The 60,781-nt window shown below is 43.7% G+C and overlaps 4 protein-coding genes across 4 annotated transcripts; all 4 read right to left on the bottom strand.

Moving 5' to 3' along the window:
- Positions 1–6,556: 6,556 nt before the first annotated feature.
- Positions 6,557–8,192, bottom strand: LOC125510478 (arogenate dehydratase/prephenate dehydratase 6, chloroplastic-like). The gene has a single exon (XM_048675671.1). The coding sequence runs from the start codon at positions 8,025–8,027 to the stop codon at positions 6,759–6,761; it is 1,269 nt and encodes a 422-aa protein (XP_048531628.1). The 5' UTR covers positions 8,028–8,192; the 3' UTR covers positions 6,557–6,758.
- Positions 8,193–21,491: 13,299 nt separating this feature from the next.
- Positions 21,492–38,080, bottom strand: LOC125510477 (nuclear pore complex protein GP210). The gene is given in 36 exon segments (XM_048675670.1): positions 21,492–22,145; positions 22,443–22,503; positions 22,584–22,678; positions 22,759–22,813; positions 22,891–23,101; positions 23,190–23,273; positions 23,856–23,997; positions 24,308–24,415; positions 24,784–24,865; positions 25,278–25,349; positions 25,717–25,847; positions 25,920–26,022; positions 26,789–27,197; positions 27,531–27,621; positions 27,624–27,651; positions 27,752–27,907; positions 28,109–28,228; positions 28,484–28,603; positions 28,680–28,805; positions 29,416–29,484; positions 29,580–29,639; positions 29,945–30,136; positions 30,227–30,289; positions 30,374–30,490; positions 30,715–30,995; positions 31,131–31,254; positions 31,346–31,944; positions 32,034–32,145; positions 33,492–33,640; positions 33,727–33,865; positions 34,016–34,195; positions 35,008–35,354; positions 35,784–36,000; positions 36,108–36,277; positions 36,783–37,048; positions 37,723–38,080. Coding segments are annotated over 36 exon segments (5,832 nt in total). The 5' UTR covers positions 37,923–38,080; the 3' UTR covers positions 21,492–21,792.
- Positions 38,081–39,088: 1,008 nt separating this feature from the next.
- On the bottom strand, positions 39,089–42,381 carry LOC125510476 (eukaryotic translation initiation factor 5B). Its single transcript, XM_048675669.1, has 4 exons — positions 41,926–42,381; positions 41,472–41,624; positions 40,340–40,545; positions 39,089–39,669 (listed from the first exon to the last, which is right to left on the bottom strand). The coding sequence occupies exons 1-4, from the start codon at positions 42,292–42,294 to the stop codon at positions 39,462–39,464; spliced, it is 936 nt and encodes a 311-aa protein (XP_048531626.1). The 5' UTR covers positions 42,295–42,381; the 3' UTR covers positions 39,089–39,461.
- Positions 42,382–47,076: 4,695 nt separating this feature from the next.
- Positions 47,077–53,403, bottom strand: LOC125507324 (cold shock protein CS66-like). Its single transcript, XM_048671939.1, has 5 exons — positions 53,104–53,403; positions 52,785–53,007; positions 52,288–52,328; positions 47,590–48,102; positions 47,077–47,509 (listed from the first exon to the last, which is right to left on the bottom strand). Exons 1-5 carry the CDS (start codon positions 53,308–53,310, stop codon positions 47,294–47,296), a joined length of 1,200 nt encoding a protein of 399 aa, XP_048527896.1. The 5' UTR covers positions 53,311–53,403; the 3' UTR covers positions 47,077–47,293.
- Positions 53,404–60,781: the final 7,378 nt, after the last annotated feature.

Here is a 60,781-nt window from a genome sequence, read left to right as displayed (position 1 = left end):
TTCCTTTATTTTTCATAAACATTGTATATTTTTCTTATTGGTCAGACATACTTATACCTATATAACATTTCTCAAATGTATGATTAATATTTTAAAACAATTAAAATTTATGTTTAGATATAATTATACATCTCATACACATTGCGTATTTGTCTTATATACATTAAAAATATTTTATACACATTTAAAATAAATTAAATGCATGATTGATACTTATCTAAATATATATTTTTTTAATTTTTTTAATGCCTGCTAGTTTGTTTGCAAAAATATGTTCAAACCTGTTTTTCTGAATGATAGAAACATTATTTTAACTATGCAAGCAATTTTACATAGTATAATCATTTTTTTATAAAATGTCACAAACATATTTTCAAACCAAATAACATTTTTAAAATGTAATGTACATTTTTTCAATGGTATGAAACATTGTTTTAAATTACACAAATATCTTTTTTACATTGTATAAAATTTTCCAAAAATATCTGAACATTTTTCTACAAATATGTTAACATTTTTTTCAATGTCACATACATTTTTTTCAAGGTACAAACATTTTTTACATTGCATGATCATTTTTTATGTGTGCGATGAACACTTATAAAAAATTAACTAAATTAATTTTAAAATATATGTATTTAGATTTTTTTTATAAAAAATATGTGTGTGATGTCAGTATGACGAGCCCCCGCATGGTTACTGGGTCGACCCTCTACCAGCTCCCCTTAGGCAAGCGGAGCTGCTGTCTCACATAAAGCAAGGCATAGTCGCACCTATGTTGGGGTGTTTGATCACCGGCAGAGCTACACTGGGGCCCAACCAGGTCATGGCCCGCTCAAATTTTCTAAAAAGAAGATTATACTAAGCCCATAGATACACAACACTACGAAGCAGGCAACAATCCAAGTTTAGGGTCATGTTTAGCAAAATGGGCGACCAATCTTCCTGTTGGTAGGTCTGCAATTGCGCGTTTTAAAGTATTAGTAATCTTGCACGCGCAATGCGCGTCTAGACTAACAAAAAGCAGGTTGCAAACTTGATAGTAAACTAAAGAAGACATAATACATGTGTTTAGTATCATGTTCTCAAATGATGGTCCAATAACTTGTCATGAAGCCAATATTGAAGAGACTTTGAACATACTTGCAAACTATCCCATAATGAATGTTTAACTCTAATGTGAAAATACATGTTAAAGCAATCTCCGAGGGAGGGTTAATCTTCTTTTATATAGTAGATTATAAATATATGGACAGAGGCACATTGAGAAAAAGATTCACAAGAGTTCGGAGTTTCATATATATGTTTGGAACATTGAAAAATTGGACCTATGTAGGGATCCTGGACCGCACAAACTATGGATATCATCAGAGAATAGAGAACGTGCATATCATCCTGAAAGCTCCTTCAGGTGGCCACCGATGTCTTCCTAAAGGTGGTTTCTTTTTCCACATCTGGTAGTTGACTTTGGTGGGATATGCAAACTATGACGATGGCTTGATGCAGAGGGATGGTTGTGCAACGACGGTGGTCGCACATCGCATGTAGCTGCTGGGATGACGGTAAAGTGGTGGCAACAACACATAAGTGACTTCAATGCGTGCTACTCAAACACCCGCTCTCAAGCTCAAGGGTGAAAGGCTAGGTCTGACATGTGTTGGTTATACCTGACAATGATGATGTTTTCACGTCGTTACCTTGTTGAAGGCAGTGCTCGAATATGCTCAGACTGATTCTTCAGGTGAAATCTAGATTCTGGCTTTGCGTGGTTGGCCCGGTGGCATGTATGGCTTTACTCTTTGTCGGTGTGATCCTTTGTGTGTGTGTGTGTGCGCGCGCGCGCATCCTAGTTATGTCCATATGATTGTATCTCTTGATGCTACATTATGATCAATAAAAAGTGTCCTTTATTTGAAAAAATGTGTTGTTTGCAAGGCATTATTCTCCTCCGAAAACAGCTTTGTTAGTACTTTTTTCTTATGGCATTACATTATCTCATCTTGTATGGAGGCAGTTGTGTTTAGACATTTGGTTAGTGCAGATTGATGTAAACGGGTGCATGGTGTATGTATGATTGTGAGGCATGAGATATCTTTCGCAGATATGGACTACTTTGTCTTCCACAGCCGTGTTGTGCTGCTGCTAACTATAGCCAACTAACCAGACATGGACTTGTTCCTTTCCATCACGCATGTCTCTCTTTTGAACTTTCTTTCTGGTTAATTAATGATATTTGCTAGTACCCTCCACCTTTTTGTGTATTTTTAGTGGGAAGTATTGATCCCGCGAGCATGGTAACCACCAGCATATCCTGGACCTCACGTCCCAATTAATATAAGCACTGTTGCCAGTGTCTTGTAACCTGCATGAGTTGACTGGTTATCCCCCTCTCATCTCATGTGTTAACGTCATGATAGTAGATCACTACTTCAAAGTACAAACGCTTTCTCACTGTGGCTGGACCGCAGGCAATGATCCACGTAGGTTGGCTGAAATGTAATTGTCCCTCTTTTTCGATGGAACCTCGTGGTTTCGCTTCTTCCAGATATTCCAGATATTCCAGGATAGGCACCGCTCGTCCATCTTGTCGTGTAAGCTAGTACTCTTTTCATTCGAAAATACTTGTCATCAAAATGGATAAGGCTTCCTTTGGTTCATAGGGTAGGAAAATTGTAGGAATAGAAAAGTCATAGGAAATGAGATGACATGCATCTCAAATCCTATGAGTAGGAATAGGAAAGAAGATGTCCTTTGTTTCACATCATAGGATTTTTTTCATTCAGTCTAGTCTAATGTTTATTTTACTATGAAATGTGGAGGATAGGAAGATTTCCTTCATAGGAATAGAATTCCATTCGTACAAACCAAAGAGCTCTATAGGAATTTTTCCTAATCCTACCCTATGAAATTCCTACAAAATTCCTCCAAACCAAAAGAGGCCTAAAAAGGGATGTATTTAGAATTAAAATATGTCTAAATATATTCCCTTTTGTTTATTTTAATGACAAGTATTTTCGGACGAAGGGAGTGGTATTCTTTATCTCATCTCGTGCGTTCAACATCTACAAATTTCTCCTTTCACCACACCACAAGGGCAGGGCGGATCCACATAGGTTGACTGCTCCGTTTTTTTTTACATGGTTTTCGCTGATTTGAAACATTCGGAATTCTCTGCTTGCCCGTGTATAGACAAACAAATCGGACCATTTCATTCCCCATGGAGAAATGAAGAAAAATGTATACACTATCAATAGTTTTACACAAATTGACATGCTCGAAGCCTAGCTGACGACGTACATGAAAATGTAAAAAAAAACAGTGACTTTTTCCATGTGGTGCATATGAGAAATTGTTAGACCATTTCTGCCGATTTCTCTCATTGACGGCGATGGTAGGCGGCAGTCCAGCGGGAAGGCAAAATCCTTGACCGGATATTGTAGTGACGACGACTGCCCCAACTACCTACCTACCAAAATATCGCAGCAGAAAAGAAAGAAAGAAAGAAAGAAAAGCACTTGGATACGTCACCCACCTACCTACCGCTTGTGTGTGTGTGTGTGTGTTGGTTTGGCAAGGCTTGAATACTAATCTCAATTCCAATGATACGATTTAGCAAAAAAGTCCAATTATCGATCATGAAGCAAGAAGGTGTTAGGCTGGCCGAAAAGCTCGTTGCTCGTGAGCTTAACGAACACTCGAAAGCTCGGGTCGTTATGGCTCATGCTCATTAGTAAATGAACTGAGCCGAACAACAATTTTAGCTCATTAAAATTTAATGAGAGAGCCTACCAATTTCATGAGCAGCGCGTTTGGCTTGTTATTATTTTGGGGGGTGTGGCTGCTGAACCCACTACTGTTAATAATTATCAAGGCTCGGTAGTAGCCCACTGACCATGTGCTAGTGCTACTATTTTAAAAGTTTAAATTATGCAGAGGTTGTTGCAGTTCTACATGTTAAAATTATGAATACACAATACAATACTTTTATGCTGTTTACCACTATAATGAGTACTCACAAGCACTCATGAGCTTAACAACTATTAAACGGATCGAGTCAATCACGAGTTTTATCTCATTATCATTAATGAGCTTAATGAGCCTTGCCTCAATGAGCTGATCGACTCGTTAATCTAGCCCTAGATGTTGTCTTCTTTTCGGATGAATTTCGTAAAAAAAAATGAGCGTGGAAGTACAGTCTAAAATCTAACATGCATGGCAAGTTCCTCATAAGGGAGAAGTGGCGGACCTAGGATCAAATTATTGGAGGTGCCAAACATCGATACGTAGGTAAAAGTTTTAGTGAAATTACACAAAAGTATTATGGTTGTGCCTAAGCATCATAGTAAATCTAACGAATAGTCCAAAATTAAGGTTAATATACTTCTATAAACTATTTTTTTTGTTTTTATAAGGGGTGCCATGGCACCCACGACACTCCCTAGATCCGCCCCTCAAGGGAGGAATCAATTATCTCCACACACACCACTTATTCAGCGTCCTTCTCAATGGTTTTGTCCACAAAACACTCAAGAGGACCACCAAGGAGAAATGGATAAGAGGTAGAAGCACATCATCGATCACGAAGCAACCAACCAACCGGATGTTTCTCGTAATTGAACAAATCATCATTAATAAATGGGAGAGGGAAGGGGATAAATCAACAAGCACTTCACATTGATTGGTCACTAGCATGCCCTCAGGCCTCACATCCTAACTAACATAAACCCTGGTGTCAGTTTCATGTAAGCTACATAACGAATCGATTGATTGGTTGGTTACCTCATCCAATCTCATGAATAAACCTCGTGATATACATATCATCACTTCCAGGTACACATGCCAAACGACTTCCGTGGCGGTGTGGACCGCATGAACGCCATGTACTAGATTGGTTGGTATGTTTCCCCCCTTCAAGATGCCTCATGGTTTGACTCCTTCTAGACATTCTAGGAATGTTGGGACATCCAAAAGGGAACGGATAAAACACATGTCAGATATATTTCCCCATTTTTTTTTACATTTACACAAAATTATTTATACCAGTTCCATATCCTCTTGGGAGTCGTTTTGCATTTCCTAAAACACATACAAATATTTGAAATGCCATTAAAAAAACTAGGGAATAAAAGCTAGTCCAGTGTCTCCCAGAAGTTTGTGAGAGAAGAATGATTCATGTCACCAGAAGTTTGTGAGGAGGAACTTTTCCTTCACAACATAGTGCGAAAAAAACATAGTGCAAAAACTAGGCTAAGATTATAGCCACGAACAGAGATGCCATAACAGAAAATAAATAAAACACCGATAATGAAACAAGCCTACTGTGAGGACATGCGCGGTCCACAGATTTCTCATACTACAAAACATGATGCATAACTGTTGTCCCACGTCGAGTAACTGACACAAAACCACCACAACAGGAGCAAGGTTATTATAAAACCATCACCCATCGCTAAAACCATAAGGCCATCTTTGTTTCATAGGAATAGGAAAATCATAAAAAATGATATGACATGTATCTCAATCCCTGTAGAGAAAGAGATGCCATTTGATGCATATGATAGGAATTTTTCATTGAGTCTAAGCTAATATATTTTTCCCCTTGAAATGAGAATGAATCGTCCCTAAAAACCAAAAGGCTCTAAAGAAAAATTTTCTTTGAAAATCTTATCCCATAGAATTCTTACAAAACAAAGAAGGCCTAAAAAGCCACCACAATTGGAGCAGGTATGTGCCACATAACATTGATCTCGCGTTTTGCTCGATTTAGCATCGTTTTGACCGCTGGGATCCAGTTGTCTAGACGACATGACATGCCTATATGGATAATTTGCTCGCGTGGACAAGGTGGGGAGTAGGGAGAAGAGATGGGAATAAGATGGTGAGCTGACAGGTGGTCCCCATCCTCGGTTTCCGTTTTGGGCCCTCTTAACTGGCGAACGTTCGCTCGCTGAAGGGGTTGGCATTTGCAAACGTATAGATGGCGGTTTAGGTGTAGGAGGGTTGACAGTTTTTTCAGAACAACATGACAGTTTCTCTCAGAGAAAAAAAACATTTTTTTTCTAAAAATGCCACCGTTTGATCTCGCAGCGCAAGGCTGCCAGGGAAATGCGTTCGCTTACCACCCCTTCGCAGCTGACTTCCGCCAGATAACATTCCGTTGTGCTTTTGTCGAAATCTTTACTGCATGATTATCACTACAGCGTTTGAGTGGCAATCTGTGTCCTTCATCATTCACAGGGACGGACGCACTTCTTCTCAGTACCTGCCAAAGTTGCAGCAGAAATGAAAGAACAGTACTTGCATCGCATCGCATGGACACTTGGATTTGGGCTTCTCCCTTTCTCTTCTCCTGGACAAATCATCCACCCATCCACGTGCTCATCGCACCAACCCAATCATGCTTCTGACCTCCGACATCATGGAGCAAGATGCTGTTCTTCGTTTGTGGTTGGTTTCATTCATTTCACCAACAAGGAATTGCTGCAGATGCAAGAACAATCCAAACGCATGCCACCCATTTCGAGCTGCCCAACTCCAAGACCCTCACTCTGGCATGTTACCAATGATTGATTCATTCATTTTTCTCAACGACTTTATTCACAAAGAATTTGGCCCAATGGGTGGGAGAGCAAAATTAACAGAGGAAAATCGCAGCTAGCAGCAACCAGAGCATCAAAACGGGGATAAATTAACAACGAATCTCTTGCACATTGATTCAATTGACTGTAATGTAGTAACACCGAGCTAGCTATCATCATCTAGCCGCGCTGCTGTTGATCGGAGGAGGAGGACGACGGCGACGGCGCGGCGTCCCATGGCGTCATGTCCATGGGGTAGCTGCCGAGCACCCTGAGGAAGGACGTGAACTCCTGGATCTCGGCGAGCGCGTTCTGGGCGCGCACGTCGGCCATGGACGCCTGGAAGTCGATGTAGAACATGTACTCGAAGTGCTTGGCGGTGCCGACGTTGGCGTCGTCCACCAGCCGGATGGGCCGGTGCCGGTGCGGCCGGCTCTCGATCTTGGTCAGGCTGATGTCCCGGAACGCGAACGCCGACAGCACCTTGAACAGCACCGAGGTGCCCTCCCGGTCGTGGGCCAGCACGATGCTCGTCTTGAACGGCCGGTCCGTCCGCGGGATGATGGGCTCCCGCGCCAGCATCACGAACCGGGTCACGTTCCCGGCGTCGTCCTGCACGCCGTCCGCCAGCACCTGGAGGCCGTACAGCTCCGCCGCGCGCGCCGACGCGATGGCCGCCGTGTCGCGGAGCGCGTGCGCCGCGATGTGCTCCGCCGCGCCCGCCGTGTCGTCGAAGGCCTCGCGGGCCACGTTGAGGCCCATGCGGGTCAGCGTGTGCTCGCACTGCGCCAGCGCCTGCGGGTGCGAGATCACCCGCGCCAACAGCTCCCGCCGGACCCCCGGGAGCGCCAGCAGGCAGTGGTGGACGGGGAGCTGCACCTCGCCCACGATGTGGAGCCGGTGCCGGAGGAGCAGGTCGTAGTTGCGGTGGATGCTGCCGCCCAGGGAGTTCTCCACGGGGAGCACCGCGCGGTCGGCGATCCACAGCTCCACCGCCTGGAACGCCACCTCGAACTGGTCGCACGGGATGGCCTCGCACCCCGGGTACGCCTTCCCGGCCGCCGCCTCGCTGTAGGCGCCCGGCACGCCCTGGTACGCCACCCGGAGCTGCGCGCCGTGCAGCGGCGCCGGGGACAGGTCGCTGATGCTGAGCGGGCGCGGCAGGTTCCCCGCGCCCGCGGCCGGCACCAGATCCAGGCCGGAGACGGCGTCCTCGGAGCCGGGGATGGCCGGCGCGGCCAGCTTGTTGTTGTTGTTCTGGCCGTTCACCTTCGGCGCCGGCGGGGAGGGGGTGTCGTTGGTGCTGGAGAGGATGGCGCAGGCCGTCTGCCAGTCGCTGTGGCTGGCCGGGGTCGCGCGCGCCGCCGCGGCGCCGGATCCCCTGCTGCTCCTCCCCGCGAGGCGCATCCGCGGCGCGGCCGTGCTCCGGATGGCCGCGGCGGCCTCCATGGCCGCTACCTACGCTACCTACCGAGCTCGCCTCCGGCCGTCGATCTGCTTTCTCTGGCCGGTGGTGGTGGAGGGTGGGTGGTAGGTGGCGCTCGTGGGTGGGGCAGGCGGTGATGCTGGCCTCCAAGCTGACCGGCTGGCTGGTGTGAGAGAGAAAAAAGGCGCCGTTTTTATGGGGAAGGAGGGGTTGGTGGGGGCTCGCCGTCCGTCGTGGAGGGTGCTCCGACCGTGGTGAAAAAGCACATGCGTTTTTCTTCTTCTTTTTTTCTGGCACGTTTTTCTTCTTCTTTTTGGTAAGAAAATAAATGTCATAAATATCTCTCCTGGATAGCAATGCATTGTCTATACGTATCTAGACCCACATGTGGCTAGATTCAAGGATAAGAAAAGGATGACAACATAGGAAACCATTAATCATAATTCCAAAATACTCCAACACAGGCCTTTTTCTAATTATTATATTTGTCATGTTGTCATTCTACGTCTTTTTTACACTTGCATTTGTCGCGTTGGCATTCTAGCCCTTTGGACAAAGCTGGTATTAGAATCTACTACGGTCAATTGGATCGCAGATCCTTACATACACGCACATAAAAAAACCAGGGTCAGTTTGACTTGAACCCAATTAACAAAATGTTCGGTTACCACTACTCATAGTGGAAGGCGGTATTTTTTTTGTAGCTTTGTTCCTGATTTTCAGGATCTCGTGAATTAAAAAGCCTCTAAATCAAATGGCATCGGGTTCTCAAACGCCGGGTCATCTCATTTGGCCCCAAATTATTTAGACAACTCTAGGGTCTCAATAAGAAATGAAAAGACTTTAATTATAAGGCATATGCAGTAGGATCCCTTGATTTCGTTTGACAACCACATACCACATTAGTTTCATAATGGTAAAGCCGCTTGCGTTAAAGTAGCCTTTAACTTCTCGAGTCAAAAGAAACCGCCGCAGAATGTTGGCCCATCTCATGATTCGTACCAAACGCTCACGCAACTCCATGCCCCAAATAGAAAGAGAGAAAAGGTTATATGGATGATCTCATACTTTTTCCTTTGACAACAACTCGAGGCACTACTAGCTAGGTAGTTGGATACTATGATTTTCTAACAATTTGATAATACTATGATATTAATATCGACGATGAGTATTGGACACCTGCGAGGCCGCACGTGAAGTAAGAGAGAAACAACGGCGACGACCATTCACTCAACCAGTGTGCAATGTGCAAGAGTGAAGTGCTTGTTAATTTATCGTGTTAGACCTTGTAATTTTCCTCTCGTATTATGTTGTCTCTTAGGTTCATTTTTTTCTTGTGCCCTCTCCTCCTTGAATTAGTTGTCAACACATTTACTGAGAAGAATAGACGAAATAATCATTGTGCTCATGCACATCATTTCAGGTCTTTTGGATGGAAACTAATCAAAAATTGAAGCCAACATCTCCTTGTCTAAGATGCTTATCTGCGAGCACAAACATGAATGGACCATTGTATGATTGGAGTTGAGATCCGTGTTCGACCTTGGCCCAACTAATCATAGGTTTTTTTTCTTGAGGGGTAACCAATCATAGGTGTGTGTCTAGAGAGCACTATGTTCAGCCAGAAAGCCCGGTATTCAGGCCAAAGGCTCGGGCCTCACTTTTAAGCCCATGGCTTAGATGAAAGCCCTCGGGGGGCATATTTTTGGGATTTTATATGAAAATGCGTATATCATTACCCGATTTAATTCCAAAGTTGATTCATTTATTTTGTTCAACTATGAAAGTAGTCATTTATTTCGAACCAGCCTCTTACATAGTTACTCCCTCTGTCTCATAATATAAGAGTGTTTTTGACACTGCACTAGTGTAAAAAACACTCTTATATTATGGGACGGATGGAGTATTATGTAAGAGTAAGAGTAAGGTTGTCTAGAAAATCCCTTTTTCCATACCCCCCCCCCCTTCTGTGTAAGCTTTTAGCACCGGGCACACCCACATAATTAACCATTATTTATTTAATTTTTTTCGCTAAAACAATTAGCCATTATTTCGGGCCTTGGGCCAGGCCAGGGTTGGCATTTGGCAAGCCCGGCCATGACAATGCCAAGGTTTAGTGTGTGACGTGTGCTAAGTGTCCGTCTACGTTTCTCTTCCCCGTTGCAAATTTTTGGTAGGTAAAACATGACTAGATGGTGACGCGCGCTTTGCCGCGCCGTTTCTCGGTCATGAGTTAATTTTTTGTGACTATTATGGTTAAAGATGAGCACTTTGACACCAAAAAATGAAGAACAAACTGAGCTGATTTGAGTGTGATTCTGGTTTACTTGGTTTATGGTGTTCGGATTGATGTTTCGATGTTAGTTGTTTGTGTCTTGGTATATTGCCAATTTTCATCTACATAAATTAAATTGATTATCGAACCATTTATACAGAAATAGACCTCTCTTTTCTCTAACTTCCCTACTTTGCGCACGTGCAGGCATAGCCCTAGAGGCCTAGACCCATGTACGTCGCACGCCCCATGCATCCCAGTTCACTCGTGCCTCTGCTCTCAGAATCACTTCCGTTACACAGGTTTTCATCCCCAAAAGGACTCTAATCTCGCAACTTAGTTGCCTCCCAAACTTGAGGTAATGAGGTTAGGTTTAGTGCCATGAGGCCTCCCATGTTGTGTTGGCTCTTCAATGTTTGATTTTTCCGTTCTAGCTCTCCCTAGTGTTAGCACAATGTCGGTCTTTCACCATGAATCCACCGCTTGAAGAGCCCAACGGGGAAGACGGAGAAAGCTTGCTCGTCGCAGAACCAACAAGCTGGCATCACCCCCTCACAAACGCACAAAGCAGAAAACTAGTTTGTCCCTCCACCGACAGCTAAATAACCCGCACGCACAGGAGGTACTATTCAACATGCAACGCTTCGAAGGACGACCAGGATGTTCGCTTCAGCTGGCTACCAGTCCCCATATTAGGCCTCAACCCACCCAAAGAAGCAGAGGAAAAAACAAAAAAAATGTAGTCAAGATATTTCAAATGTTTCGAAAATAAAAAATATTCACAAATTTTGAAAAATGATGATGAATTTAAATATGTTTTCGGATTTGAAAAAAACTGCCCGGGAATTCTTAAAACGTTTTTAAATTTAGAAAATGTTTTTGAATTTCAGGAAATGTTCCTCGCTATACAATCTTGAATTAAAAAATATTCATGAATCCGGAAAATGTTCTCGGATTGCAAAAGAAGTTCCCCGAAATTCAGAATTGTTCAAAAAATAAAAATACTCATGAATTTAAAAAATGTTCATGAATTTAAAATTTTGTTTATCCATCAATATAGTAGTGCCACGTCAGTGTGTGAATAAAAATCCAACCGTAGCCCAAAGTGGATCCACTTTATGACATGTGGGTTCCATAAATGCAAAAACCACCGGCAAGACACAGGCTGCGACACTCAATGCCAGATGTGTGCGTGGCTGTGTGCATATGCAAGAGTTAGGTTCGAAGGCATCGATTTGGGCCAACCAGCTTGTGCCTGGACCTTGATGGCTTCACCTTTAGACTCAAAATGAAATACTCCCTCTGTTCTTAAATACTTGTCTTTCTAGGCATTTCAACAAGTAACTGCATACGAAGTAAAATGAGTGAATCTACACTCTAAAATATGTCTACATACATCCGTATGTACTAGTCATTTGAAATGTCTAAAAAGACAAATATTTAGGAACAGAGGGAGTACATGGTAACAAATCTTGTACCGCAAAACACACTTCTGGATCCAGCTTGCACCCTTAAAAAATTTCAGTTTATACCAAGGCTTACTCACACTGACCAGTGGGGTCCACCATGAGGCCAAAGCCTGGATCACTCACGGCTCCCTATTTCCAGGGAGCTTAGTATCTCTAGTGATGCGAGAACACAGGGTGGCACAAACAAAGTTGCGGTCAAGTGGTGCCACATGCACAACCGTTGCTCGTTTTCAGACACAACTAACAACACGCGACCTGCTCGTTGTTTGTCTCACCAACCTCTTCTCAGGAACTCTGTCTTTCTGTCCTGACACTTGACAATAGTTGAGAACAGTTTGTGCTTACTCACCAGTCACCGGCTTCTGTTCCAGCCGCCCAAGTCAGTCTATTCTTGCACTTGGACTAAATCATGCGAGTTAGTGCCCGGGTTCAACAAAACTAGCTTAAGTTGTTCTTAATTACTTCCGACAAGCATGATTTTGAGCACCGATTCAAATCTGGATACCGAATAGCATCGAACTTATAAAAATGTACTTCCTCCTGTCCATATTACTTGTCGCTTAGGCGGATGTATGTAGCATTGAAATATATCTATATACATCCATTTCAGCGATAAGTAATCTGGATCCGTCCTACAACATATGGCTTAGCAATGGTGCAACCGCACCTTATGATTTGATATTGATTAACTAACTGAGTAGCACAGTAACTAAGTTACCACATGTAAGGCAGGGTCCTCCAAGGCATGCACAAGCTTGCAGGAATTGGTAAGTGTGGGATCACACGACTGCAACACAATCATTGATCAAAGTGTTGGATGTCATTTCAAGCACGATTATTCCCAGGATAGAAGGCCTTTGAAATTTCAACAGGTTTTCAAAAATATACCTCATTTGTGCTTATTATAGGCAATTTAGAATTGTTAGAATGACTGTCTCTTTAGTCAAACAAATATTTCAATATTTTGGCTGGTTATCTTTCGGGTTACATCCTGGATCTTTACGTGTCCATTACTTTAGCGTGTGGACACTCAAAAGTATAAGATCTTTGGGTGCAGCTGTGTGGCCTTAGCCGCCTCCCGCGTGTGGCATTTCCTTTTGATGTCCAATACATTTTTTTACGGAACAACATGCTTTTTATTGCTTAACGAGGCTCATAGAAGTTGCTACAATGTCATGAGGCTCCACGAGCCAAACATGTCTACCAAAATTCAAAGACAAAGAAAACTTGGCTAAATTATCTGCTTCAAAATCCCTCCTCTTGCTTTTGTGAATGAAATACATGCTTCAAATCTCCCACTCGAGCATTCAAAAGTTACTTACCAACGATGATCAGAGGTAGTGAACCAGTGGTTGGATGGTTAGGAAGATAGTGGTATCTCTAATCCATCAGAGTTCAAGTACTGGTGCTCGCATATTCCTAGATTTATTTCAAAATTTCGGCGATGCTTCTACAGTGCCTTTGTAAATCTCAAGATGATATACCGGCCCAGTCTCTCGAATGTGCTCATAGGGGTAGGATCTACATGCGTACGTTTATAGAAACGAGTGTATGCGCATATATATGAGCGTCTGTGTTTATACTGTATTAAAAAATAAGCGATGATCAGAGGTAAACACCATTTCCGTCACGGCAAACATGATGTTTTGGCGTTCAATACGTGAAATTGCACGTTCGTGGGCCGGCCCATTTCGGGTTTTCTACTGTGCCCAACAATTTTACTTGTATTTCTTTTCACTTTTAGCATGTATTCAATCGGAATTCATCCATGAAAATATTTCAGGATACACTTTCAGCTGCGGAATTCATCCAGGTTGCAATTACTCTGTGGGCTCTCTGGTATGCTCGTCGGCAGGCTCTCCATGAAAATATCTTCCAAAGCCCACTTTCCACGCATAATTTTATCATGAGATATATTAGAGAGTTGGAAGATTGTAAACCCAAGAAGATTGGGCCGCCTGCAACTAGAAGCACGGAACAACCAAGGCAAAGGTGGATTCCACCACCGCCGGGTCTCTCGAAGATCAGGGTAGACGGTGCGGTTTCCAGAGATAACCTGTATGGCTCCTTCAGCGCCATATGCAGAGATTCTTCGGGTCAGTTCTTGGGTGCTTCAGTAATCAAAACATATGGCATCACGGAGCCTGCAACCCTCGAAGCGCTAGCTTGCCGGGAGGCGCTTGCGCTAGCTTCAGATTTGGCACTGTCCGATTTCATTGTTGCTTCTGACTGCCAAGGTGTAATAAATGATATCAAGCATGGTATGGGAGGGACATATGCAAGCACAGTCAAGGAGGTTGTTGAGACATCAAGAGAATTTCATCAGTGTACCTTCATCTTCGAAGGTAGAACCACCAATATTGAGGCGCACAGCCTCGCTAAACATGCTTTCGGTCTAGATCTTGGGCGCCACTTGTGGCTAATAAACCCACCAGACATTCATTGTATCCCTATGAACTTATGTGATTAATAAAGTGTGTTTAGACTAAAAAAAATGTATTCGATCGGCAAGAAGGTAAAAGCAAAATGAAAATAGCTAGATTGGCAGCCACGTCGCGTGTGGCCGACACAGAGCAATTTCCTTGTAAGCATGCGTTGCATTCAGCAATTGCCTTGTAATTTGGAAAGCAATCGATCTGAGCGATTCATATGTACGCCATGCATATGCACATCTACCATAGCAACGAACAAACGAAGCAAAAAAGAACTTCCATTGACTTCTCTAGATCGAGGAGACACAGGCCATCCATGCCGTGGCGGCATCCCTGCGTTTACGTTTGCACCTCCATGGTGCTCATCGCCATGGTGGCCGTCGTCGCCGGCACCGTGTGGCTGCTAGACGAGAGCCACCACCGGCCGCCGCCGAGGTACTATGCAGCGGTCCTTGCCGCCGACATCAGCGAGACGTCGGCGTCGTTCGTCCTCTCCCTCGGCGTGGCGCTGCCGGGCCCGCTCCTCACGAGCGGCGGGAGATGCCTGGAAAGCGGCACATCCGTGGCGGTAGGATATGGCGGCGTGCCGCTCGGGCGCGCGCTGGTCGCCGGCCGGGAGGAGGTCTGCGCCGAGTGGTGGCGGCCGCCGCGGATGCCGCGATGGACAAGGGTCACCGCGCGGGGGAGTAATGCCACCGGCGACGCCGTCGCGCGAGGTGTACGAGTGTTCGACGTGTCGCTCTGGACGGCGGACGGGAGGGCGGTGTGGTGCGGGGCGCGGCGGGTCGGCGACGACAGCAAGGCGGCGGCCGCCTGCGACGTGCACTAGCTGGGAGCGTAGCACGTTCGTTGTCTGATTGTGCATGCTGACATGTTATGTACCACACGGATCGATCGAATATGTATGGAGTTAGGTTTTCTAGCTAGCAGCTGATTTTTCTTGCATTTGTTTATGCTTGGTACTTGTTTCTTTTCTTGGTTTTGCTATTCATTTTTTTATGTATAATATGGTGGAGAAATGCTAGTAATCTCAAGCGTAGTCTCTTTCACCTTTTTTCTTTACTAGCTGAATGCCCGTGCGTTGTCACGTAACAATAAACTTAGACATGAGACATTGCTAAAAAAATCAAATAAATTTTCATTCATATATGTTTTGAGAATAGAGTTGGATGTGCCATACATGTATTTCTTGCAATCAATTCAAAACAAATCAAACATATATCCCTTCCATGTAGTTCTTTGGGAAGTCAATTCGCTGCATGCAAGAAAATTAGAAAGTAGGTAGTTGGCTAAGGTTTAAAATGTAGAACCGGCAAACTTGATGATATGCATGCTCATAGTTTCATGTCGATGGTGTGTTGCTCCTCTAGTTATTGAACATCCGATCTTGTTGCCAGCCTCTTGAATAAGTAGATTCATTTGCAAAAGCTTAGCTTCTTAGTGTCTGAATTCAGGAGGAATTGTACATAAGTACTTGGGCTGGTGTAGTAGCAGTACACACGTAGCACGTTTTCCACTCATATCTAGACACGACATAATGCTCGCTATCTTTGAACATTGTCCATTCTGCAAGGCTATTTGACTGTCGTCAATATGACTGCACTTGGTGGCATTGGTATTGGTACCAACAAAGGAAAGTGATTTTTACCAATTCATTATCCCATCTGAAACAAACCATGTGGCAAACAACTAAAAAAGCACATCTCACTTCAAAATACTTAAACTATATTTGTTCCTGATTTAAAAAAATATAAATTTTATATGTGATGAGTCAAATATAAAAATTATCCCATTTGATACACTACAATCACAACCCTAATATTACACATCAACTTTCAGTTACTCTGATCCAGAAGACTGGTTACAAACTGGTCAAAGAAGCAAACAAAAGAAAAACTCATCACTGAAACAAAAAATGAATATGATTTAAACTTCGTTATGCAGTTACTGTCTTTCGCTCCAAGGATGTTGAGAATTATATAAAATATGGTTATGGTTTATCTATATTAGCAAGACCACAAATGACCCCTCACTTGAGAGTACCACAAAAGTCCAAAACAATTGTTCTCGGAGGGCTCTTCTCGGGGTGAATTAAACTTTTTCCGCCTGCACTATGCAATAAATTAAAATTTCTCAACAGTTTTTCAATGGCACGAGAGTTTTAGTACTATCCTCCTAGAACTAATTTTGGTACTATCATGTTTGTTACTAAAGGCAAGTTAAGAGGAGGTCATAATATACTCCCTCTGTTCGATATTAGTTGTCGTTTATTTAGTACTTGAACTAAATCAACAATAACTAAAAAGGAGTGTCGAAGGCTTCATGTAACTTCAGTATACACTCAAAATTTGAAACGAGATTTATCTTCTATTTCTACATGCAGTTGAATACATTTCGCAATCAACAAAAATAATATGGGCTTAAAATAGACTATGACAACCATAGAAATAAAAAAATGGGAAATATTTTTGTCCTTACCTTGATACCTCAGCAGCCAAATTACTATTCCATCGCCAAACACAACCTAAAGAATGAATCACATTACTGCTATAGTTGGTGAGATGTTGTCAAGCTTAGTGACAAACAAAAAGATCAAAATGTACCATACCTTCAGCTGGTGACCTCTTGAAGTTAAATAAAGATAATTTCTAAAACGAAAAGTGAGATGTTGTATCTGGTGCCTCACCCAAATATACTTATGTTCGTTCTCTTGTAAGAACTGTATATATTCAGTAGCCTGCAATAGAAAATGGTGTCAAGAAAACCCAGCTTAATAAAATGGGTTGCAGCGTATAATCAATAACCTTCTAGGTGTGTGCCATATTACTTTTATGAAAACCAGAACAAAGTTATTTATATGCATCTCTAATTAGAACCCAACCGAAATTAATAAAATATCTGAGGCGAAGAACACATACAAATTAATGGACTAAAAAAATAGCAGGATTGAGCAGAACAACCCCACTGTTGCTTGTTGGAAAGGGTAATCATTAAGACTTTAAGGTCGACCCGTCACGAATCAAAGCCTGCACAAATGGTCAAATTCTGTACAAAAAAATCAATACAGACTACCGTTAACTAATACCTCAGGGAGCACTTTGAAGCAGGGAAAATATCATGACAGCTTTATTAACATGATTCTCGACAAGTCGGGTATTATACATTTTTCAAGCTTGACCTCCTATATGGAGTATCTTATATAGCAGACAAGGTAGAAATAACAACTGGGATAATAAAAGGAATTACTACTCAAGTCGACCGACCAAAAGCTAATTCAAATATGTGATTTCAGAATCCGCTCTATTTGCTAAAAATGGAAAAGCAAAACATGGATTATATCAATAACCTTTAAAATAGTTATGTTACATTTACATGATAGCTTAGAACATGTTTAATGAAAGCTCTTCTACGCGTCCTCGTACCCCATCTGCTCCGTCACATGTGTCCTCCCCATGGCCACCTGCGATGAAGACGACCCGTCGAATTCACATAGAGGACGCACACCCTCGGACCCTCCTCGCATAGTTCATGCCTGCCACAAACCCAAATCGTGGAAGCTGATGGCCGCGGAAGACGTCTTGGAGCAAGTGGATGGAGGGCGGAGGCGGAACATGGCTCAACAGCGAGAAAGCCAGACGGCGAGCCGTCGGCCATCTTCGCCACGGCCGAGTCGAGTGAAGTTTCTCGGGAGAGATTAGATTGGAATCGAGGGGGGTGGAGGGAATTGAGACGGAGAATAGATGATCCTCATGCAGATGGGAGTGCCGGGCCGGTGGCGACGTCCACGGCCAGGACCGCAGCCACGACGACCAGGAGAGGACGATGAGGGGAGCAGCGGCGGCGAGTTTCTCGAGAGCGGAGAGATTGGTTGGGTTGTTTCTCTTTTCTTTGGGGTGAGGGGAGATGGAGGATGGGACGTGTGTTCGTGGGTGGGTCGTGGGCTCTGTTTTTCTTTCCTTTCTCTGCACTGTTTTTTCCGAAGCGGTGGGTAGTTTTCCTGATTTTTCTTAACGTACGAAGGGTGGGGGAAGGAGTATCGATAAAGTAGGAGGTCGAATCATCACGACGTTCGATCCTCCGTTAATAATAGAGATAACGAAGCTATCTCTTTTAGTACGTGCTTTGATCTATATATGACTGTTCCTCTAATTGTTGGCCCCTTTACCTTTGGTCGATGTATCACTATTTTCTTATTTCTAGATCAACGGTCGATCTTTCTAGAAACAAAGATGGTTAGAGCTTTTTTGCATAACTAATGGACCGTGTTATAAATCTGATGTTAAACTTTTAAACATGGCAAATCAAACATTTTATGAAAATTATGTGTCCCGAGCCTGGCAATTCTCTTCAGCAAGCATGGCAAATCCTGACATAATTTTTTCTCAACATTTGTCAATGCTTGCTCAAGGGAATTCTCATGCTCGCGACATGAAAATTGTTATAAAAACATTTGGTTTGCCATGCTTAAAAATCTGGCTTAAGATTTTAGCATTTCTGAATTGTTGTCACTGCCAGCGGATCCCCTTACATGTGGGTGATGGGGAACGTAGTAATTTCAAAAATTTCCTACGCACACGCAAGATCATGGTGATGCATAGCAACGAGATGGGAGAATGTTGTCCACGTACCCTCGTAGACTGAAAGCGGAAGCGTTAGCACAACGCGGTTGATGTAGTCGTACGTCTTCACGATCCGACCGATCAAGTACCGAACGCACGACACCTCCGAGTTCTGCACACGTTCAACTCGATGACGTCCCTCGAACTCCGATCCAACCGAGTGTTGAGGGAGAGTTTCGTCAGTACGACGGCGTGGTGACGATGATGATGTTCTACCGATGCAGGGCTTCGCCTAAACACCGCTACGATATGATCGAGGTGGATTATGGTGAAGGGGGGCACCGCACACGGCTAAGAGATCAAGAAATCAATTGTTGTGTCTTTGGGGTGCCCCCTGCCCCCGTATATAAAGGAGTGGAGGAGGGGGAGGGCCGCCCCTCTCTATGGCGCGCCCTAGGAGAGTCCTACTCCCACCGGGAGTAGGATTCCCCCTTTCCTAGTAGAACTAGGAGCCCTTCCAAGTATTAGGAGTAGGAGGGAAGTAAAGGGAAGGGAAAAGAAGAAGGAAGGAAGGGGGCGCCCCCCTCCCCCTCCCTAGTCCAATTCGGACCAGCCCATGGGGAGGGGTGCGGCCACCCTTTGAGGCCTTTCTCTCCTTTCCCGTATGTCTCATTAAGGCCCAATACGAATTCCCGTAACTCCCCGGTACTCCCGAAAATATCCGAATCACTCGGAACCTTTCCGATGTCCGAATATAGTCGTCCAATATATCGATATTTATGTCTTGACCATTTCGAGACTCCTCGTCATGTCCCCGATCTAATCCGGAACTCCGAACTCCTTCGGTACATCAAAACACATAAACTCATAATATAACCGTCATCGAACTTTAAGCGTGCGGATCCTACGGGTTCGAGAACTATGTAGACATGACTGAGACGCGTCTGCGGTCAATAACCAATAGCGGAACCTGGATGCTCATATTGGCTCCTACATATTCTATGAAGATCTTTATCGGTCAAACCGCATAACAACATACGTTGTTCCCTTTGTCATCGGTATGTTACTTGCCCGAGATTCGATCATCGGTATCTCAATACCTAGTTCAATCTCGTTACCGGCAAGTCTCTTTACTCGTTCCGTAATACATCATCTCGTAACTAACTCATTAGTTGCAATGCTTGCAAGGCTTAGGTGATGTGCATTACCGAGAGGGCCCATAGATACCTCTCCGACAATCGGAGTGACAAATCCTAATCTCGAAATACGCCAACCCAACAAGTACCTTCGGAGATACCTGTAAAGCACCTTTATAATCACCCAGTTACGTTGTGATGTTTGGTAGCACATAAAGTGTTCCTCCGGTAAACGGGAGTTGCATAATCTCATAGTCATAGGAATATGTATAAGTCATGAAGAAAACAATAGCAACAAACTAAACAATCAAGTGCTAAGCTAACGGAATGGGTCAAGTCAATCACATCATTCTCGTAATGATGTGATCCCGTTAATCAAATGACAACTCATGTCTATGGTTAGGAAACATAACCATCTTTGATCAACGAGCTAGTCAAGTAGAGGCATACTAGTGACACTCTGTTTGTCTATGTATTCGCACATGTATTATGTTTCCGGTTAATACAATTCTAGCATGAATAATAAACATTTATCATGATATAAGGAAATAAATAATAACTTTATTATTGCCTCTAGGGCATATTTCCTTCAGTGGGTGCCTACGCAGGTGAGGTGAGGGCAGCCCCAATTTGGATTTGGTTGAAGATTGGGTTAACCATGTTGTTCGATTCATGCAATGGTCTATCGTCCTCACCGCAAAAGCAAATTATAAGTTCATACAACTCCGGTCAATAAATAAGCAAATATATAAGTTCATAAAGCTTGAGATATCCATTGGTTGAATTTGACTCTGTCGGTTTTTGTCCTAACGTGAACACACGTCAATACTTGGTTGAAAAATTATTCTTGATGTAAGATATTTTTTCAAAATAGTGACCTAGTGATGTCTGTACTCAACGATTGTTGTTGAAAAATAGCATGCTTAGTCACGAGTGAGGATGTCCTGAACCCATTTTTTTAAAATGCATTTTAAACATGTTTTAAAATGTTAAAAAATCCAAAACAAAATTCCACACATACATCTTCACAAAATGTGTGCATGGCACAAAGTTTTTTAGTTTGCCTCCATGAAAAAGACAAATTTCAGTTCTAAATAGCATTCCACAATAATTTTTTTGTCATTTTTGCACAAGCCAAAGAAAAAGTTGTTTTCCATGAAACTTTGTGCACGGACATAGAATATGAAGATGTACACTTGCACCTTTTTTTTTCAAAATTCTCTAGCATTTAGAAATGTGTTTTTCAAAGTAGGTTTATACGTACCCAGGCTCATAACGCACACATTTCAGAACCGCTTTGCACAAGTAACACCTTCTACGGCGTTTTCCAAAAAAAAAGGTGCATGGAAAATACATATCTAACACATTATATACATATCTAATGGCTTACAGCGAGAGGACAAGTATATACTCCCTTCCTTTTAAAATAGATGACCCAACTTTATACTAACTTTATACTAAAGTTAGTACAAAGCTGAGTCATCTATTTCGAAACGGAGGGAGTACATATCTAACACACAACGTCCAAGAAAGATAAAAATGTCCTGGTGCACACTAACACATTAATGGCTTCTCGACCAAATTAAGCAGGTTCCATAAGATAAAACAGGGCTGGGTGGTGCTTAGGAGAGGTGGAAGAGACACTCCATTTACATACAGAGCTCCCAGGCTCTTACAATTACAAAGCTATTACAAAGAGGAACTGCTATTGGTTGAATGATCTCTCTAGCTCTATAGCTCTAAGCAAAAACAGAACCAACCATTGCTCGTACAGATGCCGCCACGACTCGAAAATTGACAGCGTAGTATCAACAATACACGGATTTTACAGTACAGGGATAACAGGGCTACCCGTCTAAATCATACACTAAGGGGGAAACATGCCAGAAGCGACTCTACTGCCCAGTTTACATGCGCTCAGTACGTATTTTGAGGGTTGAATCGCCTCCTCGCGTCACGCTTGTAGTAAGGCGTGTCGTCGACAGTCTTCCTCACGTACTCCATGAAAGGCTGGGGCGTGCGAGGAGAGAACTCGCCGATAGCCGGGGAGGCAGGGTCAGGCGCAGCGGCAGGCCCCGCTGCTGGTGCCGGCGCGTGCCGTGGTGGTGCCTGTCGGGCCGGTTTCTCCAGCAGCTTCATGATGACCCAGAGTGTACCTGCTGGCACGATGATGCATGTGAGGATAAGACCAAATGTGGTTAAGCCTGACGACGACGATGGCTCTGTTCTGTCTCCTGTAACATAATTAACTTCTAATTCTTCAGTCTGGCCTGCACAAGGGGAAAACAATTTAATCGAGTTAATCATCATGGAGCAATTCCTGTTGGTCAGCAAAAACTCAAATCAAATCTTAAAAATATACTATTAGGGGGAGTTTTTCATCCAAATATTAGGTGGACTTGGTATGGAAATAAGTTTTACCAATCGACAAGGTTCAAGAATCAGAACGATGTTTTTTTTAGGTCAGGAATGATGCTCATCAGACCACGAGATGCAATTTCCAGATAGCCAGTCAGCTTGTTACAAGGATATGGCCAAGAAGATGCGAAGAAGATAGAATGGCATACCAGTGGCTGGAAGAATTATAGTGACCTTGTCAGCGAAAGGTTGCCTTTTGAGTGCTTCAACCTGGAAAAGGATGGAAATCAGAATTTGTTTACAGCATTAAGCATTGATGCAAAAATGATGATTTGTCATCTGTGGCTCACCCGGTAAACAACTTGACTAGGACCACCAATGTTCTCATTTGTGTCAACAAGACTGACCGACATTAAATCTTTAGCACTCCAAAATAACTCAACATCTGGGGGAGGAATACAACTGGAGCTTTAGAAACAAACACAGCCAAAGGTAAGTTTGCAGAAATAATAGGCTTTGTAATACCAGTGTTCCCTCCAATAATGATGACGCTATGGTTGCAGCTTGGAGTCAAGTTTAACTGCATGAGATAGACAACTAAGAGTCAGTTGGAATAAACAGACGAGCTTGTGTGAGAGGTTGGGAAAGGGCGGCTACCATTCCAGGTTCTTTAATGTAAAACCCTTTGACAAACAGTGCATGTGCAGATCCGGTCACCATTGAATCTTCTTTTAGATTTGCACGAACTGAAATGTGTAAAATTCCGTCTTTTGGGTTCGACTTAACAGGCAACAGCTGTGCAGGCGAGTACGGATGAAATACACAGTATGATTTCTTCACAGCACGGTCACTCCATGGCTCAACAAACCTAAGGAGAGAAAACAGTGAGACTTCCATGTATCCCTGAACAGAATAACGAGGCACAGGTGGTCGAATGGCCATTATGGGAAACTTACCCAACAAAAGAAGGTTCGACCTTGCAGTCAAATGGGGCATTTATCTGATTCACAGAGGACTCTGTGCTATGCCCGGCTGAATCACTACTTTCAACAAGGGAATAAAAGGTTAATCTCCATGGACCACAAGTAAATCCAAGAGTATCAAAATGTAAACAGAAAAAAAGTTAGTTTACTGCATTCCTTTTAGACTGGAGGTACTAACAGTGATTATATTGTTTATAAAGACTATTATATAACACAGGAGTACTGGCCTAGTTTTCATTACAACTAAATGCTTCTCTGCCCTCTCACTCTTATGTAGCGATAATTATATTTGCTGAGTATGACCTAATGCATATCTTATGCTACCTATTTTATACATATTATGTCTGAAACCTCTAGTCTCAGATCATATTAGCAGGCAGTATCAAAAGCAGCATTATGATGACATCAGGGCCCGTTTTTGTAACATTAAAATTCTGGAATACAGAATGTCAGTTTGATATGCTTATGCTGCACCACAAACCTATGATAACCTATTGTTACATTATTCTCACATAAGATCATATCTAATTTATGATGCTAGTATAAACACCAGGACAATCTACCCAGTAGTGACTTTGAATTTGACTACATATTAATCAACACATGTGGAAGGAGTATGATGATATGAGCACTACAGACCTTAATTTCACAGAGAACTTGTATCCATCAGGTGGGGCAGCAGCATTCGTCAGAATCTCCGCAGGAGCATCAACAACTATCTGGTTCACCTTGAGCACATTGACAGTTGTTCGCAACTTCAGATTTGGGCCTTTAAAAATCACTGTACAAGGAAAGAGCTTATCAAAACCCAAAGTACTAGGAATGAACTGTGTCGAAGTTCAACAATGCATTCTACTCCCTCCATTCCATAATGTAGTGCATATAGATTTTTTGAGAAGTCAAAATTTGCAAACTTTGACCAAGTTTATATATAAAACTATTTATATCTACAATATCAAATATATAAAATATGAAACTACATCTTATGATGAATCTAATGTTTGTGAGGTTTGACTTTTTCGAAAAATATATATGCACTACATTATGGAACCGAGGGAGTACTAAGCAAATATAGGTTTTTACTTCCATACCTTCTGCTATACCTTCACCACGTGCATGTGCTTCACCAGTTATTTGATTAACATGCATAACTTTTTCATTGGTACTTAACCACTGGCCAGGTCCACGCGCATCCATGCCTACAACAACAATTGGCCATGGTTAGGAAAACAAGAAAAATTGACAAACTCAGAACATTGCACCAACTGTCTACTTCGTGCAGGATATTAAACTAAACATATTTTGCTCCCTTTCTCTAGCAACGCCTTTTGCTTTATGAATCATGTATTAACTACCAACTTCTGTGCATTTATAAAGTATTCAAAAGATCACTGCATAGCGCTAACTAGAATGCAATCACTGCATGGTGCTAACTTGGAATGCAACAAGCAAAGTGCACAAATAAGGTTAAGCACACCGAAATGATGTGACCAGAGATAATATCTGATACAATATTAAAAGATAATCACAACAACTACTAGTAAGAAAATGGATTCAGTGAACATACGGTCCCCGATAATAGTAAAGTTCAGGTGTTGGCCAGAATGAATCACCACATCTCTAGGATACATTCGCGCACCAACAGATACCTGAGAGTTAAAAAACAAGTGTTAGTCAGTATATGTCACCACTTCAATACGTACATCCGATCAAAAGAAACCATAAAAAACTGCATCTTTGTTTAGTAGGAGTATTTGTTTTGCCAGTTCAATGGCACTGCCAATTACTCCATCTGTTTCAACCCACCATGCACACAAATGCACTAAAGTAAGGGTAGATATTGCATATTTGCATTAATTCTCTTGATTTCCTCAAAGGGCACTTATCCTGAAACGTACTATTTTAAGAGCTTGGGAGATACAAGTAAACAGTCCTACATAATTATGCCTTGTAAGTTAGAATAGCAGAATAACCCACCTTTTGTACAAGTTTAAATAGCTATGCATCCTAACATATCAAACATAGGAAGAGCAGATTCAAGAATGGCAAAAAGAATCATACCATTATGAAATCTGATTTTCTGGAAGGATGGTTGATGTGCAACCTTACAAGAGCTGTCCCATGGCTTCTCGCCTTCAAAAAAGAAATATGAAGCAGTTTGCACAGAAGACTAATGAGAAATATGATCAACCAACTCATATGCTTGTCACAACTGAAATTAGCAGAACCAAGCTTCCAAGTAATAAACCCTTATAGGTTGTGCAGGTTTTTTCTTCCTTCTTTGTGATGTTGAAGGGTAAGATGTAAAAGTGGTATTCCCAACCTAAAACTTCAATCTGGATGTATTGCCTTGTGTCTACAGGAAATCCTTAACCACCTTGCACACACACAACACACCCACACCCACACACGCACACGCACACGCCACACACACACACCCCCGCGCACACACAAAATATAAGAAAAACTTAAAGCTTGGGTTTCGGGAAGCAACGCATACCTGTAGCACAAAACGTTGATGTGCGCCATATGTACCATTGACATCTCTGGGCATGACAATTGACAAAACATCAGGATAGTTTGTCTCAATCTTCACAGGTGCTACTCCAAGTGCTTCACTAAAGGTATAACCTGGTGGAAGGCAGGAAGATTAGAAATGAGTCAAAGAATTGATTAAGCATTCGATACTGGTAAATGTGTTACCTAATTCATCAGCATATTTTACATCCAGTTCAACTTTATCATTTACAGAAAGATAGGCTGTCTGGATTGATGATTCTGCAGCAGCTACCCGTACTTGTGCAACCTGAACAATAGATCACAGCATCAGCACGAATAATGCATAGAGATGTAGAAAAGGGCAATTGTTAATCACATGGTATCAGCAGTAGTTAGAACACCTAGCACATAATAATAGTTACTCCCTCCGTCCCAAAATTCTTGTCTTAGATTTGTCTAGATACGGATGTATCTAACACTAAAATGTAACTAGATACATCCGTATTTAGACAAATTTAAGACAAGAATTTTGGGACGGAGGGAGTACAAACTACTCCCTCCGTTCCTAAATATAAGTCTTTTTAGAGATTCCAACATGGACTACATACAGATGTATATAGACATATTTTAGAGTGTAGATTAACTCATTTTGCTCCATATGTAGTTCATATTGAAATCTTTAAAAGGGCTTATATTTAGGAATGAAGTGATATAAAGGAGAACTCCTTGGGTGTGATCTAGCTATGGGTTTCCTTCGGCATTGCACTAGCTTTCAGGAAGCTCTTTTGTTTTGACATGTCCAGATAGACTAATCCATGGATGAGGGAAGCACAACACAGCAATATGAATTGACAAACTAGCCCCTAATCTCATAACAGGGCAAGTAGGAATTTCCTGTTCCTCAATCATAAGAGGTGGCATCTATGGCTTCAATCGTACCAAGGAAGGTATTGAATAAGTGATGGTTCAAACGAATAGTGAAAACAGCAATAATTCCAAAATAGACATCTTGGTAGGAATATCTAGTCGTACATAACTTAAAGACTAAACAAACCAACACAAGTCTTTCTGACCTCAGCAACTCGTAGGCATGATGCTATTTCTGTTCTGCCAGTTGAGTGATCTTTTGCCTGAATACAATCAATTGCATTGCTTTCTCCAGTCCTAATTTTACTTCCATCAATAGCATTAGCATTCTGCATAGCAGGATCACTTCTACCACTGCTCCTTAACAGAGAATATCCAATAGTAGTATCCAGGCCATTTGAGTCTTGTTCTCCAAATGAATTAACGGATCTAGGTAAAAGGTCTGTGGTGGTATAAAAGGGTGGTAATAGCCATGTTATAGGAAGTCCACGTGCAAGGGGGGGATCTGGTACGACCAGGATTGTCTTGGAGGCATCATAAGATACAGATCCAGAACTGCCATGTAGCGAGAAATCACAAGTAACTGAAATGGATATCTTGGTTTTCCCTGCAGATCTGTAACAACAAAAACCAGACATTAGGGCTCACTTGTTATTCGATATAATATGTGAGAGCATTCTTTTATGTGTTCCAAACAAGACATTTGAATTATAAAAATGAAGCGTAAATAGAAACACTTGTACAATATGTTTTAAAAGAGTTGTTGACAATCTACAACTTTGAAAATTGGCATGATATCTTTTTTCTAGAAGGATGACTAATTTCCCTTTGATATGATATAAAGCCACAGAACCAAAAGAAGTCCATCAGGTTTAGGAAGGTTAGAGCATTCAACACACTCCACATAAGCAATCCAGGGACCAAGGTATATTGTTATCCAAGCAGTACCTTCCAATCACATGATTGATAAAAGCATTGCTACTTCCATTGGATAACCATGGATAGGTTTTTCCTTCTGAATAAAGACCTTGATCAAGTCACAAGTTTCATAGAAGGAAAATGGATCCCCCTGGGCAGCATATGTGACGTAAGATAAAAGTAAAAAACATTTGTGTGAAAACAAACAGGGACTAAACATTTGTATGAAAACAAACAGGGACTAAACATACCTTAGGCACGGAAGGGTAGACTGGCATGCTACAGCCAACACAAAGACGGTCACTTTGAGTACTCAATGCCATAGCCACTGGGATACCCACTTCAACTCTTCCAAAAGCTTCACAAATGACGGTGCCACCATTTGCCAAAACAGCTGCACGTACAGTCTAATGGTGCACTAGGTCAGTAACTAATATAAACCCAGAACTTAATGAAAATTGCATGCTTCAAGCTTCAAATAGAATAGATACTTCAAAAGCAAGGTGCTAAATATGTATGACCAAAATATTATAATGTAAGTTTTTGCAATGACAAAATAAAGGCACATGCATGTAATGCAGTAAAAGATGACTCAGGCTATGACTTACAGAGTTTCCTACAGTCTTTGCAGACAGCTTTCCAGTAGCACTTTGAACTTCCAACGTTCCCACGTTCAAACTTGTGTACTCAATGGAAACTCCAATCTTCGGACCACCTTTAACAGAGAGCTAGAGGAAAGAAGTACTCAGAAGCCATTTGTTCTTTACATAAGTACAACCAAATGGTAGTGATGACAACTAGAAATGCTAGCAGTATATATACGGCCTGTATTGAAAACAAAACTTGCACAGGGAACAGGGAACAGTTTGATTCTCAGTTTTTCAAGGGGGGATGCAATGCCCCCCCAAGAACATTAAAGTCTTGAGGAAATGCAATAACCACATATAGGCGACATTAATTTTAGGGGTCAAGGTAATGATTACCACAAAAGAGGCACCCGGTGTGAGGTAGATGTACTCAGGATGTATTCGCAGTGGTTTGTACACTTCCACATTTATAACCTGACTCAAAACTCTTTGCCCAGAGCGTTGCTTAGTACTAACCTGAAGATTGGAGACATAATGAGGACTGCCAGACAATAAGCATCTCAAACCAACAATATATTGATTGTCAACTTACATAAAGAGATGTTGTCCCAGTTTTTGCAGCTTTAACTGAAAATTTTGGTCCATCCAGCGACTCGCTTGGATTAACATGATCCAGAATTTCATCACCAAGATGTACCTCAATTCCCATGTACTTGTACTGCAAAGAAAGAAATTGGTAAATGGAAAGAGGTGAAAGTAATAAATACCAAGAGATCATTTTCTACCCCCAGAGGGTACCTAGCAACCTAGATCCAGCATTAGTTCTTACTCTGAGATTCACATATTTTGTGTCCCTATACTGTGCAGCACTGTACTCTGTGATGAACTTAATAACTTATACATATACAGCTTGTACTGACCGATTTTCATGCATGCTGGGCATTGAAAATGAATGCACAGTTAAGTGATATTTGAATCCAGACCACATTGACCAGTCCTAGAAACAGCAACAGTGTACATTTGGCTTTATTAAGGTGAAACGAGGAGGTGGTATTACTCCCAGATGATAGCAGCAAATTTCTGTAACAATCAAACACATGGAAGGCCAACAGGGGGCAGAAAAATGCATTCACTTGAGATGCTACAAAGTTTTGGAAAGAGAGAAGGATTATAAAAACGTGGATTGGACCTAAAAAATTACTTGAGATTTGAAGATATTAGATCTGGTATAGTTGATTGAACAGAAGCTTGCCAGTGCAACGAGAGAAGAATTAACACCAACAAATACAATCAATGGGGGGAAATTGTGCATAGTGGCACTAGCAAACCTGAGAATCTCCGAAGACTTGTCCATCTTGGGTCCCAGCTGAAATTTGAAAATCTTTTGTGGTTCCTTCCTAGAAACAAAGCAAGGTGTCAATGGAAATAAACCCCAACAAGGTTTAGCATCTGGAGAAAATAAATTTGCAACAATGAAAGCATATCACTGTACCATAATGCTGATGTGCTCTTCTGACAATATCTGAATCCAGTCAACATTTGCAACTCTAACCTGCAATAGCATATACAACATGCAAGTTGTTGTCATTTTGACAAATAGTGGGCAGAAACGAAGATTCATACGCCTGTATTGCTGCGAAATAATTTAATGAGAGTTAGCATGGCCATTAATGATGGCAGGTGTATACTACAAGTTTTATCATCTCAAGAAATATGCTAAATGGCTAAATGGGAGTGCGATAGGCGTAACAGGTCAAACATGGCAAGCAATAAAATACACTTGGTTGATACAACTCATAACTCATAAGCAAAACGAAATACTGAGAAAATCAGGGGCACAGTGGCAAAGGAATATACCAGAGAACTAGTCGATACTCTAGGAGAAAGGCCAATGTCCTGAATTGTCACGACAGCACTGCCTAAGCCTCTAGCACCAAGAATCAACTGGGAACATAGGGCCTTCCCTGGATGTTGAACTATTTGGACCACATGTGTGTCATTGGTAGAGGCATCTAGAAAGCACGTGCCACCACTGACAGCTAAGGTTTCCTGTAGCACAAATACATCAGAGCACAAGTAGAAGAAGAAAAATGATAAATTATTCTATGATGCAGAGAATTTAGAATTGCCATTACATACCTGTGCTTCACGATGGGAAACTAACAAGACATACGCTGGAGTGACTCTTAACGAAGAAACAATCTGGGTAAACCAAAAATGAGTAGACAAACATGTTAGCAAAATCAAGGAAATAATCAACCCCAAAAGAAATCTAGTATGATTTACCTGCAACTGAATAGCATCTGTGAGATTGTCATGTTCACTTGGAAGAAACATGTGTTCTTCACGGGTTTTGCTAGCAATTCTGGAAGAAAAGCCAATGACTGTAGCACGGGCAGTGCACTGGAAGTTCAAATATTGAAAAAGGTTAAATTATGCATCAGAACTTTAAACCACAGGAGGACATACTATTCTTAATTAGATCCTCAACATTCTGCAAACTACTGTACCATTGCTCATATATAGAAGTGGATTCATCAACAAAATATGAGTGCTAAGGACAAGTATCTACTTGATGTTAAATTCAACATTCAAAGCAGTTGGTGTGGACTGCAAGCCATACTAACCATTCCCGTCGAATTGTGTAGGACAAGAAACCTCTCCCAAGATGACTGTTCTAACATTTCAGCATCTTCGTCTTGATCCAAGTAAGCAAGTCCCTCACATTCAGTGACTTCCCATCTCAAGCAAAGAGAGGACGAATTGGAAAAAAATCTTCCATTTTGATGTACACCAGCAGCAGCTAGACGGATGCTTCTTCCATTTGAGATTACAACAGGAGATACTTGCAGCCTATTGGGGCTACGGTCAGCTTTACTTGCCGCTTCCAAAATATCAAGCCGGTTTTCTGTCAAAGTGTCAAAAATGGATATAAATGCCACATCTAAGCTTCACAGAATGAGACTGTAAAAGGTACTTATCAAAGGCATACAGTAATTTATGAATCATACTGGATTATCAATGAAAAAGAGCATGATCATACCATTTTCATTTGCAATCAATGTTACTGCTGATGGTAAGTCACAAACAATCGATAGCTCTGATTTGGCAACAGCAGGCACAGGATGATCCTTCCCAATCATGTTTCCGCGCGAAAACAACAGTTTCTACAGAAAAAAAATGATAAATTGAATGTATTCAGCAAGGAAGCAATGCATTAGAATTGAATCAACTGATAGCAGTATTGAAAGTGCTTACAAAGATCCCTTTGCTTTGGCAAGAAACTCGGTATAGTCCACTAGATATTTTTTGCACAGCAGTAGAGCCAATGATATAATTTTCTAGTGCGCCAACAACATCAACAGTTTCTACAAAATCAACCACTTTGTCCCACTGTTCAGGCCCTCCAAAGAGAAACACATCCATGGTTGATCCAGGAACCAAGTACAGCTCCATGGGAGAGTTGTTACCCATATTCTGAATTCCACTCTGTAATCTAGATAAGTCAACCCAGTAACCACCAAACTGGTTTCCATTTCCTGCTTGGAGTACCAGAAGAGGATAATATGCAGATACTTTTGATGTGGCCTTCAGAAAAATAGGCTCATTAAAAGTCTCAAAATAGGAATCAGACTCGGAGGAAAACGTCGCAACTATTGTGGCTCGACCAGCAGCAGATGCATTTAGAGATATCCAGGCACAAGGATTGCCATATTGTGCCGAAGAACCACTATGATGCTTTAAGGCCTCAACAGTCAAAGCCTCGGATGCATCAACAACTTCAAAAGTTTGATTCTCAGATAGTAAACTCCACCTTATAAAAGCATTAAAATAATCACATCTCGAGTACGGGTGTCCTGCAAAGAGAAACATTATGAACAGCTATTAGAAATAAATAACAGTGTTTTCAGATCACAAAATAGCCAGCCTATATCATGTTAATCACCATTAGATGTTTTAAATGCCACAGCAGCATGAAGTTGTGTTCCAACAGCCACCTCCACAGGAAAGATTGGCAATATAGCCAGTGCTGAAGGAGAGGATACTTCAATAATGATCTGTGTTATGAAGCAAACATAATGAGCTGAAAAAACTGACTTGGCAACTTGCTTAAATGAAAGACGAATGAAAACATGTAGGTGGAGTACTAAGGCCGTACAGAAGAAAGTTCACTCATAAAAGAAAAGAAAGAAACAGACCCTACGCAATCAAGTTACAACACAGTTAAAAGTACAGACCAGAGGACATGCCTATTAAGTGATTGGACCACATGACTGCATGCATAGTTGCATACACAAATAGCATATGCGAGCGTGGTGTGCTTGTGCATGAGCTAGTGCAAATAGGTATTAGATGGAAAAGATACATCAGGCAGCCGGTTAGTACGTTTTTGCATCTTTAAGAAGATGCATAGACTACTAAATAATTTGGTTCACTGGATTCTAAAAACGCAGGAATAGGAAAAACACAGAATATGATAGGAATGCATGTGCAAAGCAGAGGACTGGTAAACAAAGGAATTCTATCAACTTTGGTGTTTGGTTCATAGAAATTGGAAAAACACGGGAATCCTAATAAACACGGTCAAATCAAAGTCAAACCACACGAAAATATATAGTTAGAATGTTATTATGCCACTAAGGATCTTAGTCTCGTTCTTCGTGCATAGGTATTTGAGAAGGACCTCCTACGTTTTTCCTTTGAACTGAGATCAGAGGGAAATTTCCTTAACTATTTCCTTTATCCCATTCCTTCGAACCAAAGGCATGAATAGTATCACCATAGGAATATTTCCTATTCCTACGTTTTTCCTCCATTTTTCCTTTGAACCAAAGGAGCCCTTATTAGGTGTGCCCTCTAATTTGAAGTTTTTTGCTACACAGAAGGAAAAGTCCAGAGGAGAAAATAGTGGAAGAGAAACAAGGCATATATTATTTGACTACTAAAGCATTATTAAACAGCAGGAACAATACACATTCTCTACATAATGTTTTAACAGTAACTATACACAGCAGTAAGATTTTAGTTTACGGCTTTTGCTGGCCACAGGTGTTTGTTTGCAGAGAAGCAACAGGCCAACAATTCCCATTCTATTATAAGTCATTATTTTAATGTATTTTTGCTACTAAGATGGCATTTCAATCAAAAAAAGGCACACACAAGCAGGTGTGTTATAAAGAACAGAAAGGAAAAGTAGGCAAAGCAGTCTTTCTTAAGTTCAAAGTACAATAGTTCAACACAAAATATAGATCTCGCAGATCCCAAGCTTAGTACTAGTGCAGAATGAAATAATTAGATTTCCTAGCGAGTGACCTTTACATGTTTAAAGTAGATAAGAGTAAAGACCAGTAGTTTAGGAGAGATCAGAATAACAATATACGAAGGAGATTATATATTCACATACCTCATCAAAATTCAGGAAATCAAAGGTAGAAACTACTTTGATGACAGCTTGACCAGGCTTTTTAGCACGCACAGTATGGGAATCAGACACAGAAACAACACTTTCATCAGACGAAAATAACTTGTAGTCCTCCGGCGTCTTACCACAACCTTCAGTTGAGTACAAAAAGAATACCAGTCAAATCCATTTACAAACCAAAAGTGGGTTAAGACTGAAGATATCACGACAAACATACCTCCAACTGCCATCAGTTCGACCTCCTGATAAACTCCAGGAACCCAGGGTAGATAAATAATATTGGAGTTATCCGTTCCCTCATCCCAGGTTGCCTTCACTTTACTGCATACATTAACTTTTTGCAGCAGCTTGAGAACCTAGAATGGAATGCGCCAATCCAGCAATCAGAAACCTTTGTTGCTTAATTATGAACTGCCAACACCAATTTAATGTTCTTTGCATACAATACAAGTTAGAACCACCCCGAGAAGAAAGCTAGAAATAACATGAATATGCATGAAATGTACCTTTGCTGATCCAGATGCCTCTGCTTGGTAGGTTAAGGCAGCAACTAAATATCCTTCTCCCTGAGAAATGGGGAATAGCAATCTAGAAGTTTGCACTTCATAGGAACCTAAAGAGTTATCTGGAACCTGTGATAAGTTCCAAAGTTCCACTGTGCTGCTCTCCAATCTAAGATTGTTTTCCTGCCAACAAAAAACAAGGGTATTAAATGAACAAAATAAGATTCCATGTAGTATATGGCCAGAACAACGAATCCATAACCAAAGTGCTCAAATGGTAAAATCACTATAGCTGTTCAGGTTCATTTTCTCAACATAAAGGACGTGGTGTTCCTTCTCCATACATTCATCTATTATGCATACGCGTGTACTAAAGAATGCATGAGTACATGTATAAAGATGAGATGAACAGGATTTACAGGCATGAATACTGAAGATTGTTTGTTAACTTCATGTACAAGGGCGGATAGAAGCATGCACATGCATGCAAAATATTTGATGTGAATATTCAGTTCTGCTGACACAAGCATGCATGACTGCATTTATCCGCACGAAGCACAGGAGTGAACTTATTATGGAAAATACATCTAGAATTCAGAGGCTGGCACTTGTGGCTTGCTGATGTATTGATAAATTCGTATTCATATTAATCAGTAAAACATAGTACTTCACGCATAATTTTGAATTTTGGTGTTCATGTTAATTTCTGTGCATGGCCGGTCACCCAATTACTTCACAGAACAGAATCATGTAAATGCAGCTTTGCAGAACCAAGCCCACAGGTGTTCAAGGCCTGCCAACAGGTGCTAGTGCCTGTTGGTCAATGTTATATTTTTTTGCTAAATATTTTGGCCATAGTAAACTAAACATTGCAAGTATTACGCAAGACCTTTTATTTAGATCTAATGATCGTCTGTGCATTATTCGTGTGTCCAATAGTAAGTAACCAACAAAGAGACTAAGTAATCAAATGCATAAGATCAGATGAATAGTACCTCTGTAATAAATATCTCTCTAGCATCAAATCCCTCTGCGAAAGCTTTCGCAAGAACCATATACTTTTGACCAGGAAAAACGTACCACACTTCTGAGGATGGAATACTTGTTATCCCATGAAAATGACCAGAATCATCCATGACAGGAACTAGATAGAGGAAGAGTGTCCGTGGAATAACAACACGTAGAGATGATACTTGTTGGTGGCCAGAAACTCTTGTGTCTTCAACAACGACATCAGTAAATCCCAGACTCAAAGTATGTACAACACCCAAGGAACTATCCACTTGGGCCACCGAAGAGTTCTTCACATGCCAAAGATGGTATTGTGATGGTAAATTAACCACTAACAAAAAGGGAGAAGACCTGTTAGCTTTCATTAGCAGATATCCAATAAAAAAAGTTTTAGCAGAAGTTTTCTTAAAATTATACTAAAGGAGCATGCCACTAAACCAAAGTGCAGCATTTAAAAATGGGGATTTCAGTGCAAGCATCTAAACCAGTTTCTTTGTTTTCCATTGAATAAACATTCTGTTGTATGTAAATCGTTTATCTGCCATGGTAGCGTAACTTTTAAGTGTGGTCCTCTTCTGATGTGCTTTCATATATGACATGGCACCACAGTTTACTTTCTGATTAAACTGAAATTGGTTAAGGTACACTTAATATATGACATGACACCACACTCCACTTTCTGAATAAAATCAAACTGGTTGGTATGCTTCAATAGATAATTAGATGTCTTGTGGCAACAAAATCAACATTTAGAGAGTACCTTGGGCAATCTTTTGTCGAAAAATTTTGAGTTTGAAATTCACCAAGACACCAAGAGTTACAAGGACGGGTGATGGGGGCTCTAGCGACATAGCTTCAGCGACAGTTAAAGTGATCGTGTCACTCACATGCTCAAACTGTGGTTCAAATAACTGAGCACTAACGACCTCTTGGCCAATCCCAACACCCTTCACAACAAAGAAATCAGAACCAAGATCCTGCCAGAAGTATTACAACAGAATTCAGAACATATATTTTTATATGAAACTGAATGTTTGCTAGAGCTAAAGCGAAAACAAGATAGTGTGTAAATATATTATCATACCCTATCTTCAAGCTCAAACCGCGCATTCATCTCAACACAAAAACCACTGCAGTCACTTAAATGTGTTTCTTTCAGTGGAATATGAGCAAGATGATGGTTACTGTTATCAAGCGTCGTCGGGGTAAGCTGCCACATAAACTGCAATCCCACCAATGTCGAGAACACGTTTTCTGAATCAAAATGAAAAAATTAAGCCATACAACCCAGCATTGAAATACTATTATAAAAAGTAACCGGATGGAGAAAATGGCTAATGGAACTATGCAATTAATTATTCCACTAGCACGTTTTTAGACCAAGGAAAAGAAGCAGTAACAGTCAAGAACCAGTGTCAGGAGAAACTCAACCACAGAGGGGGGCTCATCAGTCTAAAGAATTCTAGGTTGTGCTTACCAAAACTAAATAACCAATAACTCATATACTATAATATACAATGGTGCTTATTAATCGCATGGAACAGACTTCATGAATATTTGGAATTTGGAATGATCCAACAAACAATAACATGGATGCCCCATCAGCAACGTGCAAGACTAATGCAAAACAGCAAAAGCAGTATCACAGTTTATAAAGTACTTTCAGTGAGGCATAAACAGGGCAATGGGTCTTTCTGTTGCAAGAGTGACACATGACTATTGTTCTGTTAAAGTATGGAAAGAGTATACGAAGAATAACCTTCATCATCAAAGGCATGAACACGCAATGTGGCGATTTCATCCAGGTCAATTTTAACAGAATGATGGAAAATCCTGATCCGAGAGATTTTGTCGACGAAAACTTTGCAGTGTATTGTGATTCCACTAATAATATCAGTGGCGTAGACAGAGGTCTCCTTGCGGCCACTGTAAGGGGCGATTGATGCCAAACGAGCGCTCGTTGAGCATCTGCTGCTGTCGTTGTACTCTGGCTTAACTGATATAATATCATGATGATCCAATGACCTGTAATTTTAACCTCATCAAAATGTACACTGAAACACTACCCCAATGTCCATCTAAGGGATTGGAGCATGGTCCAAAAACAGTCTCAAATCATGAAGTATCATTCTACAACTGGCTACAGAATCTTAAAACAAGTACCAAACAACCACATTGATGCGTAATCCAGATTCAAGTGCACAAGATACAGGAGCTTCAAACGGTGTAGACCACCTCAAATTTGAGCAACTTCGATGGATCAATGGTGTATGACAGAAGACAGCTACTAAATTGGGAATTAAGGTACACATGGCATGTTTCCCAGTCTGCAGTCACTAAATAAATCAAAGGTGTATGACGGAAATATAGCAAAATAGTCCAGTTAACTTGTCGATTAAGAGACTAACGAAACCACTCACTCAAAGCACACGAGACCTTCAAACCTCAAGCTAAACCGAGGAATACTACCGCTGCTGCGTCATCGCCAGGATCGGCATCGATACACCCCCAAACATGCAAGCGAGCGCACTAAACAACTCACGCGACATGAACCACCCTAATCGCAGGCCCCGGCACAGCCAGTAACCACACAGCGCCACGGATTCGCGCGGCGTAACAGAGGCAGCGGCGAGGCGCGCCGCCCCACGGACAAGAGCGAGGAGAAGAAGTAACCGAAGCGTGTGAGCGCGCGCGCGTACCAGGTGAAGCAGCCGTCCCCGCCGACGAGTCGGTACTCGACGGGCCTGGTCATGCGCGGGGGCAGCAGCACGCTGAGGTCCGCCATGTGGGGCCCGCCCGCCGCTGCCGCTGCCGCCGAGGCGCACAGCAGCGCGGAGGCGGCCACCACCAGCGCCACCGCCGCCGCCGCCGCCGCCGCGACGGCCGGCCGCGCGGCCATCGCCCGCCCGCCCACCCGAAGCCGCTGCCGGAGTAGCAAGTGAGCGAGCACGGCCGCTAAACCCTAGAGAAGAGGGAGGGGAGAAGTGGGGGTTCAAGGTGGGGAGGGAGAGCAAACCGAAGCGAAGGCAGCGGAGGGGAACGAAAGTGAGAGAGGAGGGGGGTGGTGGGTTCTGCGGCCGCTGGTCCCGGAGGTGGTGGGTCGTGTCGTCTCGGTCGCCTCGCCACCGTCCTGGGCCGGACCATTCCTTTCCAGGGCCCAAAATGGGCTTCTTCTCTCTCTCTTTCTCTCTCTCTAGTCTCTCTATACCTGCTTCTTCTATTTTCATTTTTCAGAGAGAACCTAAAAAAACAACGAGAACAGGTCAAAAGGCACAACAGCCACGTTCCATCCTTCGTCCTCTCATCAAGAAATAAAATAAAGTAACTGATAAGTAGAAGACAGGCATGATTTGATCAGATTAAGCATGAGGAGAATTTAAAAAAAATGGGAATGTTTCATATTGAGCATGAGGAGCATACATAGAAAATCATATAGGCCATGTTTGGTTCAGTTTTTATCAACGGATTTCGTTGGCGCGCAGCAGAATATGAACCAAAAGGCGAACCTAGCAGAATCCGATTCCAGAAATCCGCTGCCAAAATCTGAACCAAAAGCGTAAGTAGCCCAGGACGTGCTTTCTAAAATCTGATTCCGCTGCGGGCCAAAATCTGAAAAATCTGTATCAGCTGGTTTGCCAAATGACCTACATCTTTTTCACATCAGATTTTCCACAATTGTTTTTCCATAACAGATCTTTTTACAGCTGCTTTTAGAAATCCACAGCTGAACCAAACAGGGCCTATTAACAAAACAAATTCCAACATCTTCATGAAATACCCCAGAGATAACTTTGTTATCGAGAGTGGGGAACAAGGTGTAGCTCGGCACCATCGTGACCAAGAGCTGGCATACAAGGCAGATATATATTTTTTGTTATCTACTCCCTCTGTTCCGAATTACTTGTCTTGGATTTGTCTAGATACGGATGTATCTACACTCATTTTAGTGCTAGATACCTCCGTATCTAGACAAATCTAAGACAAGTAATTCGGAACGGAGGGAGTATATGTTTTTGTGTGTGTGTGTGGTGGCACTGAGCTCAATTTTCTCTTACCACAAGCACATAAGAACACGTTTCTTTAACATTATATTCATAGCCGAGTTTTCTAAAGAATCAATATAGGACCAATAAGCATTTTTTTGTTAGATTACATCTCTAATTGGTATTTACATTCAGTGGGAAAATAGTATTTTCTGGGCTATGCCAGTACACAAGGGAATATGTATAGCTTTCCTCTTTTCTTTCTTTTTTTCTTTTTAAGGAAATGTATAGCTTCCCTGGATAGCACACCTAAAATAACAAATGCAATTCTCCTTCAACGCCTGCAGTGCCGATGCAGGCTCAGGACATCCCTTGCTGCAATCTCACTGTTATCCGCGCGAGCGACCATGGAGGATGAGAGTGTCAATGGTCTCTTCAGGACTTGCAGGAGTTGTTCATCTCTGCAGATAGAACGCTGTCCCGATCAGCACGGCCCACAGGGTGACGATCGCCCAGGCGCTCTTCTTCCACTCGCTCGGCGGCCGCAGGAGGAACAGGTTGCCGAAGACGTTCGTCGACGGCTCCGGTTGGCTCGCGGCGGCCACCATCTTTCTTTTCTTGTCCTCTTGCTCTTGGATCTTGTCACTCCATGTCCCAGCGTACCTGATTAATGCAACAGCACGTGGCAAGTTAGAATGTTTAATCCAGAAGAACGAATTGACAGATAGTTTCCATTGCATGAAATGGAAGGGTATGATATTTCTATGTAAGCTGTAACTACATGGAAAATCTCTTGCAGAATGCAGACAATGTTGCCTACTCACATGGTGCTGTATGTCATAGTTCTGACTCCAGTTAAAGTGTTCAAACCAAGAGTACAAAAGGAAACTAAATCCAGGATGTATAATTAGCTAGAAAATGAGGTCAATCAAAATTAACAGACATTTACTTATGATAAGTAGCCAAAATTATTTTGTTGTGGAAAGAAGAATTTAATAAAATGCTATACTTGCAACCAAAAAACTATTTAGTTACACAGTGTCATATGTGGTAGCATAGCAACAAACAACCAGTTTACAGTATAAAATAAGTACAGTTCAGCAGCGTTTAATACTTCATATACTAGCCCCTAAAGCAGATATGTGACTGAAAATAAAAAATTCTCCTTTACGCATTGTTGACAGCCAAGAAAAGTCCATTTTATTTGTTTAATGTTTTGCTTGAAGGTGTCACTTAACTCAAACAACGCTCACATGCAGAGAGAAACCAAAGTAGCTGTCAGGCACAGAGATGGTGAGAGAACAAATAGTAAGGTGTCAGAAAGATAACTAACCAGTCCCAGCTAGATCCAATTTGCGGTATCGTGACCACCTCATCGTTGGAGATCTTCAACTTGGGCGCCTCAGCAATGTACCGGAATTCAGCTGCTTGTCTCCTGATGCTAATCATTGGATGTGTATTCTCCAATTCTTTGTACAATGCTATGGATTCCTTGTGCCGCCTATTGGCATCGTATGCCATTGCAAGCCAAATTTGAATCTGGAAGTGAGGGCAGGCAGTAGATGTCACGAAGGCACCTATACAGGATCTTTCATCATAGTTTACAGCCATGATCAAGGTTCATTGAAATCAGTGAACTGGGCCGGGTGACACAAGCTGCTCATATGTTGATCATACAGGATGATGCTAGCTTGATCTTAATATATGCACACGAAGAATAATTTCAATTCTCAATGCAAAATGCCGGTCTTTCTCGTAGGTTGAGATGCAGCTAAGGTTGTGATAACAAGCTAGCAATGAAATGTGCCAACCGCCACTAAGTCCATTCATTTTGCATACTTACCTGCAGTGCATTCAACTGCCTGTAAACTATACCGAGCATCAAGAGCATTTGCTTTCGGCATCCCTGCTCACCAAACGAGAAGGAACTCCAACGTAATTCCAATTATGTGAAGCTTTCTAGTTCCCAGTTTACCACAAAGTAAATAACTTCTATGCTCAGGCTTAATTTAGTCATTCTCACCGATTTAAATGTTCACTCCCATCACTTTATTCTTCTAAATACCAGTTTGGAAAAGTTAGCAATCAGGTGCGCAAACTTCTGTCCATGGTTTTGAAGGATTCATATAAGTAAGGGATGCCTATATGAGTGAGTTGTGAAATTTTCTAAGAATAAATGAGGGAGCGATGCACCTTGGCGCGAGTGCTCTCTGGAAGAAATATTTCGGTTCTCCCTGGCTCTAGCTATCTTCTTGTTCCACATAAGTGGTGTTGGTTTCATCCTTCATTAACTCGCTTAAATGACCATTTAGTACATCTGATGTCACTTCACTATGTATAACATAGGCAACACAAGACACCGGCATAGCTAGCATACCAGTGAGCAGACTACAGGTAACCTCATACGCATGGATCTCAATATCTCATAGCAATAGCATGATATGTCCAATATAGATAGATACTACCTCACCGCCGAGGAGCGAGGAGGGACGTATGATGGTGAGTGCGGCCTCCAAGAACTCGATGGAGCGGCCATACATCCCTTTCCCATACGCCCTTTGCCCCAGATCGAACATCTGTTTCCCCGTCGCCCTCCTCTCGGCCTGCTCCTTGGCCACCTGCAATGCAAACACACACCCAGTATGATCATCCTACTTCCCCATGTTCTGCAAGTATCCAATTGTAGAACAATGTAGGTACAGATGGGATGATAACAAATTATAAGCAGTAAACTAGCTAGTGGTGTGTAGCTTGGTTCTATCCAATTCTAATCCCCCCCCTCTTCATGCTAATTTGGTTCTGCGGCGTCAGTGTCAGTGTGGCTGTGCACATGTGCTGCAGTGCTACTAGGCAATCTGCAATCAACAACGCGGCGGTGGCGGTATGAAGCTGTGGCCGTGGAGTAGAGAGGTCGGGGACCTTCTGAAGCTCGCGGCGGACGCGCTCGCGCTTCTCCTCCTCGGACTCGTCGTCGGGGGCGGCCCGGCTCTGCAGCTCCTCGGCGGTGCGCTCCAGCTCGTCCATCTCCTCCGCCTCCTTCAGCCGCCGCGCCGTCTCCGCCTCCCTCTCCCGTCGTACCTCCTCCTCCGAGGGCTCGTCCCATCCGCCCCGCCCGCCGCCCGACGCGGACGCGGCGAACCTGGCCGGCGCGCGCCCCCGGCCGCGGGAGAGGCGGCAGCCGTGGTGGGGCCTCGGGGCCCAGCCGCAGAGGTGCAGGCGCGGCCGGCAGACGGCGATGCGGGCGCGCGGGGCCGCGGCGGCGTCGCCGAGGAGGAGACCGGCGGTCATCGCCGGAGGAGGGGGGAGGAGAAGAATGTAAATTTCTTGCTCGCTTTTTCCACACGTCAGTTAAATAGCCTTCGCACGGAACTGCTGCGGATGACAGTGGGCCCGGGCGCTGATATTTCTCGAGGAGGAAGAAAGGATGGGTGGTGCTGGCTAATTTGAAAGGTGTGTAGCCACCGCCCACCATGTTTCTCACCAGAAGAGCATGGAAAACAAGCAAATAGTACTAGTAATTCAACAACCCCTCAAAAGAAAAGTAGTAATTCAACAAACGCTATGACTAAAGAAAAAGTGTGCTTTTTTTTTGTTTTCTCTGATAATTCCAGTGGGTTTCTCTCCATCCTCTTGCCCAGTTGCTCCGGAGAATTTGGGCTATTTCTTGTGACTGTTCAAAACCATTTGCTATGGAATCTCAATACTCTATGGTGTAAAGCGGTCATTTCCGGAGTTGTTAAAAATCTCGATGGTCGAGGGCAAAAAAAAGGAAAATCTGCTTTCCTTTGATACGAAGATATAAAATATTGAAAAATGGCAATTGGGGTCCAGTTAACATTTTGTTGTGTGCCCCAGTTAACATTTGTTTCTGGAAAAATGCCATCAACAAAAAGAGGACTCTGATTGCCATGATCTGAATTATGAGAAATGTCATGCTACTTTATAAAACTACCATTTATCTAATTTATAAATTCACAATGAGTATGATCAAAAGAAAAGAAGGTCCTGTGATCTAGGGAAAAATAAAATTTGACATGCTAAAATTAAAAATTGCCATCCTCTAGATAAAAAATATTTTTATCTCAATAGGCCTAAATTAGATTCTATATTTTTTCCGAAAATATAAAAAAACACAGGAATTCCCATGGTCAAAAACGAAAAAATTGTCATGCCATAAAAATAAAAATGGCATCCTCTTAATAATAAAAATGGCATGCTCTTAATAATAAGAACACCATCCTCTTAACAATAAAAATGCCATGTTATTGATTATTAAAATTCCATGCTCTTAATAATAAAACGGCCATCCTCTTATTAATAAAATGGCATGTTCTTAATAATAAAAGTGATATCCAGTTATTAATAAAAACTTCATGTTATTAATTATTAAAATGGCATGCTCCTAATAATAAAATTGACATGTGAAGTAAAAATGCCGTGTTTTGGAAGACACGAAAGATGTCATGGTTTTAATAGAAAAAAGAAACGGGTTTTTGTTCTTTCAAAAGTGAAAAATAAATTGAGATTTTTGGTTATTTTAATTCAAGCCGAATTTAAAACAACCTTCAAAGCATATATATAGCAACTTTTACTGCATTGTTCACAAGACAATTTCGGGCCAAGTGGTAAACGCCATGCCATTCCTTAAGGAGGTCATGGGCGGCACCATCCTTGCTCCGCGATTCGTGCCAGAAGATCGAATGATAGTCGATGCGTTCGTTGGATAAATGCCAGATATCTGACGTTCGTCGGATATTTCCAAAAAATAAAAAGTCTGATTTCAACCGTTTCATTGTTTCAATAATTTGTTTTCAACCATTTTATATATTTCAATTATTCTAGAAAGATTTCATATTATTTAAAAGTCATAACAACTATTTAAAACCTGCAAAATTTCCAAAATTTTAATTTCATTAACTAAACACTAGGAACTACTCCTATTTCACAAATCACAATTAAAATACATATCCCAACTATTTTAGAAACTGAAACTTCTGCATTTTCACATATTTTGATATTTGTAATTAATAGTTTCCCAGCTATTTTTCTAATTTCGAAAGGCTGAAATTTCAACATTTTCACAGATTTCATAAACTGGATCATAGAAATGTCTGAATCATACGCATACACTAGCCTCACGCATGTTTCACATACCACAAATTGTATTTCACATATCACGAAATTCACTTTCGTTCACAAACTGCACGTATGATAAATCATATTCCGAATATGGTTCAGATCATAGAGTAATGAAAATAAGCAGACATGCTTGATTTATCCTCTCCTCTTCTTGTTTTTTTTTTGTTGCTGTAGTAGTCATATAGTTTATCACCATAAGCAGACACTAACTTTGTCAAATACGAAGCAAAGTTATGACTGAATTTTCTTCACAAAATGACGAGTAAAACTTTTTTTGTGAGCTAAGTTTCATATATATTCCTCTGCTTTCCTCACCGACGGATGGCGTCGTACAGTACACGTGAGAGGGTGTGCTTGAATTGGTGGTTGTCATTGGAAGGCGGCAAGGCAAAGGTAAGAGGAGAGAGCAGGGTGAGATGGTAACCCCCATGGATGCTCCAGCGGCATTTCGAAGATCTCCATGCTGATGGTATCTCTGGGAGCCGGAGCTGTTCACTTATCGGCGGGCGTCCTCTCTTGTCATACTTGTGCAGGGTGTTGCCGTGCATGTAGCATAGCATCTCGCCGCCATCATCGGCCCAGGCGCTCCAAGGCTTGGTCGCGTAGAATTCGTCGATGTCAAACCTATGTCGCGGTTCCCAGAGCGGCGCTTCGTTGCCGTCGTCCTCCGGCGGTGGCGACATCATGACCCAATGGTTGAGGCCCCGGGGAAGGTCATGGATGATTTTGTGGATGGCGAGGCACAGCCGGCCTTCGAGCTCAAAGGCACCCACTAGCGGCACGCCATCAAAAGTCTTTACATCGGGGAGACCGTACGAGCGGCACGTCTCGGTGACCACGTCGACCACCAGCACCCGCTTCCAGCAATTCGTCGGCATGTATAGCTTGCCGTCGATCAGCAATGGCGCCCAGGCCGTGGTTTGGGTTGGACAAGACGACGAGCTGCGCAAATGTTGCCGCCACCCGGCGGTGTCGCCTAAGGTGTACACGTCCATGGAGAAGGGCGAGAACCTGAACAGCTTGTACTCGTTGGTGGGCGGGCTGAATCCCAGGGCGAAGAGGTGCTTCCTGCCCTTGGCGGCGAGCGGGGGCGGCTTGGGCAGCGCCAGCGTCTCGCCCGTGGCCGGGTTGCACACCACCGCCGGCGCCTCGGGGCCGCCGGCGCGGTGCACGTAGCAGAGGAGGCCGTGGCAGACGTTGGCGAGGTCGTAGCCGCCGGGGACGGCGAAGGAGCGCAGGTCCTTGCCCGAGGACATGCTGGAGACGCTCACCTCGTCGCCCAGGCCGGGCTCGCACGTCTTGGAGACGAGCAGGACCTCCGCCGGGGGCGCGGCGTGGCCGGCCATGGCCATGGCGTTGGCGTGGGCGGTGCGGAAGGAGGGGTCGCCGACGGCGGCGCGCCACTGCCTGGAGATGCAGCAGGACCGGGCCACGTCCCTGGTCGTCAGCTTCATCAGGATGTCGTGTAGGATCTCGCTGGGGATCTCCACGTTGCGGCGGCGACGCCCCATCATTGTCGATAGATGGGCGACGGCGGCAGTCTGGCTGGCAACGTGAAACCAATCGTAGGGTTTCTATTTCTATTTTGGCAACGTGATGAAACCAATCGTAGGGCTTTTCTATACTGGCTGTGTTTTGGCTGCGTGTGTAGCGCGTCTCTCCGGCCGTCTCCTTGGATCTATCGATTCGAACGTGTCCGACTCCGACTATGAATATGGTCAGGCTCGCGCCGTCGTGCGACCTTGCCGCTCGTGGGCCAGCCTCCCGCCGGACCTGCTCGGCGACGTCCCTGGCCGCCAACTTTGTCCGCTTCCACGTGGTGGCGCGACACGGCGACGTTGAAATCCCCGGTGTCAGGCCCCGGTTTCGGCCGTAGCTCCTCGCACCACACAACACCGTCGTCTCTTCCAGCACGACGAAGAGCCCTCGATGCCGGAGGAACCCCACCCCGTGGAACTCCGGCGATCACCTGAGTTGAGAGAGAGGGAGAGAGTTTTTGCACTACGAACAACGTGCAGCTTTTCTTCTGCTGCTGCTTTTATTCCGTGGTTACAAACTCTAACCTAAAACGAAAAAACAGGTTCGTGAGTACTACTACTGCCATCCCAGCACTCCCCGCTCGGCGCCTGTCATGTCGCCATGACCGTTGCATCGTGCCATCCCACGATCAGGTCAAGGCGCCGAGGAAATCTGGCTAACTAGGGCATCTCCAATGGGAGACGCCTGTGCAGGCGCTAATGAAGGAAAAAAATAAAATGTTAGAAAATTACGAGCACACCTAAGCGCCTGAGCTTCCAACGGTAGACGCTAATAACCTGGACTAAAGCGAACAGCCTGTGCGCTTATTGCGGGAAGAAAAACACCCAAGCACTCGACGCATACTTTGGCAGCGATGCCACTTCCGACACCAGGATTTAGCAGCGCAACTGCTAAATGGGCTGGAAATAAATCCTAGCGCCTGCACAGGCGCCCGGCGTTGTAGCAGCCCGGTTATTTTCCTTGACGAAACTGAAGAAAATAAACACTACAATACTATTTTTTCCGTTCGGAAATATTTGTTCTAGAAATGGTTGTATTTAGACTTGTTTTAGTTATAGATACATCCATTTTATCCATTTCGAAGACAAATATTTTCAAACGAGGGAGTATTTTCCTGACGAAACTGAAGAAAAGAAAACACTACAGTACTATTTTCCTGACGGAACTGAAGAAAACAAAACAGTGCCGTCGAGACTGTCGTAACTGAAACCCGACACCTAACACTGACGAAACTGAACCTTTGTTTATCTGCAACACTCGATGCAGCTGCGCGCGAGTCGTCGCCGAGCTGCCTGCGCCTGGCGCACTGTCGGTATAATCTTGCCTAGCCTGATGATGAGTTAGTCGTTCGTGCCAGTGTCAAAGTACTTTATACTCCAATACGTACATAGCTTACCACAAAAACACAACAACACAAACGTTTTTCTATTACGATGTATGTACACACATCATACCGTATACGAATACACAAATGCGTCACACGGACGCGGTCGTGCACACAACGTACATCGGAGTCCATTGTACTTATTATTTATTATCCGTAGTAAAGCATGGCTGCAAATGCTAGCCGAGCTTTGACGGAACATAGAGACACGCATGCATAGCTGGCTCAGTGTTGTCCGCCGGGAAGCTTCTCCTTGATCTTGTCCATGACGCCCTTCTTCTCGCCGGTGGCCTCGGTGCCGTGCGTGCCCGCGTACTCGCCCGCCACCGCCGTGTGCTGCTGCCCGGCGGTGGCGTCCTTGTGGGCTCCGCCGGGGAGCTTCTCCTTGATCTTCTCCTTCATCCCCTTCTTCCTCCTCCCGCCCACGCCGTCGTCCTCAGACTACGTACGTACACAAGCACAACAAGTTAAGATGATGGAATACACGGTATATGCAGCGCTAGATCTGCCCGGGAGCTTACCGAGCTGCTGGAGCTGGAGCTGCCGGAGCGGCGCAGAACGCCGTCGGTCTTGTGCTCGTCCCGCGTCGCCTGGAGCTGCGCGCCTCCGGCTCCGGCAGCGCCGTGCGTCCCCGTGGGGCCGCCGGTGGCGCCGCCGTGCCCGGCCACGGGCTGGCCGTACTCCTCCACCTTGTCGGTGGCGTGGCCGTGCTGCCCCTGGTACTCCATATCGTCGGACGTGGTACGGACTACGAAATGTGATCGATCTAGAGGTGATACGTGTGGTTGTGTAAGTGTGTTGAACTGTTGCGAACTGCGATGGAGATAAGTGCAAAGCTGTCCGGATGGTCTGTTTATAATGGTCGTAGGTGTTCGAGCAGGTGGAAGGACGTGTGCGTGCATGTATAGTGGAGCGGCTATCCTTCGGCCAATAAACAAAGCCGGCGAGAGTAAAAGGTGCGGCTGCATGCCACGCGGAGTCGTCTGCGGCGCCACGTACGTCTTCGGACATTCTCGAAGGGCATGACTACCTGACTAGTCCATCGACGCGTTCATGGATGAACAGATGTTAGCTAGGTACAGCGTGCGTGCTACGTGGAAATTGTCTTACTCCTCGATCGACAGGCGTAGAGTTTTTTTTTCAAAGGAATATAGTGTACGATGCAAGCGTTCATATATATATATACATGCATACACTCAGCTTTATGAACATAAATATGCATTTCCTATCTTTATGAGCACATCCGAAAGACTCGTCGTCGACGGGAACGTCTCTTTTTACTGAAAGCACATCGCTGAAAATTCTAAAATAAATCCAAAAATAATGCAAGCATCAGGACTTAAATCCTGATGGACTAAGAATACCACTGTCCTCCTAACCATCCAACCACAGATTGGTTCGTGGACGAAGAATTTTAGAATGAAGGATCAAGACATGAGTCCAACTTTGAATTAAGAAATAAGAAAGTCACAAGCACACAAAATGACTAAACAATATAAGAATGTTGGGAGCATCTACAGCTGGACTTGACAAATCCGGCTCCTACACATCCACGGGCATATTGACCCCTTATAAATGTGGATCATTACATCCATGCATGTTGATCATAGGTTATAAATTCATCACATTCAATAGTTTGAAACAAATATGACAAAACAAAACAAATCATAGTTCAACAATCATACCAACATGAAATCGAAGTCCAAGCGTGACGGATCACCTGCTGGCCGGATCATTCGTCGGACGTCATCCATATTATCTGCTCCATGGCCATCCTTGTATCCTACTCCGCATGCATCTTTGCCTCCTCTTCCACTACTGCCATAGTCGTCCTTGCCGCCTTGTACGTCTTACGTTCGTTGATCTCCTTCTTCATTTCCACAAGCCACTTTTTTGCATGTTCATCCAAGAGGCTTCCGTTTGTCAACATTATCTTAGCATCCTCTGCGCCTCGTGCGATTGACAACCTCTCCTTCTCATGCTCAATCTCTCCAAATGTTTTGACCTTTTCGAGCTCCCATCTTATCAACGCCTCTTTCCTCCCCAACTCGATCTTCTCTCTTTCTCTCACAATTTGCAACTTCTTGTCCGTCCTCTTCTAGTCTCAATTTATTGCTTTTGCGCATCCAACATGAGCTTGTGCCTTTCCTCTTTCTTGTTCTCCCTGACAGAAAAATGCACATCCATGTGAAGAACATTTTTGTACCCGTGACGTCACGGAAGGCCCTCAACTTCTCCCACTTGTGTTTCCATCACTTGCCGGTCATCCTTTGGCACGGTGGCTCTTTCATTCTCAGTAATGGTATGATCACGGTAGCTCAAGCTCCTACCATTAATGATAATTCAGACTCATACCATAGAGCTTGAGCATGAATCAGAGTGCCCTCATGGTTCCGTACTCCTAGCCTAGTACCTCCCTGATGAGTCTCCTCCAGGAAAGAGGCATCAACATTAATCTTTATGAATGGATCTTTAAGTGGCTGCCAACTCTGCATATGTTTCACTGGTCTGAGTATTTGATGTTTACCGGCCTATGATAGGTCCGTTGCTATGTCTATAGCCCATTTCACAGATTGTTGAATGGTTCTAGTCGTCTCCCCATGAACGCGCGCAGTGCTCTCAGTCCAGACTGCCCAAACGCCACATAAGACGACACAAGCATCAGCTTGTTTCACTGCCATTTCGTCAAGCATAACCATCGCCCAAAAGTTTGGACGTAGGTTTGGTATTTTGACTCATGTGATAAGTTTCACCTCTTGCCCGAAAAGTTTCGCCCAAATGCAATCAATCAATGCATGCTATATACTTTCTTCCTGACCACAAGTTCCATAGAACCCAATATGCTCCACACGTCTTGGACACAAGACTCATCTAGTTGGTACAAATCCTTTAATAACTCGCCACCAAAATTCCGGACTTTTAGGGGTATCGGAAGGCGTTTGAGGGTGATTTAAAGAGTAGATGCTCTGGCTGAACAGTTAAACAAGCAACACATATTACGAACAGAACAAAGTCGGAAAATGATATGACGCATCCAAGGAGTACACTGCCCATACGACACCGTAGCCACCCAATCCGGAACTCTTTTGTTCAACTGATACAGAATTTGATTTAGTTTCTTAATCAATTCAATTCCAATATTTACATTTAGATGTCACATGAAAACAATTATTTCCTTAATAAGTTAGGTATGCTACGAAAATTTGTTGCTTAGAAGACATGATCTCTTACACAGCCGTCTTCTACCTATGAGGGTTCCTCTGCCGCCCTCCGGCGCTGTCGCTGGCCCACTCGTCTCTGGGGGCTTAGGGGCGCGCTGGATCCGGCGCTTGCCAGTGGGAGAGTTACATTTTTAAGTGTTTCTTGAAGTCTTGTTACGGTTTGTGTCCAGCTCATAAAAATGAGACATCGGCGGTTCCTTGAAAATGTATAATTTTCCTCGCGTAGCCCTTGTTTCGGTGATGTGTCTAGCATCATGAAGGGCGTATGAAGGTGTGTCTTCGGCGGATTTGGTTGTCGTACGTCTTCGATCGTGTGTTTTCAGCTTGGATCTTCCGATCTACGCTACTCTTCATCGGCAACGATTGTTTTTTCATAGCACCACGATTTTTCAACTGACTTACCGATTGTCTAATACAACAACTTTTGCTCGCGGCTCCGGCGAAGAAGGGGCGATGACGGTTGCGGACCTTCGTCTCGCTTCAGTGTTTGTAGTCATTGCTAGGTGATCTAAAAATCTGGATGTAACTTTTATTATTTCTGATTTCGTTGTACCGCCATGAGTGAAGATAGATATTTCATCAAAAAGAAAAAAATTGTCAACTAAAAACAAAAATTTGAACCTTGTGTTCTCATGCAAAAATTACAAAAATCAGCTGAAACTTTACCAACGGACCAAAACTGCATTCGACCGATTGAAGTTTACATTAGTCGTTGCATCGGTCAGGACTTTTTTTCATAATAATATGTGTCTCACTCATATTATAAAGAATAAAGTACAAGTTACGTAAGAACCAATATGACAAAACTGAAAAGACAGCAGAATATCTTTGAGCTTGACACTAACGACCGTCACCTGCCTCCGGCACCACCACAGTAGTCACCGAAGAAAAAAATGACGGATCACCTTCTCACCCGAGCTCGACGCGGCTCCATCACTGATGTGCAGCTTTACAGACCTTCAAGGTGGCTCACCAAAAACAAACCATTGTCGTTGAGCGAATCAGACCGGGAAAACACCCCGAACACGCCATCGAACTCCAGATCTGGCGTCCCACCATGACTAAGACGTCGAAGGAGGAAACCATACTTGCCATCCATGAACCATCAATCCAGCACATGTTCCGTCTTCCAGATGTCGTTGATGCAGATCACAATCTGCATTCGCTCCTGGACTACCTCCCAAGCTCCACGCTCATGCTGGAGCAAACGCCGTCGTAACAGCAGAGCCCGAGAACATAGTTCCACCACGAGGATGCCGCTGCCGCCATCCTTAGTTGAAAAGACTAGTTTCTAAATCCATCCCATCCATAGGACCGATGGCCTCGTCAGGGAAGAATTCGAAGAATCTTTATTCAGCGCCCTTATCGTCGCCGTTGAAGCCAAGACGATGAACAATCTAAAAACCTACCGTAGAAGAGAGTAAAATTGATCAACGCGCTTGGATCCGGCGACCCCCTCATCACCGACGACCGAGGTCACCGAAGAGGGGAGCTGTCGAAGGACGGCGCTGAAAGATGGCCTCTCCTAGCGGCGGCTAGGTTCCAGCCGCCAGGAAGGAGGAGAGAAAAACAATATACGTGTATTGCTTTAAAAAAATTTAGCATCATAAACTTTATTCATCAAATGATAGCTAGATCGTTTACATAATGGTGAAGAATAAAGTTAGAAATGACAGTTTCCCATGCTTCAGACTTGCCAGAACTAATACAATGTTTTGCTAAATCATCCGCGGCCAAATTGGCCTCTCTACTACAGTGATCAAAAGTGATACTAGCAAACTCCAGTGCCGAACACTCGGCTATGATTGGTACGCCTATTCCCATATGTGTTTGGATCAGAGACGGGCTCAAGTGCATTGACATAGTCAGACTCGACTGCCAAATTTGTGCACCCTAGATTTGCTCCAAGATTTAACCCACGTCAAATAGCGATTAGTTCTGCTACTTATATACTCGCCATATGCGGTAATAGGTGAGTCGCTGCACTTAGGAACTTACCGTGATCGCCACGGGCAATGACATCACAAGATCCCGTGAACCTATCCACATGAAGAGAAGCATCAACATTTAATTTAACAGCTCCCACCGCAGCCTTCTTCCATACATGATCCCGCTTGCGAGTAGGCTGATTTGGAGTGTTTACTTGTAAGAAAATTGTTGCTAGCACCCAGATCGTCATAGCTGCTTGTTGAGGCATCTGAACTATCTCACCTTTTATATGAATACTCCTTTGCCACCAAATAAACCACATTGCTAAAGGGCGAGCTCAGCTATAGGACCAAAACACAAATACAAACGAGCGCTTTTTACGATGGAGATACAAATACACGTACACAGGGTCCACAAATACGTCACACACACAACATATATACTCCGGCACCTCGAACAGCGCTCATTATTTATCCGTAGGAACGCATGCAGAAGTACGCATGCTACCGAGCTTCGACCGAACGCAGACACAGCACAGGTCGATCGCTAGCTGCCTAGCTTACCCTAGTGCTGTCCGCCGGGAAGCTTCTCCTTGATCTTCTCCATGACACCCTTCTTCTCGCCGGTGGCCTCCGCGCCGTGCGTGCCGGTGCCGGTGCCGGCGTACTCGCCGGCCGCCGGCGTGTGCTGCTGCCCGGTGGCGTCCTTGTGGGCTCTGCCGGGGAGCTTCTCCTTGATCTTCTCCTTCATCCCTTTCTTCCTCCTCCCGCCAGCGCCGTCGTCCTCAGACTACATTTTAAACACAACAAGAAGCACAACGAGTTAAGATGACCGATCGAGTGAGTCCATCTATACAGCGGCAGGCAGATCTGTCCTTGGGCTCACCGAGCTGGAGCTGGAGCTGCCGGAGCGGTGCAGGACGCCGTCGGTCTTGTGGTCGTCCCTGGTCGGCTGGAGCTGCCCGGCACCCGCGGCGGCGGCGGCGCCGTGCGTCCCCGTGGGCCCGCCGGTGGCGCCGCCGTGGTCGGCCACGGGCTGGCCGTACTCCTCCACCTTGTCGGTGGCGTGGCCGGTCTGCCCCTGGTACTCCATCGTCGCGTAAGACACCGGTCGATCTACAGGTGATGTGTATGGCTGTGTAAGTGTTGAACTGCTGCGGGTTGCGATGCAGCCAAGTGCGACTGCAGGTGGCTATTTATAGGTCTCAGAATGGTCCAGGTGTTCGACTTCGAGAAGCACACTGACACCAGTACAAGTGCGTGGAGTGGTCATCCCGCCAATATACAAAGCCACACGGGCTCGTCGGCGGCGGCACGTAGGGCTTCGCACTCTCTCGAAGGGCATGACTCCTCCATCCACGCATGCATATGCATGAATAGTAGTGGTACACGTTAGCGAGAGCAATGCTACACGTACACGAAGTTACAGGGAGTTTATAGGGCTGATGGGCTGTGATTGGCAGAGATTTAATTAGAAGGGCGGGCCCATCCATGATCCATGAAAATCAGGGGGGGCCAATTAGATGAGGCCACGTTCTCAACCTGTAAAGTTTTGTATCAATCACATGTACGTCTAGTATTATTGCGTTAGCGACAGCGTGGGTGGTAACGTGGAAAATCTGTGTTCTACTCGAGCGCCCATTATCTTTGAAAATATCTTTTGCGTAGGTCCTTTTTTTGGGGACTGCTAGATCTTCTTCCAACGGCTAGAGACAGACCAATGTACATCTTCTTCCTCTCTTCCTTCTTCCTTTGTGTGCAACGGTTCCTCGTCCGCGGCCTACCCAGTCTTAACCGTTGGCCTCTGCCCCTGGCATCCGATATAACTTTTCCCTCTTGGAAGACATCAAGTATAAAGAGAAAAGGCTAACTTTTGAAGAGCGAGCGGTGCGCTGGTAGGCTTGGGCTAAAGTTAACCCATGTGGGCCGCCCCCGACAGGGACGCTTGGGTGGGTGCGGGGGGGGGGGGGGGGGGGGGGGGGGGGGGGGGGGGGGGGGGGGGGGGGGTCTTGTAAGCCACTGCATAGGATAATTGATCTGCTGTAAATTCCCGACGTTTTAAACCTCCTCTGATACAGTGAAGTTTGTCTGGCTGGCGTCCTTGGTTTTTTCTCCTTCGTGTTAAAGGGGTTTTCCACATTAAATTCCCGTATCCCTTGCTTGTTTTCGTTCTTCATCGTGTTCTATTGTGTGTCGTATCTCTAACATATGAAGCTCCACCACTAGTGATCTATGTCTTATCATGCACACTCTACAAGCGCAATCAAGTGCTGCTGAAGCGGAAATCGACCCTCCACCTTCCATCATAAAATATGTCTCCAAAAATAGAGTGAGAAAGGAAAAGGTTGACAGAAATGTGGAAATAGAGATGCTAAATTCATCATATACTATGAACACTTGTGGACATAATTGGTGCCATAAAACCATCTCCATCAACTCTATCTCCATGCAATCTTTGTAGATCGAAGCTCATAACTCGTTATCAATGTTGTCTCTATATATACTGTTGGTTGGCACATTCTGATTTATTGATGGATTATTTGTATTTTAAAGATAATTTAGATAGATAATTTTTTTTAAATGGCTAAGCTAGTGCCGCCCACATTCCGAATACAAGATATATTATCGGAGAAGGTCAATGCATTTACATTCATCCTTCCATTAAACAACGATGCATTTACTCAACTTAATATTTATCTTGATAAATGTATTGCATTATTGCTTGTACATCTAGACATGAAACTAAAGAGCAAATGAGTTGGCACGGAAAGCATCCGGCAGCCATGTTGCAGAGGAGAGGGAAGAGAGAGTGTCACATACAACATTTCGGTCAACATGCTCGACGTTTACAATGATCAAACCAAAGACATGCTTGCAACGTCTCTTTCATCTAAGAATTACGTTAATTTCTTTTGGTCCTTTATATGTTTGAAATATTATCAACTTGTGAGAATGTGTATATGTTTGGATCTAGGTTTGAGACACACCTTCACGTGCCCTTCGAGGGTGCTAAACGCACCACTGGTGCGAAGATAAGGCGAGAATGACATTATTCTGGCTCGGGGACATCGCCCCTGCCTTGCTAGCCCGGACCAGGACATGGAGTGTCGCCGCCACCATAGCCATGGTCAATGCGCCCACGACTTAGCAACCCTAATTACAAGGAAGAATCCCAATCTACTACTGTCACCGGATCCACAACACCGCCTTTCCCCTGACATTGTTGAGGCCTACAGAGGAGGGGGAAGATTGGCGATGCGATGGGTGGTACAAGGAAGAATCCCAATCTACTACTATCACTGGATCCACAACACAGCCAAGGGAGTCCTGGATTAGGGGGTGTCCGGGTAGCCGGACTATACCTTCAGCCGGACTACAGGACTATGAAGATACAAGATTGAAGACTTCGTCCCGTGTCCGGATGGGACTTTCCTTGGCGTGGAAAGCAAGCTTGGCGATGCGGATATTTAGATCTCCTACCACTATAACCGACTTTGTGTAACCCTAACCCTCTCCGGTGTCTATATAAACCGGAGGGTTTTAGTCCGTAGGACAACTTCATCATACAACAATCATACCATAGGCTAGCTTCTAGGGTTTAGCCTCCTTGATCTCGTGGTAGATCTACTCTTGTACTACCCATATCATCAATATTAATCAAGCAGGACGTAGGGTTTTACCTCCATCAAGAGGGCCCGAACCTGGGTAAAACATCGTGTTCCTTGCCTCCTGTTACCATCCGGCCTAGGCGCACAGTTCGGGACCCCCTACCCGAGATCCGCCGGTTTTGACACCGACATTGGTGCTTTCATTGAGAGTTCCTCTGTGCCGTCGCAATCAGGAAGGATGCCTCTTCCCGTCTTTAAAGACGGCGCCGTTACTAAGGGAGCCTTGGCTGTCGGCCAAACTCTCCGGCTAGGCGGTTTTCTCATGACCGCCTGTTCGGCCGTTGCGCCGACGGTGACCTCTCGGGTCATCAAAAGCAATCTTCACGTCAGCTCGGAACTCGTCGAGCAGTTAGATCCAATGGAGCTCTCTTCCGTAAACGAGCTCTTGGATCGCATCGCCGCCTTGGGGGTCACTACGGATTAAGACCAGGTTGGGCTTAAACCCGATCTAAGAGAAATTAATGTTGGGGAACGTAGCAATAATTCAAAATTTTCCTACGTGTCACCAAGATCTATCTATGGAGTCATCTAGCAACGAGGGAGGAGTGGATCTACATACCCTTGTAGATCACGCGCGGAAGCGTTCAAGAGAACGGGGTTGATGGAGTCGTACTCGTCGTGATCCAAATCACCGATGATCCTAGCGCCGAACGGACGGCACCTCCGCGTTCAACACACGTACGGAACGGAGACGTCTCCCACGCCTTGATCCAGCAAGGAGGAGGGAGAGGTTGATGGAGATCCAGCAGCACGACGGCGTGGTGGTGGAAGTAGCGGGATTCCAACAGGGCTTCGCCAAGCGCTGCGGGAGGAGGGAGATGTGTCATGGGAGGGAGAGGGAGGCGCCAGGCCTTGGATTGGATTGCCCTCCCTTTCCCCCACTATATATAGGGCCAAGGGAGAGGGGGAGGGCGCAGCCTTGCCCCTTCCTCCAAGGAAGGGTGCGGCCAAGGGGGGGAGGAGTCCATCCTCCCCAAGGCACCTCGGAGGTGCCTTCCCCTTTTAGGACTCTTCCTTTCCCCTCTTCTCTTGGCGCATGGGCCTCTTGGGGCTGGTGCCCTTGGCCCATATGGGCCAAGGCGCACCCCCTACAGCCCATGTGGCCCCCCGGGGCAGGTGTCCCCACCCGGTGGACCCCCGGGACCCTTCCGGTGGTCCCGGTACAATACCGGTGACCCCGAAACTTGTCCCGATGGCCGAAATAGCACTTCCTATATATAATTCTTTACCTCCGGACCATTCCGGAACTCCTCGTGACGTCCGGGATCTCATCCGGGACTCCGAACAACTTTCGGGTTACCGCATACTAATATCTCTATAACCCTAGCGTCACCGAACCTTAAGTGTGTAGACCCTACGGGTTCGGGAGACATGCAGACATGACCGAGATGACTCTCCGGTCAATAACCAACAGCGGGATCTGGATACCCATGTTGGCTCCCACATGTTCCACGATGATCTCATCGGATGAACCACGATGTCAAGGACTTAATCAATCCCGTATACAATTCCCTTTGTCTAGCGGTACGATACTTGCCCGAGATTCGATCGTCGGTATCCCGATACCTTGTTCAACCTCGTTACCGGCAAGTCTCTTTACTCGTTCCGTAACACATCATCCCGTGATCAACTCCTTGATCACATTGTGCACATTATGATGATGTCCTACCGAGTGGGCCCAGAGATACCTCTCCGTTTACACGGAGTGACAAATCCCAGTCTCGATTCGTGCCAACCCAACAGACACTTTTGGAGATACCTGTAGTGTACCTTTATAGCCACCCAATTACGTTGTGACGTTTGGCACACCCAAAGCATTCCTACGGTATCCGGGAGTTGCACAATCTCATGGTCTAAGGAAATGATACTTGACATTAGAAAAGCTTTAGCATACGAACTACACGATCTTTGTGCTAGGCTTAGGATTGGGTTTTGTCCATCACATCATTCTCCTAATGATGTGATCCCGTTATCAATGACATCCAATGTCCATGGTCAGGAAACCGTAACCATCTATTGATCAACGAGCTAGTCAACTAGAGGCTTACTAGGGACATGGTGTTGTCTATGTATCCACACATGTATCTGAGTTTCCTATCAATACAATTATAGCATGGATAATAAACGATTATCATGAACAAGGAAATATAATAATAACTAATTTATTATTGCCTCTAGGGCATATTTCCAACAGTCTCCCACTTGCACTAGAGTCAATAATCTAGTTCACATCGCCATGTGATTAACACTCACAGGTCACATCGCCATGTAACCAACATCCATAGAGTTTACTAGAGTCAATAATCTAGTTCACATCACTATGTGATTAACACTCAATGAGTTCTGGGTTTGATCATGTTGCTTGTGAGAGAGGTTTTAGTCAACGGGTCTGAACCTTTCAGATCCGTGTGTGCTTTACAAATCTTTATGTCATCTCCTAGATGCAGCTACCACGCTCTATTTGGAGCTATTCCAAACAACCGTTCTACTATACGAATCCAGTTTACTACTCAGAATAATCTGGATTAGTGTCAAAGTTTGCATCGGCGTAACCCTTTACGACGAACTCTTTTACCACCTCCATAATCGAGAAAATTCCTTAGTCCACTAGTTACTAAGGATAACTTTGACCGCTGTCCTGTGATCCATTCTTGGATCACTCTTGTACCCCTTGACTGACTCATGGCAAGGCACACTTCAGGTGCGGTACACACCATAGCATACTGTAGAGAGCCTATGACAAAAGCATAGGGGACGACCTTCGTCCTTTCTCTCTATTCTGCCGTGGTCGAGCTTTAAGTCTTAACTTCATACCTTACAACTCAGGCAAGAACTCCTTCTTTGACTGGTCCATCTTGAACACCTTCAAGATCATGTCAAGGTATGTGCTCATTTGAAAGTACCATTAAGCATTTTGATCTATCCTTATAGATCTTGATGCTCAATGTTCAAGTAGCTTAATCCAGGTTTTCCATTGAAAAAACCTTTCAAATGACCCAATATGCTTTCCAGAAATTCTACGTCATTTCTGATCCACAATATGTCAACAACATATACTCATCAGAAATTCTATAGTGCTCCCACTCACTTCTTTGGAAATACAAGTTTCTCATAAACTTTGTATACACCCAAAATCTTTGATCATCTCATCAAAGCATACATTCCAACTCCGATATGTTTACTCCAGTCCTTAGAAGGATTGCTGGAGCTTTGCATACTTATTAGCATCTTTCAGGATTGACAAAACTTTCCGGTTGTATCACATACAACCTTTCCTCGAGAAAATCGTCGAGGAAACAATGTTTTGACATCCTATCTGCAAGATTTCAAAAATAATGCAGTAATCGCTAATATAATTCCAACAGACTCTTAGCATCGCTACGAGTGAGAAAGTCTCACCGCAGTCAACTCCTTGAACTTGTCGGGAAACTTCTTAACGACAAGTCGAGCTTTCTTAATGGTGATACTTACCATCATTGTCCGTCTTCCTTTTAAAATCCATCTGTACTCAATAGCCTTACGACCATCGAGCCGTTCTGCCAAAGTCTACACTTTGTTTTCATACATGGATCCTCTCTCGGATTTTATGGCCTCGAGCCATTTATCGGAATCCAGGCCCACCATCGCTTCTCCATAGCTCCTAGGTTCATTGTTGTCTAGCAACATGACTTCCAAGACAGGATTACGTACCACTCTGAAGTAGTACGCATCCTTGTCATCCCACGAGGTTTGGTAGTGACTTGATCTGAAGTTTCATGATCACTATCATAAGCTTCCACTTCAATTGGTGTAGGTGCCACAGGAACAACTTCCTGTGCCCTGCCATACACTAGTTGAAGAGACGGTTCAATAACCTCATCAAGTCTCCACCATCCTCCCACTCAATTCTTTCGAGAGAAACTTTTCCTCGAGAAAGGACCCGATTCTAGAAACAATCCCTTATTGCTTTCGGATCTGAGACAGGAGGTATACCCAATTGTTTTAGGTGTCCTATGAAGATGCATTTATCCGCTTTGGGTTCGAGCTTATCAGCCTGAATTTTTTTTCACATAAGTGTCGCAGCCCCAAACTTTTAAGAAATGACAGCTTAGGTTTCTCTAAACCATAGTTCATACGGTGTCATCTCATCGGAATTACGTGGTGCCCTATTAAAGTGAATGTGGTTGTCTCTAATGCCTAACCCATAAACTATCGTGGTAATTCGATAAGAGACATCATGGTATGCATCATATCCAATAAGGTGCAGTTATGATGTTCGGACACACCATCACACTATGGTGTTCCAGGCTGTATTAGTTGTGAAACAATTTCCGCAATGTCTTAATTCTGTGCCAAACTCGTAATTCAGATATTCATCTCTATGATCATATCATAGATCTTTTATCCTCTTGTCACGACGATCTTTCAACTTCACCCTGAAATTACTTGAACCTTTCAATAATTCAGACTCGTGATTCATCAAGTAAATATACTCAACATCTACTCAAATCATCTGTGAAGTAAGAACATAACGATGTCCACTACACGCCTCGGCACTCATTGGACTGCACACATCAAAATGTATTACTTCCAACAAGTTGCTTTCTAGTTCCATTTTACTGAAAAACGAGGCTTTCAGTCTTCTTGCCCATGTGGTATGATTTGCATGTCTCAAGTGATTCAAAATCAAGTGAGTCCAAACGGTCCATTTGCATGGAGTTTCTTCATGCATAGACACCAATAGACATGGTTCGCATGTCTCAAACCTTTCAAAAACGAGTGAGCCCAAAGATCCATCAACATGGAGCTTCTTCATGCGTTTTATACCGATATGACTTAAGTGGCAGTGCCACAAGTAGGTGGTACTATCATTACTATCTTTTGGCATGAACATGTGTATCACTACGATCGAGATTC

Source organism: Triticum urartu, chromosome 5 (assembly GCF_003073215.2).
Source record: "Triticum urartu cultivar G1812 chromosome 5, Tu2.1, whole genome shotgun sequence".
In the NCBI taxonomy this organism is placed as follows: domain Eukaryota; kingdom Viridiplantae; phylum Streptophyta; class Magnoliopsida; order Poales; family Poaceae; genus Triticum; species Triticum urartu.
Note: the sequence above shows the minus strand (reverse complement) of the source record. Positions and strands in the feature narration are given on the sequence as shown.

What these genes read in the sequence shown, in the direction of transcription:
- LOC125510478 (XM_048675671.1), bottom strand. Translation starts at nt 8,027, where the DNA reads ATGGAGGCCGCCGCGGCCATCCGGAGCACGGCCGCGCCGCGGATGCGC.
- LOC125510476 (XM_048675669.1), bottom strand. Translation starts at nt 42,294, where the DNA reads ATGACCGCCGGTCTCCTCCTCGGCGACGCCGCCGCGGCCCCGCGCGCC. An exon ending in TCCGCCGCGAGCTTCAGAAG is followed by an intron (nt 41,625 to 41,925) that starts GTCCCCGACCTC and finishes TTTGCATTGCAG; the next exon opens with GTGGCCAAGGAGCAGGCCGA. An exon ending in ATTGGATCTAGCTGGGACTG is followed by an intron (nt 39,670 to 40,339) that starts GTTAGTTATCTT and finishes TGCATTAATCAG; the next exon opens with GTACGCTGGGACATGGAGTG.
- LOC125507324 (XM_048671939.1), bottom strand. Translation starts at nt 53,310, where the DNA reads ATGGAGTACCAGGGGCAGACCGGCCACGCCACCGACAAGGTGGAGGAG. An exon ending in GCAGCTCCAGCTCCAGCTCG is followed by an intron (nt 53,008 to 53,103) that starts GTGAGCCCAAGG and finishes TTTAAAATGTAG; the next exon opens with TCTGAGGACGACGGCGCTGG. An exon ending in GCTCCAGCTCCAGCAGCTCG is followed by an intron (nt 47,510 to 47,589) that starts GTAAGCTCCCGG and finishes GTACGTACGTAG; the next exon opens with TCTGAGGACGACGGCGTGGG.